General features: G+C 44.5%; 1 protein-coding gene across 1 annotated transcript; it reads left to right on the plus strand.

The window, feature by feature from the left end:
- Positions 1 to 21759: 21759 nt before the first annotated feature.
- Positions 21760 to 51610, plus strand: LOC114641672 (gastrula zinc finger protein XlCGF26.1-like). Its single transcript, XM_028790692.2, has 3 exons — positions 21760 to 21895; positions 30763 to 31286; positions 49893 to 51610. The coding sequence occupies exons 2-3, from the start codon at positions 30875 to 30877 to the stop codon at positions 51272 to 51274; spliced, it is 1794 nt and encodes a 597-aa protein (XP_028646525.2). The 5' UTR covers positions 21760 to 21895; positions 30763 to 30874; the 3' UTR covers positions 51275 to 51610.
- The last annotated feature ends 2877 nt before the right edge of the window (positions 51611 to 54487 follow it).

The raw sequence follows: 54487 nt of genomic DNA on the forward strand, positions 1-54487 counted from the left end.
CAGCCCTAGCACACTTCCATTGCCTGATGGGAATTGTAGTCCCCTTGTTGACACTGCCACACACTAAACAGAAAATACAATCCACAATGCAGTCCAGATGGAAATAAAGCAGCAAACCAACTGAATCATGGAATGATGAAACCAGTTAGGGAAGACAGAGTCATCAGCAAGAGAAGAAATGTCTCAATCTGACCCATATCTGGAGTGGAGGTCAATCCCAGATGATGTGAGGTTCAGCTATTGTACTCCAGCACCAACATAATCACAGATCATATACACACAGAACTGGAAAGAACTGGTAAATCCCATTATATATGCTTGTGTCATAACAGACAGTGCTCCCTTTTGCTGACTGTCGATCCTGTTCATGACTGAACTTTCCTTCAATTTAGACTTACCAAAACCCACATAACTAATCAGCTGTTCTTCCTAGATGAGAAAGGCTATTAAATCTCAGTGCAAACATGGTGTAAAGAAGACAACACCTAAAGGAGAAAAGTCAAAATGAAAATTATATGGCACCACAACATCCTAAAAGAAAGCAAATACAGTAATCCCTCGTTACTTCGCGGTTCACTTTTCGCGGATTCACGACTTCACGGATTTTATATGTAAGCATATCTAAATATATAACGCGGATTTTTCGCTGCTTCCCGGGTTTCGGCAGACAATGCGTCTTTTTACTTCTGGTATTTGCTTCCTCAGTTGGTTTGCCCAGTTGATTTCATACAAGAGATGCTATTGGCGGATGGCTGAGAAGCTACCCAATTAGAGCACGCAGTTAAGTTCCTGTGTGCTGCTGATTGGCTCAGCGACGGAGTGCTGCATTAACCAGGAAGTCTCATCTCACTCATTCAACATTAACGTGCTCTTGCTACTGCATTCAGGGGATTATCACCTTCAATCGTCATCATTTTTACTGCGCAGCATATTCATCACGTCATATATAGCTACGTGTACTTCGCTATACAGTAAGTTTAAACTTATCTACCGATTTCATATTGCTTAGCAGTTGTCCCTGTTATTAATAGAGTAAAGGGTGGGTTGTAAACAATACAGGGAGGGTTTAAAAACGTCCAAATACACGTTAAATAATTAAATAAATATGGTGTCCCTACTTCGCGGAAATTCAATTATCGCGGTCAGCCTTGGAACATATCTCCCGCGATAAGTGAGGGATTACTGTAGTCATGCCATGGGAATCGTTTAAAAGTGAAAATCCTTTAGTACCCTTACAGCAGCAATGAGGTTTGTCTTCAGAGTAGAATTTGTGAATGCTGCTGTTATGGGGGGAAACTGTCTGCCACATTCAGAACTACAGAACAGTGTGACTTCTTATGTGTTTGTGAAGACTGCGTCTATGGGAGAATCTTTTGCCACATTCAGAGCAGCAATATAGCTTTTCTCCAGTGTGAATTTGTATATGTTGCTGAAGATGGCTTCTGGTCGTGAACCTTTTTCCACATTCAGAACAGCTATATGGCTTCTATCCAGTATGAATTATTTTGTGGCTCTGAATGACAGCTACTGTCAGTGAAACGTTTTCCACATTCATCACAGCCATAGGGCTTTCCTCCAGTGTGGATTCAGAAGGATGATGAAGCTTGACCTGAGGAGTAAAGGAAGGGATTAATTGTTTGTGCATTGTGCTGTGCTTTGAACTGTGTTATACTTGTGGGGAATGGGGAAGGTGTTTCCCACAAGGGAAAAAGAAAACTAAACCTGGTGTTCCTTGAACTTGTGTCCCACGCTTGACTGTGTTGGGTTCAGCTAGTGGTGCCAGCCTGGTGGGCCACAATATATAAATATACAGTGGAACCTCGGTTTGTGAGCATAATTCATTCCAGAAACATGCTCGCAGTCCAAAGCACTCGTATATCAAAGTGAATTTCCCCATAAGAAATAATGGAATCTCAGATGATTCATTCCACCACCCAAAACTATTCATATAAAAATGATTAATACAAAATGTAAAGTAAAAATACATAAAACAAATTAACCTGCACTTTACCTTTGAAAAGAATCATGGCTGGTGTGAGTGAGTTCCTCACTATATAAATGCAAAGAATTATTATTATTATTATTAAACTCTTGTGGGATTCCGTCCAATGGGACGACACGCAGAAGAGCGTCCCCAAGCAATCGTGGTCTCCCAACGCTGTAGCAGTTCGCCGTAAAAGCGAATCCGAAAAGACTGCGGACATGCTGTAAGCGCCTGCCGTCGATGGGTGATACAAGGAACAAGGAACATTATAAATGCGCAGGGCCCTGCCTGACTGCTGTGTCTGTGTATAGGAGAGTGGCAGATCCCGCTACAATAAATAACCGCGCTGTTGCTGTTTCAAACTGAATAAAGCTGGTGTTGCTAAAGTACTGAGACTCAGCTTCGTGTTTTAGGGTGCAAGATGTGGACTCGCACATCACTGCACACACACACACACAGTCACAATGCTGTAGTAAACAGTATACACTCATACGGATGTTGACTATATGAGTGAGGCACGCTGACTCAGATGGAGAATAGGAGATGATTGCCCACAATCCCGCAGTGAGAGAGAGAAGAACCATCAGCTCAGTTGTGATCACATGATGTTCAGCAAACAAAGCGTATACATACTACTCGTATTGCAAGACCTCGCTCATTTATCAAGTCAAAATTTATTAAAAAATAGCCATGTGCGCCCAACTACGTTGCGCGTGTTAAAGTTGTCTGTGAAGGGCTCCCTGTTTAAATGCGGCTGCCAGTCGTGAACTGGGCCCTTCGTCGCACAGCATTATGATTTTTTACAAGGGAAACAAAATTACAAAACAAAACCCTTGGACATTGATTCGATAGGAACGGCCTACTCTGAATCACTGTCCATCCATCCATTTTCCAACCCGCTGAATCTGAACACAGGGTCACGGGGGTCTGCTGGAGCCAATCCCAGCCAACACAGGGCAGGAACCAATCCTGGGCAGGGTGCCAACCCACCGCAGCTGAATCCCTGTCCGAATAGTAATTATGTGGTGGTGGAGGAGCATTTCTGCTTCTCTCCGTTCACAGTCTGTCTCGTTTTCACAACGCTGTCGTTTCTCTCACGATCTGTTCTCAACCTTTCTCCAATCTCGCAGGTTGCTTTGTGGCAATCCAAAGAGTAAGGCAATATACACGGAGCAATGGTTATAAAAGGGGGACACATAGGTATCCAGGCTCTTTAAAGCATAAATAGGGATCACTTCACTGACATGTGAGCAAGCCACGGTACAACTGTGAGACACGCAGCACTCGCCGGTTACAACGTAACAATAATAATTTCTGGAACGTGCTGTTACGTTGTCATTCATTTGACCCACTGTCTTTCTTTCATTCATATGTTACGTAGGCACGTACCTTTTATCTTCGGCAATCTCATTCTCTAACCAGGCCTCAGGAGCTAACCAGCGTAACACTGTCAACCACCCCTTTCATTATTTCGGCACATTGTTGACATCCGTGAGTAACAACAACGTACTAAACTGGAAGGTGGTCCATGCATGCGTGGAATTCGCGGACAAACAAAGATTAAGATCCAAATGAAGATTATATATAAAGATTGGTTAATTTAAAGCACAACAATTTGTTTAGTTTGAATGTCTGTGTTTTGAGGTGTGACTGGAGTACTACATTCTTCAGTAGTATAAGCCTGGAGGAGATTCTTAATGCAATGCCTATGTTTTAGCTGTCTCTCTACTGCCATCTAGTGCTTCTTCTTCTAATTCATTCGCGAACAAACAAAGATCAAGATCCAAATGAAGATTATATGTAGAGATTTTAGCTCGTCTTGCAAAACACTCGTAAACCAAGTTACTCGCAAACCGAGGTTCCACTGTATATGTAATATACTATTACCTTTGTGTCGAATTAGCATGAATATATCGCTCCTACAAATGAACTATGATTGTTAGTGCGATGAGAGAAGTCACAAAATCAACCGGAAAATTCAAGCAAATGATAGAAAAAAACCCGACCTAAATCCGTTAAGTAGTTCTCTCGTGAAAGCAGACGGTCAAATAGACAGACAGACATTGGATTTTATATATATATAGAGATGAATATTATCAATAATACATTATTTAAAGTTATGACTTAACTCCTGCTTGTCTTTTACTCTGGGTAATTTTCTGAGGTTTTAGACGTAGAAGGAAAGGTGGGGAGAAGTGATAAACTATAACATCTTATAAACAGTGGGATTTGAGGCATTCTGATAAAGTCTGCCCAATCAAGGGTAAAGCAGAGTAATACAGAACTCTACCATGGCAAAACTGGACTGACATCCATTCTCGGATTGATGTCTGCCCCTCCTTAACAGCTCTCAGTGACCCCCATTTCTAGAAAATAGATGAACAGGATCAGACAAAGTGGAGCCAACTAAGTGTGCCCATCATGTCGAGTGAGCCAAACTCATATTCAGTCCACTGCAGTGGTCACTATTGCCCCCTCACTCTTTGTCATGTGTTCTTACTAATCTTCATTATCTCGCTGTTCCTCTCATTTCTATCCTCCTCATCTTCAACACGACCCTGCAGTGGATGTGTCATCAATTCAACGATGAATTCAATGGCAGAGCTTTGCCAGAGCTTTTATTACACCTTCCTGGTGGACATTCACCTTCTCCATGAAGGAGTAACAGAGAGAGGCCAATTGGACATCTGACCAACAGGAATGGCATTCTGAGAGGAGAATTTGAGTTTTCCTCATTTGTCTGGATTTATTGGATACAATTCTAACACTTTAGATACCTAGTTTAAATTAAGCAATACGTTCATCCGTATCTTCTCTTTCATTAGTTAAAGCACACTGGTGCAGTGGTGGGACACAGCAGCTCAACACTCCCGCCCAATGCTTTGTGGAGTACCTATAGAGGGGCTGGGGTGTAGCTGACCAACGGCAAATGGAATGTAGCAGGTCAGTTTGGTTTACTCCTCTGCCTCAGGGGTCCAGCATTCTGGGGTCAAATCCTGCACACGGATGTCCCCTCTATGTCTGCACAAGTCACCCTCAGAAGAGTCTAACTGGGACTCTAAACTGGTCCAGCGTGATTGTCAGTGGGGAATGAAGGGGCCTGAGATGGACTGGACTGGCACCCCCTACAGGCCTGCTGTGAGATGTTACTTCTCCTGTTCCATGTATGAGTAGGAACCAGATTAACAGTGTTTGAGAATATTATGGGGTGTTACATATCTATTTAAGCCCTATGTGCTCATTGAATCATTGAATGTTCCCCACATGGTCTGTAGGTGTGTATTATGTAATCATCAGCGTAAGGTCAGCGCTGTGTTTTTCAAATCCACTTTCGGAGTAAACATCAGTCTGTGTGAGAGGAGGTGAGTCTGCAGACACAATCAGAATGACACTGGACACAGCATTTGAAAAATGGAAGCCTTTGGATCAAAATCACTCATCAGTAGATTTAACCAAGTGAGTAGAACATTATTAGGATTTTTTGTTCTTTTGTAGACATTTGTCACCTGGTAAGAACACAGTTGACATAATTGATATTTATCATGAAGATATGATTCTTTTATTTTATTAGACATAATATTAGTCATGTCTAACTTCTAAAATCAGAGTTTTACATGGGAAAATTGTGTGCTGGACGCTTTTCATTTTTGGGAGTTCTCAAAAACTTTTACGTTGTATGAATTATTAGGTCAGCTACTATTAGTCATAATGCACCCAAGCATCTCATCTCTCTTTGAATATCTCAGTCTCAATTCCACTCATGAAAAACACCAAAACAAACACAGACAGAGCTTACAATTGCTCTCAGTTCATGTCTCATTACATTACTTACCTAATGTCCCATTTCTAGATGGCTTCTGCTCCTCTGCTTCTCTCTCGTCTCCGTCAGTGATTTTCGCTTCAGGCTCTGTGAACTCAGATTTCAGAATTCTGCTGGGTAGCAAGTTGCCCCATATTAGTGAACCAGGGCTGGAAATTGGAATGAGACTCTTCACAGACATCCTGCTTGAAAATATTCCTGCTTTCATGCTTTTGCGGTTCAAGACTAACTGAGACACCTTCTGACTCCTCCACTTTAACTTCAACAATCTGCCCCTTGCCTTCCTCTTCCTCCTTAAAAACCTGCAATTTGTTCTTCACAATCCTCCTCTTTCACACTCAAATCCTCCGGTGCACCCCATTCACAGTCCTCCTGTTTAATTGGTGCCACTTTTTCGTGCAGGCCATCCTCTTTGGATGAGGTCATGCTCTGTGGGAAACTCTTCTCTCCTCCAAGTACCCACTCCTTTCTGGTAAGATCCTCTTCTCACATGGAGAGCTGTGACCTGCATGCCATTAGAAACCTCACTCCCTGACCATGTGACCTGGAAAGGAGGCTCCTTATATCTGTCAAAATAAAAGACACAGAATTAATGAATACAATGGCAAAAATAATTTGAGCACATACCAGAGATGACTTCCTGATTTTAGCAAACATGGAAAACTGCAAATTAGGTTTGGTATGAGAGATTTAAAAGGCTGTGAACCGTCTGTGTTGTTCGCCTAAGAAGATCTCAGAACATCATGAGTGAAAACCAACTTAACACAGAAACAGTAGGCTGTCTGAAACAGGGAAAGGGAAAAAAACTATATATATATATATTGTGGCGGAAGGATGGGACCCATGCCCAGCCGGGATGCCTGGAAGGACCAGGAGAGCTAGTATACCCCCACCAGACCATGAGAGGGTGACCGCCTTTGCCTGTATGGGGGCCACGAGATCCAAGCATGGAAGCTCAACCCTAGTGAGGCCTGTGGCTACCACAAGGGGGCACCAGGAGGACTGATGAGCCTTGGATGTCAGCACTTCCGCCACACCCGGAAGTGACGCTGAAAGGTCGTCAGAGAGCACCTGGAGCTCATCCAGGTGATTATAAAAGAGGCCGTCTCCCTCAAGCAGAGGGCCGGAGTCGGGAGGAAGAAGGCATTGCATGGCAGGACTGGAGTAAAGACGGCCGGAGAAGTCCAGAGGGAAAGAAAAGGACTCTTCGGGAGACGACCCCCAAAACAGGAATGATTTCACAGGTGGAGGGAGGCCACTGACATTTTTCCATCCTCATCTGTTTTGTCACTTGTTCTGCATTTGTCTACAGTCAATGTCACTACTGGTAGCATAAGGCCATACCTGGACCCTACAGAGTTTGGTGGCACAGAAAGTCCAACTTCTCCAGGATGGCAGGCACATCGATACGTGCCTCCCATTGCCAGAAGGTTTGTTGCGTCTCCCAGCACAGTCTCAATGGCATGGAGGAGATTCCAGGAGACAGACAGGAAGTTACTCAAGGAGAGCTGGACAGGGCCCTTCGCAGAAGGTCCTTAACCCATTAGCAGGACACACCGCTATCTGCTTCTTTGGGCAAAGAGGAATAGGATGAGCACTGGCAGAGCCTACAAAATGACCTCCAGCAGGCAGGCAGAATACTGGTGTGAATGTCTCTGAGCAAACAATCAGAAACAGACTTCATGAGGGTAGCCTGAGGGCCCGATGTCCTCTAGTGGGCACCGTGGAGCTCAATTGGCATTTGCCATAGAACACCAGAATTGGCAGGTCCACCACTGGCGGACGCCCTGTGCTTTCACAGATGAGAGCAGGTTCACCCTGAGCACATGTGGCAGACATGAAAGGGTCAGGAGAAGCCTTTCGTTCATCGTGACCGGTTTGGTGGTGGGTCAGTGATGGTCAGTCTGGGAAGGCATATCCATGTAGGGACACACAGACCTCTACAGGCTAGACAACGGGACCTTGACTGCCATTGGGTATCGGGATGAAATCCTTGGACCCCTTGTCAGATCCTATACTGGTGCAGTGGCTCCTGGGTTCCTCCTGTTGCACCACAATGCCCGGCCTCATGTGGCGAGAGGATGAAGGACTTGATACCATTGACTGCAACTCACTCGCCTGACCTCAATCCAATAGAACACCTCTGAGTGGGACATTATGTTTGGGTCCATCCGACCCCTCAGACTTTCCAGGAGCACAGTGATGCCCTGGTCCAGATCTGGGAGGAGATCCCCCGTCTCATTAGGATTTTGTCAGGCATGTATACAAGTGCGGGGTATGCGTGTTTGCGTTGGAGTGGGTTAGGGACAGACATATAAAGTACTGAGTACAATTTGGAGTTTCTGCAGTGAAAATTTGGCAAAATGGAATCGCCTGCCTGCCGCATCATTTTTTCCCTTTGATTTTCGGGGTGTCTTTGAATTCAGTCCTCTGTCGGGTGATCATTTTCATTTCCATCACATAACGTGCCATCCTTTCATTCCTAACACATCACCATATCAGTCCATAGCTGACCGGAGTCAGGTCAGCTGACTCCATGAATTCTTTTAAAAAACAACTCAAAACTCATCTCTTCAGGAAGGCTTTTAGCTCTATTTGACTTTATTACCCTTCTCTCAGTTTACTTCTCTGTCAAGATGCTCACGTAACCTGTGTGTGTGTGTGTGTGTGTGTGTGTGTGTGTGTGCGAGAACATCAATTATGTTGTCTGTTTCTTTTTTTTTTCAGAATTCACAGTCTTAATCTTCTTTATTTATTTATCTGGTTTGTACAATGCTATATACTGTATACGCTGCCATTCTTTATTGTATTCTGTAAGTGCCTTGAGCATGGGAAAGGTGCTATATAAATAAAATGTATTATTATTATTATTATTATTATAGCAGTAGAGACAGCCAGCAAGATTTTTTTTTCCCATTGAAATCTGATGTGCTTTAAAAGTGTTCCTTTCATTTTTTGAGCAGTTATATATATACTAGACAAAGGGCCCATTCCGACAACGTAAGATGAAACGGGAACGAGTTTGTGTCAGCAGTGTATGAAGAACAAATGATAAATAACGAAGAAGTTGTTTTGTAATGATTGTAGTCCCATTTACTCATTACTGTACAGGCTTGTACTGTTAGTTGATGAATTTTCCAGGCCTATAGTATAATATTCAATGATGAATGTTCCAGTACAATATGGAATAGTAATAAGTACAAGCACCACAAACCTGATATAGGTGTATTGAATGAATGCATAATTGAATCAGAATGTATAATTAGGCCTCGAGCTGTAGTCGAAATCGCCTTTCAAGCCTCTAGAGCTTTAATCAAAGTTGCCTTTCTCTTTGAATTTCTGCGGCCGTAAATCTGCCTCCTGCCATGATGTTGGGGCTGGATGTCGGTCTCGTAAGGTTTTTCGGGCAGTTGCGCAGAAGGCGACTGTGCATTCGGCTTCGGACGGACGTGAGTGAGTGAGGAGGCAGGCGAATTATGTATTAATATCCATCCATCCATCCATTTTCCAACCCGCTGAATCTGAACACAGGGTCACGGGGGTCTGCTAGAGCCAATCCCAGCCAACACAGGGCACAAGGCAGGAACCAATCCCGGGCAGGGTGCCAACCCACCGCAGGACACACACAAGGGCCAATTTAGAATCGCCAATCCACCTAACCCAGGCCCGGCCTTAGGCATAGGCGAAGTAGGCGACTGCCTAGGGCTCAGGCGTCCGGGGGGCCCCGGATTGACGGCGGTCAAGGTCCCCGGCCCGCCCCTCCCCTCACAATGCATTCCAAAAGTTTCAAATATCCCAAAAAATAAAAAAGGACAAAAAAACTAAAAAAAAAAAAAATACAAAAAAACTAAGCTGGGCTTAGCTACATACCGCCACGTGGTGCCCAGTGGAAACAGTTCAAACTGGCTAAATTGTAGCAGCTAACTACTCCGGGCGAAAAAGGGACGCAGGGTGATGACCTCGTAACGTTACAAGAAAACGTCTCCTTGGTCTAATTTTCACGCATTTCGCAGAGCTTCCAGGGGGGCCCCTGGACCCCCCTTTCGCCTAGGGCCCCATAATACCTAAGACCAGGCCTGCCTAACCTGCATGTCTTTGGACTGTGGGAGGAAACCCACGCAGACACGGGGAGAACATGCAAACTCCACGCAGGGAGGACCCGGGAAGCGAACCCAGGTCCCCAGGTCTCCCAACTGTGAGGCAGCAGCGCTACCCACTGCGCCACCGTGCCGCCCACACATATATATATATATATATATATATATATGTGTGTGTGTGTGTGTTTACCACTTTAAATTTTTTCATCATGCCAGTACTGTATATGTCAAATCGGGCGGCACGGTGGCGCAGAGGTAGCTGGAGAAATCAAACAAAGCCGAACAAAACGAGTCATCAACGAGCGACTCCACGGCATGAAGTTGTCCCTGTGCGTATCTTCAGGTAAACACTGCCATCTACTGGACAGAAGGAGGGTAATTTATAAACCTGCCGGTTTCTCTGCACAGAAGATCAGTTTCTATCGAATTCTGTTTTACAATTTAACATTTAGGACCTGCTAAGAAATGGCATGCTGTCCAACTTTGATTCCAGCCTTGTGCGCGATGCTGCCAGGTTGGACTCCAGCTCCCTGTTAACCTTGAACTGGATTACGATGATGAAAATGGAAAATGTAATAACAGACTTCAGAAACGAATTTAATAATAAACTGCCTTGCAGTTAGGAGACCTGGGTTCACTTTCCGGGTCCTTCTTCCGTGGAGTTTGCATGTTCTCCCCGTGTCTGTGTGGGTTTCCTCCAGATGCTCCGGTTTCCTCCCACAGTCCAAAGAACATGAACATGGTGGATGTTGCAGCCATCACTGCCTTCCCAGACTGGAGGTCATCAGAACATGGCAGACGTCGCCGGATCATCCTGAGGCAGGTGGGGCTACGCCTTGGTCATGTCACGCATGAAATGGAGAGCTGAAACTCCACCATTGTAAGCCCCAGTCAAAGTGGTATTGAGCCTTATGGGAGGGAGAGAACTCCTCCTGCAGATGGGACTGTCCAACACTCAGGGGGAACATCAATTCGGAAAAGGTGTCACCTTTGGTCCTGAGACACAGACAGGAAGGTGGTAACTGTTTGCTCCTCGTGTCACATGCCAGCACGCACTGAGCATAGCAGAAGGCAAATGGTGTGCTGTGACTTGTGAATCGTTTTATTTACTTTGCACTGAAAGACAAAAGAAAAGTTAAAAGTGTTGAAGAGTTTAGTTTTAAAAGATTAAAGAGAAGAATACATAAATACAAATGGTTGACTTTTGAATGACTGTGTATTTATTTCAATTATTTGATGTATAAAATATGCAAATTAATTGTAAATTTACTAAAACAGCAACAAGAATAACAATAATAATCTTTTTTTTATTTTGATGACATTATTTACATAACTAATAATGACCTGGGGGGTATTTTCTGTACGTCGTTTAAATCATCCGAGATCAGATGCCTCTTCTTGGACAAGTTAATGCCAGTGATACTCATCCGGGATAAGTCGGTTTTTCAAACGCAGCCGTGTGTTAGATTAGTCGAGCTGGATCTAATCATCCGAGATGAATGCGCGCGCCCGCGCTGAGTGAAAAGTCCATATATATTGAGTCTAGAAAACATGATCAGCAAGTCTTTGATAGGCTGTAACAAAATGACAAAAGAACGGGCGCATTATTTCACACACGCGGAGCAGGACCTGTCACTCGAAGGATATGAAGAATTTCAAGATTTAATATGCACAAGGGGTAACACTGCAAAAGCAGCCCAAGCCAGAAAAGATGGCTGGCAAAAAGTGGCCGACAAATTAAACGCGTGTGCATCGTACTTACTGAAAGCAGCGTTTCATTTCCTATGGGTCAGATTAATTATTATTTAATATGTCATAATTCCAGATCAAACGTGAGCACAAGGGGAACACGGGAACAGGTTAAAGTGAAGTACAAGAATATACTTCAAACTGGTAAATATTGGTATATAACTATTTAAAGAATTGATGACATAAAGAATCATATATAATGTAAAGAACATTAATTTTAATGCTAATAAGAAGGCAGACAAGCAAAAAACAGGTGGAGGTCCATGCAGTCCAGACCTAACCCCTGCAGAAGAGTTGGCTCTCCAGCAAAATGCCCATCGCCCTGTTTGTGAGGGCATTCCAGGGGGAAACTCCTCCTCAGAACCAGTGGCAGGATGCAGTGGTCACTTCATTTCAGGTAAAGGATGGTCATTGCATAAATTTGTCCTCCGTGTGTGCCATAGGTATGTTCCATATAGCCCTCTTTTATTGTTGGGTCAGTTGCAGGGAATGTCATATCCCTAGAACCTGTGTCTGACCACCGAGCTATTGACGAATGTCAAATATTTGATGAGGACACTGTGTCTGATTATTCATCAGGAGGAGAGGTAAATGTTCCAAATGTTTGAACAAACTCCACTCTGATCAGTCCCATGTGCTAATCGTGATATAACTGTGTTGCAGGAGCCTGTAGCCAGCACACATGTACCATTTGGAACACCCACCTCAAAAAAAGGAGATGGTGAGGTTGGTTGAGCCATTTGTTGTACTTGATACGAAATGATTCAAAATGATATACTGTGTATACAATATAGAGGAAAAAAGGCATTTGTAATTGTGTATTTATTTGCAGAAAAATGTGAGGGCTCTATACAAGAGATATCTTCAGCAGAAAGTCAAGTACAGGAAACTCAAAATGAGGAAACTACAGCAGGACATGGAACTTCATGAACTGAAGACAACCAAAATGAAGTTGCAGATTAAAATACTACAAAAACAATTGGAAACAAAATTCTCTTCTCTTTCCCATGATGTGTATGCGTGAGTGTATTCTTAATTTATGTTCTCCTCCTCACAGGCTGAAGGTCCGTAATATATAATAAATCAGTTTTGTGTGAAACCACTGTTGTCTTTTTCATTGAAAATGTTGGGCCACAATCCTGTCTCTGGCAGCTCTGCCACTGCTTTGCTCAAGGTGCACTGGGTCAAGGTCATCATCAGGCTGCACCAAAACCTCAGGGACTCTCTCTTTTCTGATGGTCGCTATGTTGTGTAAGACAGAGCATGCAACATTTATGTCACATGCTCTGTCAGGTGCAACCCTCAGCCTTTTTAGACTTTGAAATCTCTCCTTCAGGTGGCCAAAGGTCATTTCAATTCGTGCCCTTGTCCTAGACAGAGCTGCATTATATCGAGTTTGTGGCCCAGGGTTGGGGTCAGGAAACGGGGTCATTAGAAAATTCCTACAGGCAGATCCCCTGTCCCCAAGCAGGAGTCCATCATGATGACCTGTGGAATATGTAAAAAGTGTGAATACAATACACACATCACCATGATTAATAATTAGATTATTCATCCCTCCATCCATTTTCCAACCCGCTGAATCCAAACAGGGTCACGGGGGTCTGCTGGAGCCAATCCCAGCCAACACAGGGCACAAGGCAGGGAACCAATCCCGGGCAGGGTGCCAACCCACCGCAGGACACACACAAACACACCCACACACCAAGCACACACTAGGGCCAATTTAGAATCGCCAATCCACCTAACCTGCATGCCTTTGGATTGTGGGAGGAAACCGGAGCGCCCGGAGGAATTACCTTGTTCAAATGTCCGATACAGGTGTGACTCCTTAAAAATTCTTCAGTCATGAACAGACCCTGGCCATTTAGCCTCCACATTTGATACAAGGTAGGATGCATCACAGATCATCTGAGAATTGATAGCATGTAGGTCAAACAATTTTACTGTCAACATACCTATTGGCTATTTTCAACCCTTTCAAAAAGTGACATTACTTGCACATTAATACTGTGGAAGCCTTTTCTGTTCATGTAATCTGGCTCATTTGGACCTGATGGGGCCTTTATTCGGATCTGCGTACAATCCAGTGTCCCAATCACATTCGGAAATCCTAGGTAATGAGAATGTTAGGCTGATTGTGAGATTCTTCACAGAACTGTGGGTGTTTTTGCCTGTGTGTTACCTACCTGCAATGGCATGAAACGCCTCTTTTATTGTCTGCACACGCAGGTGTCCAGGAAACACAATAAAAACCCGAAGGAAATCTTTCAGAGCCAAACAGACTTTACGAATTGCCTGGCAAACTGCACTTTTCGATAGATGTTCCGCATCGCCTACAGTATATAAAAAAGTGCCACTTGCAAGAAACCTCAAAGCAATGCCTACTGTCTGTGTGGTTGTGAGAGCCCGACTTCGCCGAGTTTGACTTCGAATATACGAAGCTAATAAATCTTTGAGGTACAATATTCCCCCTCGGCTAAAGCCATATCTTTCGTACAGAATTTCCTCCGGGAGCAATAAAAGATCTTGCCGATTGCGCAAAACCCTCTCTAAATGAAATTCTCTTTGTATAATTTAGCACCGAAACAGCCCTGGTCAGGGTCACCAATGATCTTCTGATGACGGTAGATACTGGTTCACCTTCACTACTTATGCTCCTTGACCTGACAGCTGCTTTTGACACAATAGACCATAACATCCTTCTTCACCGCCTGCAATACACTATTGGACTCTCAGGAATTGTTCTAAATTGGTTTACATCATACCTGACTGGCAGAACTGAGCATGTCGCCCTTGGCAGCGCAAAGTCCCACACCCACAACGTCACCTGTGGTGTTCCACAGGGCTCTGTGCTGGGCCCTATCCTTTTTACTATCTACATGCTCCCCCTTGGAACTGTCATTGGCAGACATGGTTTATCGTTCCATTGCTATGCCGATGACACTCAGCTTTACCTCAGGACTACTCCCACCTCCTCTACTGCTCCTCTGCCAACATCTACATTGTCTACCTGCCTGGAGGAGATAGAGGCATGGATGAGGCTCAATTTTCTTCAGTTGAACAGATCCAAAACAGAAGCCATCTTAGTTGGTACATCACATCATCTTCGCTCTTCTACCATCACCAGTATTACTTTCTCTGGCCAAAATATTCCTCTTTCCACATCTGTTACTAATTTGGGTGTTGGAATGGACTCCCAACTTACTTTTGACACCCACATCAAATATCTCTGTAAGTCATCTTTTTTCCATCTCAAGAACATCGCCAAACTCCGCCCATTACTCACCCTGGCAGATGCAGAGAAACTCGTCCATGCCTTTGTCTCCTCCAGGCTGGATTACTGTAATGCACTCCTCATTGGGATTCCTGGCAAGAGTATCCAGAGACTCCAGTATATTCAGAACAGCGCTGCCAGGATCCTGATGAGGGTGCGAAAGTATGATCACATCACCCCAATCCTGAAAACCCTTCACTGGCTCCCTGTTTCATTCAGAATAGAGTACAAGGTCTCCCTTCTTACCCATCAGTGCATTTATGGACATGCCCCTCTTTATCTACAGGAACTCCTTACCCCTCATACCTCCTTACGTTCCCTCCACTCTATACACACTAACACTCTTCAAGTCCCCAGAACTAAGCTCAGCAGCATGGGTGACAGGGCGTTTTCACCGGTGGCGCCGAGGCTGTGGAATGCCCTCCCTGATTACCTGAGAGCCCTACAGTCGACTGAGGCCTTTAAGCGAAACCTAAAAACTCATCTTTTTAGAAAGTCATTTTGTTCAAGTATTTTATAGACTCTTCTGTTTTTTTTTTATTTTTTTTATTTTATTATTCTATTTTTACTCTGTAGCACTTTGGGATTGCTAAAATATAAAGTGCAATATAAATAAAATTTATTATTATTATTATTATTATAATTTGCGCACCGATATCAATTGGTCGCTCATTCATGAACGGCGAAGCCCTGACTGGATGACTTCCACGCACCGTCACTGATCACGTGTGTAAACTAATCCTTGTTTACGTAGAACAAACCTGCTCCGAGCAGGTCTGAGGATTTGGATGTGTTGCTATGACAACACTTCCAGCAAGAGTTTCAAAAAACCGACAGATCCAGGATCAGGCCAAATCATCAACAATTACATCCGGCTAAACGAGTAATCCACGTACGAAAAATACCCCCCAGGTAAGACAAAACGTTTTGCTATTATTATTATTTTGCCATATTCTTATATTAAATTATCTGACCCCAGTCGGCAGTTCATGTATGTAAAATCTGTCGGCAGGCTGAATGTTAAATGTGTCTTTTCGTTTGTGATTGCTATATGGCACATTCATCTTGGGACAATTCGCTATAAACAGTTTCAGCCAATCAGCGCCTTCCAAACGTGCAGCAGGACAGCTTGAGCCTTCATTGTCGGCGGCGCGGTCTTTTTGTTTCATTTTCTTATATTGAGTTACTGTTAAGTGCTGCTTGAGCTGCCGTTTAGTACAACAGGTGGCTTACTTACCCCTTAAATCGATATTGAAATGCACTCACAAGCCTTCTATATTAGTTTTTGAAATGCCTACATTTACAGTGTCCGTTTTAGGAAGTCGTAGTTTTTACTTGTTCCCGTTATTATAAATTATAATTTCTCAGTGTCACATATTATTCGTTGCTACTCGCGAGTCCCGCTTCATCGAGATTCTGTTTCATATTCTGTATTTGCAAACCTTGTAAATGTAGCGTTTACGGAACTGACTACAGCAGACTTGTCATCTTCTTAAAATGACTTTATCCATCCATCCATTTTCCAACCCGCTGAATCCGAACACAGGGTCACGGGGGTCTGCTGGAGCCAATCCCAGCCAACACAGGGCACAAGGCAGGGAACCAATCCTGGGCAGGGTGCCAACCCACCGCAGGACACACACAAACACACCCACACACCAAGCACACACTAGGGCCAATTTAGAATCGCCAATCCACCTAACCTGCATGTCTTTGGACTGTGGGAGGAAACCGGAGCGCCCGGAGGAAACCCACGCAGACACGGGGAGAACATGCAAACTCCACGCAGGGAGGACCCGGGAAGCGAACCCAGGTCCCCAGGTCTCCCAACTGCGAGGCAGCAGCGCTACCCACTGCGCCACCGTGCCGCCCCAAAATGACTTTATTTATATGATATTGACAACTAATCATAAGGTCAATAATCAAGGAGGCTGTGAGTTTGCATGTACTCTGCTGTTACTTTGTTTTCGTGACATCGCGTCAGTAGAGAGTGCGACACGTTAACAACCCATTCTGTCCTAAATGACGGCGCACACGCTTTTTTGATATTTCCTAGAGGCCAATGTGTCTCAGTTTGTTCATTAAAATATTTTGACAGTGTATTTTAATGAGAATTAATAATAATAATAATAATAATAATAATAATAATAATAATAATTCATTGCATATATTGTAAACATATTACCGATATTAATTCCCATTTAGATATGTAAAGTTTGGTGAGAATAAATGAAAGAGTAACAACACATATAATAGCTATGTTGCATTGTTTATAATTAACAAAACTCATCGTTTATCTGAAATGTTCTCCTTTGTATTTTTACGTTTGACAAAGGAATGCTGTGTACAGTCGATTTATTCCACTTCTGAAGTTGTACATTGTCGGTATTCTCCATTGCATTTGCCCCCCCAGTGTAACGTGTGCCATTGTAAGTGAGGGGCGGCAGTCGAGCTCACGTAACGGGAGACAAGGCACCAATGCCATGCAGGCTCTTCTCATAAATATTACCATCTTGAGTTTTTCTCATTCCTGCCAGTTTACTATTATTATTATTATTAGGTTTAGGTTTCTTTATTTAGTCATGTTTACACAGGAAAACATGAAATTTGCCTTCTCGGTTGCATCTAATAACAGGTAACAGACAGAATGAAATAAAACAGACAAATAGAAATAAGAAAGGTTAAGGTAAGGCAGTTAAATAAAACATATTTATACCAAAAAAAAAATTATTATTATTATTATCCATCCATCCATCCATTTTCCAACCCACTGAATCCGAACACAGGGTCACGGGGGTCTGCTGGAGCCAATCCCAGCCAACACAGGGCACAAGGCAGGAACCAATCCTGGGCAGGGTGCCAACCCACTGCAGGACACACACACACCAAGCACACACTAGGGCCAATTTAGAATCGCCAATCCACCTAACCTGCATGTCTTTTGGACTGTGGGAGGAAACCATGGGGAGAACATGCAAACTCCACGCAGGGAGGACCCGGGAATCGAACCCAGGTCCCCAGATCTCCCAACTGCGAGGCAGCAGCGCTACCCACTGCGCCACCGTGCCGCCTATTATTATTATTATTATTATTATTATTATTATCCATCCATCCATCCATTTTCCAACCCGCTGAATCCGAACACAGGGTCACGGGGGTCTGCTGGAGCCAATCCCAGCCAACACAGGGCACAAGGCAGGAAGCAATCCAGGGCAGGGTGCCAACCCACCGCAGGACACACACAAACACACCCACACACCAAGCACACACTAGGGCGAATTGAGAATCGCCAATCCACCTAACCTGCATGTCTTTGGAATGTGGGAGGAAACCGGAGCGCCCGGAGGAAACCCACGCAGACACGGGGAGAACATGCAAACTCCACGCAGGGAGGACCCGGGAATTGAACCCAGGTCCCCAGATCTCCCAACTGCGAGGCAGCAGCGCTACCCACTGCGCCACCGTGCCGCCCATTATTATTATTATTATTATTATTATTATTATTATTATTATTATTATTATTATTATTATTATCATCCATCCATCCATCCATCCATTATCCAACCCGCTATATCCCAACTACAGGGTCACGGGGGTCTGCTGGAGCCAATCCCAGCCAACACAGGGCGCAAGGCAGGAAACAAACCCCGGGCAGGACGCCAGCCCACCACAGGGCACACACACAAACACACCCACACACCAAGCACACACTAGGGCCAATTTAGAATCGCCAATCCACCTAACCTGCATGTCTTTGGACTGTGGGAGGAAACCGGAGCGCCCGGAGGAAACCCACGCAGACACTGGGAGAACATGCAAACTCCACGCAGGGAGGACCCGGGAAGCGAACCCACCATGCCAACACAAAGTAAATCATTGATGTAAATAGAATTCTTGAAAGCCTTGTCGTTTCTGTATTTCAGTTCCACAATCCCCCGCAGTCACCGTCACGTTTAACGTTCCCTGCTCCTCATCTGTCATGTTACCCAAAGAATCAACACTCAGTTTCATTCAAGGCTTTACCGTCTTTCCTATCACACACATAAAATAAGACACACATTTCTTCTACATACGTGTTCAATAATAATAATAATAATAGTAATAATAATAATAATAATAATAATAATAATAATAATAATAGACAGCACGGTGGCGCAGTGGGTAGTCCTGCTGCCTCGCAGTTAGCAGCATTGGTGATCCTAAATTGTCCCTAGTGTGTGCTTGGTGTGTGGGTGTGTGTGTGTGCGCGTGCCCTGCAGTTGGTTGGGATTGTCTCCAGCGGACCCCCGTGACCCTGTAGTTAGGATATATTGGGTTGGATAATGGATGGATGGATTTACTTTGCTGTGCTGCACTTCGGAAGACTACTTATTTACCCCCCTTTGAAAAGATGCATTCACAAGGAAAGGATGTTGCTGTCAAAGTCTTATGTTTTTTGAAAGTTTGCCTCCAGATGTGCTTATCCAGCTGCTCCTTACTTGTCAGTACTTGAGTGATCTTTATGTCCACCACTGGATGAATTCCTCAAAGTTTCTTTACAACATTTGTGTCTCATTAATGCAGAAATCCCGAGGCTTTCCCTAAATCGTAGAAGACACTGTCCATTGCACTGATTCTGTTTTAAAGACAGTTGTGATTAGTTACTGCGGTAGGCTGGCGCCCTACCCAGGGTTTGTTTCCTGCCTTGCACCCTGTGTTGGCTGGGATTGGCTCCAGCAGACCCCCGTGACCCTGTAGTTGGGATATAGCAGGTTGGATAATGGGTGGATGGATGTGATGTTATGCAGCACACGCTTTTACTCACATTGCTTTTTGTAAATCAGTAATACAAATCAGCTACAGATCTGGGAATCACTGAATAGTAAAAACGTTTAATGAGGAGTGTCATGCGCATATACAAGTCGGCTTTGGTGAAGCGTTTCTTAGCCTTTCTGATATGATAGACATGGGGTGGAATGGACGCTGGATTGTTATAATACATGCTGCCTACACGCAAAATATGCTTATTAATTTGTTACAGATTGTAGGTGGACACGATTCTACACCAAGGAACGAGGTGCCCCATGTAAATCATTATAATGTCTGCTAAACGTATTTGTTAACTTACAGACAAGTACTATATAACTCTTTTTAAAAAGTCCTTTTTTAACTTTGGGCAGAGACCATACACATGCCCCAACTAGGATTTAAACTCGTGTCAGCACACCTTACAGATGGAGCAGGGCCAACTGCTTTTACACTTTGAGCTAAAGGAGATCAGCAGATGAGGGGGCTGACCAAATCGGCAGCAGACTGCGCAGATCATAGACATAGAATTACTAGAAGCCGCATGACCAGCAGCATCGAACGTCAACGTCGCCGCCATATTGCGAGTGGCACTGCTGTGGAGTGAAGTAATGGATAATGTGCTGCTTGGGATTGTACAAACCGCTGTACGCTCCAAACCAGATCACAGGGGATTACATTTCATAGGTAAGGCTGAACAATTGTTTTAGTTATATTTGGCGGTTAGAAAATCCCGTTTTATAATCTTAACTTTATCTACGCCAGGCTAAGCTAGCAAAGCTATGCCTTTATGTGCTCAAGTGAGCCTTCAAACAACGTTTTGGCTAAACGTATTTAGTCACTAACTATGTAGATTGTTGTTAGCTGTTAACATTTCTCAAAAGTTTCCCAAAGAAATCCACCTGAGGAAGCAGTGGGAGGTAGCCCTTATGTAAGACAGTTCTGTTTCATGGATTTTAGATCCTATCCTGTATATATTTAAGTAATCATATTGTGTGTGTGTGAAAGAGAGAGAGACTAAGAGAGGAATGAGTGAAATGTTTTCAGAAATTATTAAGCCAATTTGTATACAATAAAATTGTTTATTTTTGTCATTGAGTGTATCGTTTCACTGTTAAAAGAAAGACCAACAAAGATAACTGGCAGTAACAGCGCAAAATTCACAATTGGTATGCCAGTTTGAAAGGATAAGTTTTGAGGGTAGTTTTAAAATGTGTTATTGAATCGAGCTGATGTATATGAGAGGGAAGAGAATTCCCGAGTTGAGGAGCACAATGAGAGACACTCGAGCTCCCATAGAACAGAGTTTGATGTGCGGTACAGAAAGTCGAGCTGCAGATGAGGATCTGAGTGAGCGAAAGGGAGTGCAAGTCTGGAGGAGATCAGTGAGGTTGTGGAGAGCTTTAAACGTTAAGAGCGGTATTGTGTATTGTATTCTGTAGTTAACAGGGAGCCAGCCAAGTTGAGAGAGAAGAGGTGTAATATGTTCAGTGGATTTAGAACAGCAGGTTATTATCCTTGCAGCAGAATTTTGAAGAAGTTGTATGCGATGGATAAGTTTTTGTGGGATGCCAGATAGAATAGCATTACAGTATTCTATACGTGAGGTGACTCGGGCATTAACCAATACTTAAGTGCTGTGTTGGGTAAGAACAGGGCCAAGTCTAGAAATATTTCGGAGATGGAAGAAGGCAGTCCGAGAAATGTTACTTATATGGGAGGAATTATTTAATAATAATAATTATTATTATTTAATAATTGCCATTATTAGTGTGTAAATGGATATAAATATTTGCATTTAAACGATTCGCCAAAATCTGTTGTATGTAAACGCTACTGTTCTAAACGTTATTGTTTTTCCATCAGAAAACCACGCCTACCTGTATCAGTTTAAATGGCACTTTTGCCACTCGCAATATGGCATACGCGCTGACGTATCGTGTCTACTGGGCAGCACTGTGAATGCGACGTCTATCTATACATGTCCATGGGCGCAGATATCAATGACGTCATGACGCTAGCGTGCCTCAAAATCACGTGACGGGCGCATTTCAAACAAGCATCATGGCGGCGCTTCGAAAGCAAGACAAGTAACTATCGAGCAGCTCATCACTAGATTGCTCTTATGAGACCCTCGCGCTCCGACTTCTTTACGACCATAAGATCAAGCAAAGGTGCGGAAGGTGAGACGAAGTCGAACGTGGGGATCGCGTACGGGTTGGTAATGCCAGCAGTGAGGAAGATCGTGATATTCTGAGAGGCTTTAACTTTGAGGAGGTGCCTGACGCCGCGTGGTTCGCTTTTAAGTGTTGGGGTTTGAACGCGACGTGGAGGAGACGGCACAGCAAATCTCACCTTCGGGAAGTTTACTGTGGATGACGGGGGTCGCGCACTTTTTTTTTGCTACTGCTACGTTACTTTATTTTCCGGTCGGTGTCCCGTGAAATGTAATGCTACTACTGTACATCTGACTTGGCGGAGGCGCGTTAAATCGGGATTGTTTCTGCTCTGTGTTCTCTTCGTGCTCGTGCACTTTTCCGCGCCGCTTCGCCTTTTGATTTCGCGCATGCTCCGAACTGTGCTGTCCGTCGGGCACGCGCTTGTTCAGCCGCTAACTCCCGCACTGCCCCGTCGTTCATTTCTGATTTTTCTCGAGCTCTGTGTGTTCTTTGTGTTTTTTTTCCTTTTTCTTCTAAAGTCGTCATCGACAAACTTTACTAAAGTGGCGGCGGACGATGTAACTTTACAGGTCGCGTTCAGGTTTTATTTCCACCAGTTTGTCTCATACCGAGACCTATTAGAAATAATTTAAATGATTTCATTTTTTGGTATTTTCTTATCAGGAAAGATGCTCGTGCGGTTTCACTGTAACAGGGAGACTTTGATTTGTTTAATGGGAAATAAATAATACAAACATTACACAGGCTAGTGCTGCTAGAGGGATACAGTAAAGTCTACAGCTGGCAAGACATTACGAGCACAAATTTTGTGATATTTGAAACGGTATTGTTTTATTTGATGTCTTTTATCCTTTAGAACTACTTTCAGCATTTATATGTACTTTTATACTTTTGCTTGCTAGAGATGGCCGTGTCAAATGAAGAACAGGACTCAAGCCAGGGTAGTGGTGAGCCCATCAGGGCATCCAACCATATGAAGCCATTAAAGTCTGAAAGCTGCAGAGTTCATCAGAGCTGCGACTCGACTATTATGGGCTGGAGCTCAACTGTTTGTTCTCGGTGTTTAAAGTGTCAGTGCCACCTCAGACACCTTGGTGAGCAGATTCTGATGCCCAGGCTGGTGAATCCCTGTTGAGCCCACTCCTATCTTGTCCCTCAGACCCTCGTGCCACTAGGTGTGCTTTAGGTACGATTCCTGCTGAAGTCTCTTTTGTAAAGGGCATATCCATCTTGTGGATTTCCACCTCCTCAAATGCACCATTTCTTTCCCAGCTGCTTATCTCTTCCTGCCTTGCCAACTCAGCTGATATCTCCGTGATTTCCACGTGATGTCCCATAGTTGCAGTTCATTAGTTTCTGGTTCAACTTGCAGACACTTGATGTGTCAGAAATGCTGTCAGGATCATCCATCCATTTTCCAACCCGCTGAATCCGAACACAGGGTCACGGGGGTCTGCTGGAGCCAATCCCAGCCAACACAGGGCACAAGGCAGGAAACAATCCTGGGCAGGGTGCCAACCCACCGCAGGACACACTGTCAGGATCAGTAAACTCTAAATTATAACAATTTCTGTTTTGCCAGCCCAATCTAATACTTTATCTGTATGCCACCATCCCCGTCCACATATCTCACTGTTTTCCCCTTTAGTAGACAAACACGATGACTCCGTCTTAACCGGTGAGTTTGCTCAACTTCAACGTCGACATCTTCTACTGGGACTGAAGAGTTTAGAGTCTCCTTCTCATCTCCACTGTCTTCATTATCTGATGTAGTGTTTGATAAATCTCTCTCTCATTGTTGGTGGTATGTCGATTGTCTTCTTTACCATTGACTTTACGTAGTCTAGAATGGTGGGCCCTTCCAAGAGGACCTCCACGTCCGACACATCTCACAACTCCATCCTGTCCAATGACCTCTGCAGGTCCCTTCCATTCTGCACAGTCCACTCTTTTGTCGTCCACTTTGTCTCAGATTTATCATTTTCAGAATTAACCTGTCTCTGGAGTGCTCTCCGTATTCGGTCCGAACACTTGGCTTCAGTAAATGCTCTTCATGGAGTGTGCAGTGCTGGAATATGTGCTCCCACTGACACACTCCTAGTGGTACCTTCATGGGCGGGCGGTCTGTCTACAAGGAAGATTTGGATTTCGGCCAAACACAGGCTGATATGATCTGTACCCATAAATATTGTGCATGGTATTCTTTGTCATTAGTGCTCAGTGGCGCTAATCTGGCACTAACCAGTCACATCCAGTATTCTTTCTCACTTTCCATATAATTTCTGTGAATGTCTGATTGTGTGTCTCTCAGGTAGTCCATTACCCCAGGGACTGTATGCAGCGGTGGTCTTTGTTTCAGTGTTACAATTCTCTGCCATGTCTCGATGCATGCTCAATAATCCAGGTAAGGAAATCCTAGAAATTTGATTCTGTTCATCTGGACAAAGTTTTTAAGTGGGAGAAATATTTCGAGACTTATCCAAGTCTCTTCCTCAGTCTCAATTGACTGCAGGTTTCCCCAACCTTATAAACAGTACCTTTGCTTAATCACAGAGACTAGCACCATTGACAAAGGGCCAGTTGATCAGTGATATGCAAATTGTCCACTGATTAGTAGACGTGTGAACCATTCATAGAGGGTTGAGGAATGGCTGCAATCACAGCATTGTAAGATGGCAACAGATGTACCCTTAGGCCCCCTCCTCTGTTCAGAGATGGTCATTCCTTTTTCACGTAAATGGCCTCCTTGATTCCTCTCTCAAACCAGCGCTCCTCCCTGTCCAGGATGTGCACCTCTTCATCTTTAAAGGAGTGACCACTATCCTGTAGATGTAAATAGACTGCGGAGTCCTGGCCTGACGAGGAAGCTCTTCTGTGTTGTGACATGCGCTTAGCCAGTGGCTGCTTGGTTTCCCCGATGTACAATTCACGGCACTCCTCCTGGCACTTAACTGCGTAAACTATGTTACTCTGTTTGTGCCGTGGGACCCGATCCTTGGGATGGACCAATCTTTGGCGTAGCGTGTTTTGGGGTTTGAAAGCCACTGAGACCTGGTGTTTCGAGAAAATGCGCCTCAGCTGTTCCGATACTCCTGACACATACGGGATCACTAAGGGCACTAATTCTCTGCCATCTCTCTGATTCGCCACCATTATCACTAAGTAGTTTCTGATGGAGAAGTTTAGAGAAGGCCAGAAGGAGTTGCATTGCGTCTTTGTGGACCTGCAAAAAGAATATGACAGGGTGAGGAGAGAGGAGCTGTGGTATTGTATGAGGAACTTGGGAGTGGCAGAGAAGAACAGGGTGAGTCAAAATAATGTTAACACTAATGGTGCTGCTATGTGTATACTTAAATTGTTCACAAAAATTGTATTTATGTGCCACATACGGTACACGTGTTGAACACGATGGTGAACAGGTTGTAAATCATCTTATACATATGAAGTATGTTTTATGCATAAATTGTTTCCGCTATTCAAATGTTAACTCACTCAGCTTGTAAGAGTGGTACAGGATACATACGAAGGAAGTGTGACAGTGGTGAGGTCTGCGGTAGGAGTGACGTGGAGGTGGGATTACATCAGGGATCAGCTCTGAGCCCTTTATAATGGTGATGGACAGTTTGACAGACGAGATTAGACTGGAGTTCCTGTGGACTGTGATGTTTGCTGATGACATTGTGATCTGTAGTGAGAGTAGGGAGCAGGTTGAGGAGACCCTGGAGAGGTGGAGAAAGCATATGGCATTGTGACTTGAGAGGAGCTGTGGTGTTGTATGAGGAAGTCAGGAGTGGCAGAGAAGTACGTAAGAGTTGTACAGGATATGTACGAGGGAAGTGTGACAGTGGCGAGGTCTGAGGTGGGATTACATCGGGGATCGGCTCTGAGCTCTTTCTTATTTTCAATGGTGATGTACAGGTTGACAGACAAGATTAGACAGGAGTCCCCATGGACTGTGATGTTTGCTGATGACATTGTGATCTGTAGCGAGAGTAGGGGAGCAGGTTGAGGAGACCCTGGAGAGGTGGAGAAAGCATATGACAGGGTGACTGAGAGGAGCTGTGGTGTTGTATGAGGAAGTCGGGAGTGGCAGAGAAGTACGTAAGAGTTGTACACGATATGTACGAGGGAAGTGTGACCGTGGTGAGGTCTGTGGTAGGAGTGACGGAGGTGGGATTACATCAGGGATCGGCTCTGAGCCCTTTGTTGTTTGCAATGGTGATGGACAGGTTGACAGACGAGATTAGACAGGAGTCCCCGTGGACTGTGATGTTTGCTGATGACATTATGATCTGCAGCGATAGTAGGGAGCAGGTTGAGGAGACCCTGGTGAGGTGGAGATATGAGAGGAGAGGAATGAAGGTCAGTAGGAACACCAAGACAGAATACATGTGAGTGAATGAGAGGAAGGTCAGTGGAATGGTGAGGATGAAGAGAGTAGAGTTGGTGAAGGTGGATGAGTTTAAATACGTGGGATCAACAGTTCAGAGTAATGAGGATTGTGGAAGAGAGGCGAAGTAGAGAGTGCAGGCAGGGTGGAGTGGGTGGAGAAGAGTGTCAGGAGTGATTTGTGACAGATGGATATCAGCAAGAGTGAAAGGGAAGGTCTACAGGACAGTAGTGAGACCAGCTATGTTATATGGGCTGGAGACGGTGGCACTGACCACAAAGCTGGAGGTGGCAGAGTTAAAGATGTTAAGATTTGCATTGGGTGTGACGAGGATGGATAGGATTAGAAATGAGGACATTAGAGGGTCAGCTCAGGTTGGGAAACAAAGTCAGAGAGGCGAGATTGTGTTGATTTGGACATGTGCAGAGGAGAGATGCTGGGTATATTGGGTGCTAAGGATAGAGCTGACAGGGAAGAGGAACAGAGGAAGGCCTAAGAGAAGGTTTATGGATGTGGTGAGAATGGACATGCAGGTGATGGGTGTGACGAAGCAAGATGATGAGGACAGAAAGATCTGGAAGAAGATGATCTGCTGTGGCGACCCCTAACAGGAGCAGCCAAAAGAAGAAGTTGTTTGAGGAGCTCCATGCAAACTTATCTCAGAACGAACGAATGAATGGTTTCACAATTTCCGGCACTAAAACATGTGAATGTGTTAATGATGTGAAGACCCCGCACTCTGGTTTGAAGTTCATGTCAGTCTATTGCCGCAGCTTCATTGTATTCATAGGCTAGCATCAAACCAACAGCTGCTCTGAGTTTGGGTTTGCTGTATTTCAGGCGAGTCTCACAATTCTCAACAATTTAAGTAAGGAAGCCCACTCTGCTTCTTTGCTTCCTGTGCAATGGAAGCAGTTTGTGCAATCGGTCCAGTGAAGCAGGTCCACATTGCAGGTGAAGGTTTAGCAAAGCCTTTTGCTTCTCTCCTGCACTCCTGTTTTCTGAAACTCTTAGAATCTCACGTTCACAATGCTCATCGTTTTTGTTTCTTTATCTAAGATGTTCACGCAGTACTGACCAGAGCGGGTTAATTCAAGAGTCACTGGCTGATTAAACATCACTGCTTTGTCATTTTCCTTATCTAAAAGTAGTCCTGCTCTTGTTAAGGATGTTTTACTTACGACATTGGCATTTCAGCTGGCACCACTTCTGTTTCAGTGCCACATTGTGTCTCTCCAATCTTTACAGGAATTTTCACTCGTTTGGTGGAATACACAACTTTACCAATTCCAAATATGAAAGCTCTGCGGCTTGAAATGTTTGAGTTTCTCAGCTTTTTGACTTTATTCTTGTTAGGCTGACTAATGTCGTTGTCTAAGCATTTCCCTCCATAGACTGTGAATGTGCAAGTAGAATCATTTACCAGTAATCCTAAAGATTCGACCAAAACACGAAATGTGTCTGAGATTGATTCCTTTGTAAATGACGTGATGCTTTGTTCTTCACAGTCCTCTGTGTTTTCCAGCCTCCTCTGTTATTATCACTTGTTCATTTATTTTTGTGCAGTCTTTAGCCCAGTGCTCTGACAATAATGTATTTTGGTCTCCTACCATATTTGCCTGGCAATAAATATAAGCTGATCAGAAATGGTTTTCATATTGTTTTAATGCTCTTTTCCAGGTCTGTATTTTGTGTAAATACTGTGCTATCCCCGAAATGACCAAGTTATGAGTAATTATAATATTAAAATTTGAATAGCAAAAAAAGACTATATTATAAAATTGGCCAATTGTTTACTAATGCTACCTTATAATGTCATGAACATCTGCAGAAAATTTGTTTTTGTTAAAAGCTGTGATGATGAAGTCCAAAAGTGTGATGATTTGACGTGGAATTACCCATCAGGAGTATCTGTGCTCCAAATCGATGATATAATCCACCAGAGAAACTGCACTCGCCCTTTTAAATGTGTAAAATCTGAATATGCCTCATAGATACGATCCTTTTTCTCCTTTAAACACGACATATGCTGCTGCTGGAGTATGTGAATTTCCCCTTGGGATTAATAAAGTATCGATCTATCGACCGACCGACCGACCGACCTCCCTCCAGGTCTGCTGAAATTGACATCTCAGTGCTGTCCCTGTCCAACCCCAAGTGCGTGTTTTTTATTTCTCAGCTCATTAACCCGTGTCCATATTAAATCTTCATTTTTCCTGCTCTCGTATGCCTTTATCTCATCAAATGCAGGCAGGATTCTATAATTAGCAGCCATCTTCTACTACAAATATTAAACTTCTATAGCAACACAACACCTTTGATGTTAGAAAAAACTTTTTTTTCTTCTCTCCCATAAAACACGCCCGTCATGAGTAACCTCCTACAAACCCACTTTCCTCAAACCCCGAATGTCCTACTTCCAGTCGGGATGCAGTCACTGTAATCCCGCAAATAGGATCACATATATAGAGCATCCGGAAAGTATTCACAGCGCATCACTTTCTCCACATTTTGTTATGTTACAGCCTTATTCCAAAATGGATTAAATTAATTTTTTTCCTCAGAATTCTACACACAACACCCCATAATGGCAACGTGAAAAAAGTTTACTTGAGATTTTTGCAAATTTATTAAAAATAAAACAATTGAGAAAGCACATGTACATAAGTATTCACAGCCTTTGCCATGAAGCTCAAAATTGAGCTCCGGTGCCTCCTGTTTCCCCTGATCATCCTTGAGATGTTTCTGCAGCTTCATTGGAGTCCACCTGTGGTAAATTCAGTTGACTGGACATGATTTGGAGAGGCACACACCTGTCTATATAAGGTCCCACAGTTGACAGTTCATGTCAGAGCACAAACCAAGAATGAAGTCAAAGGAATTGTCTGTAGACCTCCGAGACAGGATTGTCTCGAGGCACAAATCTGGGGAAGGTTACAGAAAAATTTCTGCTGCTTTGAAGGTCCCAATGAGCACAGTGGCCTCCATCATCCGTAAGTGGAAGAAGTTCGAAACCACCAGGACTCTTCCTAGAGCTGGCCGGCCATCTAAACTGAGTGATCGGGGGAGAAGGGCCTTAGTCAGGGAGGTGACCAAGAACCCGATGGTCACTCTGTCAGAGCTCCATAGGCCCTCTGTGGAGAGAGGAGAACCTTCCAGAAGGACAACCATCTCTGCAGCAATCCACCAATCAGGCCTGTATGGTAGAGTGGCCAGACAGAAGCCACTCCTTAGTAAAAGGCACATGGCAGCCCACCTGGAGTTTGCCAAAAGGCACCTGAAGGACTCTCAGACCATGAGAAAGAAAATTCTCTGGTCTGATGAGACAAAGATTGAACTCTTTGGTGTGAATGCCAGGCGTTACGTTTGGAGGAAACCAGGCACCGCTCATCACCAGGCCAATACCATCCCTACAGTGAAGCATGGTGGTGGCAGCATCATGCTGTGGGGATGTTTTTCAGCAGCAGGGACTGGGAGACTAGTCAGGATAAAGGGAAAGATGACTGCAGCAATGTACAGAGACATCCTGGATGAAAACCTGCTCCAGAGCGCTCTTGACCTCAGACTGGGGCGACGGTTCATCTTTCAGCAGGACAACGACCCTAAGCACACAGCCAAGATATCAAAGGAGTGGCTTCAGGACAACTCTGTGAATGTCCTTGAGTGGCCCAGCCAGAGCCCAGACTTGAATCTGATTGAACATCTCTGGAGAGATCTCAAAATGGCTGTGCACCGACACTTCCCATCCAACCTGATGGAGCTTGAGAGGTGCTGCAAAGAGGAATGGGTGAATCTGGCCAAGGATAGATGTGCCAAGCTTGTGGCATCATATTCAACAAGACTTGAGGCTGGAATTGCTGCCAAAGGGGCATCGACAAAGTATTGAGCAAAGGCTGGGAATACTTATGTACATGGGATTTCTCAGTTGTTTTATTTTTAATAAATTTGCAATAACCTCAAGTAAACTTTTTTCATGTTGTCATTATAGGGTGTTGTGTGTAGAATTCTGAGAAAACAAATTAATTTAATCCATTTTGGAATAAGGCTGTAACATAACAAAATGTGGAAAAAGTGATGCGCTGGGAATACTTTCCGGATGCACTGTATAAAATATAGAATATAACAACAGAATGAAGCTCCCGATGCGCAGTTCAAGTCCAGCGAGGATATTCAACAAAGCCCTACATATAACGGCTTTAATAGACCTGTGTCTAAATGTGATGGTGCCATGTAGATAAAGTGTTGTCATATCTACATGGTGGCACTGAAATGTATGCAAATCCCTTTTAATGAAAGTCTGCAATGCACTTTGATCACATCAGAATTGTTTGCTTTGTAATTTGAAACTGTGAGACAGAGGTGGAAATTAAGACAAATGTGTCTTTGAACCAAACCTCATGGATGGCACTGTGACCCTGAAGTGTGCTCCTTATTTTTACTGACTTTTTACTGACTAATTCTACCATTTTTATGTTCACAGGGCTTTCCCATTTCACTTGGCCATACACTGAGGTGTCTAATGGCCTCCAGCCCGGGGTTGTCCATGTGAGAAGGGCAGACACTTAAAGAGAGAGAAGAGTTTCCCACAGAGCATGGCCTCTGCCGAAGAAGATGGTGTGGATGAAAGAATGGTGGGCATTAAAGAAGAGGACTGTGAGTGGCTCACACCAGAGGATGTGTGTGTGAAGCTGGAGGATCACGAAGAAAGCATTTCAGTTTTTAAAGTGGAGGACTGCAAGGGGGTGACTGTTGCCATTAAAGCTGAGGATCTGAATGATTTCTCCGTTGGTCTTGAACTTCAAAAGCATGAAATTGAGGATATTTTCAAGCAAGATGGCTGTGAAGAATCTCCATCCAGTTTACAGCCCTGGCTCACTAATACGGGACGACTGGCTACACTGGAGAATTCAGCAGAGCTAAAATCAGAGTTATTGGAGCCTGAAGAGAAAATCACCGAGGGAAATGGGAGAGAAGGAGAAGAGTCACCTAGGAGTGTTGGAATAAGTGAGTAATGTGATTAAATATAAAAGAAAGGGAGCATTTATAATTCTAACGGTGGGTGCTTTGATGTTTTTAGAGGATTGAAATGTGAGAGTGGAAGACACGGTTGATTGAACTTGGATAAAGATCACCTGCTCAGGTGCATGATAACAAACAATAGGTTACCTAATAAATGATAAATTAGAAAAACTTGGGTGAAATAAGGAAAAATCTAAAGTGTTCAGCGTATGACTTGAACATCATGAAGCTTTGACATATGTTAGGCCAACAGCGCATTACGTAAAAAAATATCAAGTCATATTTTGTTATAGACGTGTAAATTTCTTAAATTGTGTGGCAGTTAAGGCAGAAATGTCCACAACAAAAAGAAATAAGAATAAAATCCTCACCCCTGTGCACTAAATAAGAGTGAATTTGCTCAAGCCAGTGCACACCTAATATGTGCCTCATCTTTCTAATGGTAATCTCGTGTACTTTGACGTTAACAGTGAGAAGAGCTACCTGTATGAGCCATGATGACGTTCAGGGGGGTCTCAGGGTCTTCTTTCAGCATCTTGTGTTCTGTTCTCAGCCTGAACTTGCTGGGACAAGTTGGCAGTGGTGTGAAATCTTCACTTGGAGATGATCTTGGGCCATTCCGTCTCCCACAGTCACATCGGGTCAATTTGGAGTTGCCACTCCTCTTCACCAGCATGTTTTTGGGGATGAGGGGAAGAACTAGAATAACCAGTGTCACAAAAATGACACAAAGTCATCAAAAAAAGGTTTGGGGCAGCCACATGTATATCATGCCTTGGCTGCAAAACGGTTAAATAAATGAGATGTTCACAGATACAATTCCAAAACAGAACTGATTTAGGTAGCTAAAGATGGCGGCTTTGTTTGCCGAGAACCCAAAGTGACATCATCAGTGGTGCCAGGACGGGATGTGATGTCATCACTGGCTCTGGAACCCTTACGGGATTTCCCGTGGATGGTCTGCAAGGGATCAAGAGAGATGGTCAGTGCACCTCGCCACCCTCTGGTCTTGCATGAAATTACTTTCATTCAGGTCCTTTAGCTGTCTCCCAATCGCTCGTGTGTGACAAAGCCCCCAGCCCCCCCCACCCCAGACCCATCGAGTCGGGCAGCCTTGACCGAGAGGTCGTGGACTCTAGAGAAGAGAGAATCCATGTTGGCATGGAGAGAGCCCATATGATGAACAAGTGAAAACTTATATGGTTGGAGATCAAGAAACCACCTAGTGACCTGTGAATTTGACTCCTTGTGCAAGGCCATCCACTTTAGAGGTGCATGATCCTTCACAAGTGTGAATTCACGGCCCCAGATGTAGTACCTCAACTGTCTAATCATCCATTTAATCTCAAGGGCTTTCCTTTCCGTTGCTGCATACCTGGTCTCCTGATCCAACAGCTTCTGGCTCAGGTACGTGACAGGGTGTTCAACACCATCGACGCTTACCCTGAGCACGGCACCCAGGCCTGTGTCTGAAACCTCCGTCTGGAGTATGAAGGGAAGTGAAAAATTAGGTGCTTTCAATATTGGTGCTGACGGTAAGGGCCAGTTTTAGGTCACAAAATGCAGCATCTGCCTTTTCAGTCCATACCACGCTGTTAGGAACCTTCTTCTTTGCTAAATCACTGAAGGGCGCCGCTGTCTCTGAAAACCAAGGTAAAAACCAGCGATAATACCCAGCTAATCCGAGAAATGCTTGGACTTGCTGCTTGATTTGTGGACAGGGCAACTTTAATTTGGCATCTACCTTTTAACACTATGGCTTTATGGTACCACTACCCACCAGGTAGCCCAAATATTTAGCTTCTTTCAACCCAAAAAATCATTGTTTTTGGATTAATTCAAAGCCTGGCTTCACCCAGCATTCACAATACCACTTCGACCTGCTGTACGTGTTCCTTCGATGTGTTGGAATAAATGAAAACGTCATTGAAAGTAAGCAGCACTATACGAGTTATGAGGGTGGAGCACTTTATCCACCCGATGCTGGAAAGTCGCAGGAGCCCCATGTAATCCGAATGGAAGGACACGATACAGCCAGCGTCTGCTAGGGGTGCTTAACGCGGTCTTGACCTTAGCGGCGTCCGTTAAAGGAACCTGCCAGTACCCCTTCTTCATGTCAAGTGTGGGCAAAAAGTTTGGCTGTCCAAGCCTCTCAAGGAGGTCGTCCACTCAAGACATTAGATAAGCATCAAATCGGGAGACTTGATTAAGTCGACGGAAGTCATTGCAAAACCTCCAACTCCCGTCAGGCTTTCCAGCTAAGACTATCGGACTGAACCTGAGACTATAACTTTCCTCTATCACTCCTAGTTCCAGCCTGCCCTTGATTTCAAGCTCCACTTCTGCTTTCTTTGCTTTGGGAAGCCGATATGGTCGCTCTCAAACGATAACCCTGAGCTGTGTCACAATGTCGTTTGTAGTCAGAGAGGTCCTTCTAGGTTTTTTTCTCACTACCTCCGGGACAGACAGGATACAGTTAGGTCCATAAATATTTGGACAGAGACAACTTTTTTCTCATTTCGGTTCTGTACATTACCACAATGAATTTGAAATGAAACAACTCCGATGCAGTTGAAGTGCAGACTTTCAGCTTTAATTCAGTGGAGTGAACAAAACGATTGCATAAAAAGGTGAGGCAACTAAAGCATTTTTTGAACACAATCCCTTCATTTCAGGGGCTCAAAAGTAATTGGACAAATTAAATAACTGGAAATCAGATGTTCATTTCTAATACTTGGTTGAAAACCCTTTGCTGGCAATGACAGCCTGAAGTCTTGAACTCCTGGGGCCTCATGTATAAATGATGCGTACGCACAGAAATGTTGCGTACGAACGTTTCCACGCTCAAATCGCGATGTATAAAACCTAAACTTGGCGTAAAGCCACGCACATTTCCACGGTAACTCATACCTTGGCGTACGCAATTTCTCCGATCGGTTTTGCAGACTGGCGGCACCCAGCGTCAAAGCAGTGCTACTGTTCCTGTGTGGTCACCCTTTCTTTCTTAGATCCACATTCCTGACGCTGCTTTATAAATACACTGAAACTAACTGCATATTATTTATTAGTGTAATGCATCTGATTGTAATTAACCTGCAGCAATATAATGGTCCAGGGAATAGCCATAGTATTCCAAATACCATAACTACTTTAGCGTTGTAACTCTCACTGCATCTTCTTCTTCTTTCAGCTGCTCCCGTTAAGGGTTGCCACAGCAGATCATCTTTTTCCATATTACTCTCACTGCACCACTCGGAGTATTTATATCACTGTATCTGAGTGGGGAATCACAGCAGCAGCTGAAATATCGGTATACAGCATGAAGCAGACGCTGACTCAGCCATGGCAAAACGCTTTATAGAGACTTCCCAGTACGGACTTCGCGGTTTAGAAACCGTTTCATCCCAAGAACTCTAAACGCACTCAATCAGTCCATCAAGTGCTCCTTATATAACTGTTTACTTATAAGTACAATCACCTCACTGTAAACTTGCACTACAGTTATAATATTGCACAACCTGCGCCACTTTATAAAGTGCGTATTTACATATGATGACGGTATTCATTTTTAAGATGAAATGCAGCAAAATATGTTGATTATATTATACAGCTAAAACTTTAACTTCATTTAAATAATCTGTATTGTTAATAATTAAACATGTGAGGACACGGTGCCGCAGCTCTAGCTAGCTCAGGGATTGTTCCTGCATTGCGTTGTATTCTTGCACTGACGCGACACTGGAAAGATAGACGGATAGAATAATTAAACATTTACTACGAAGATATTTCGATGTTCCTTAAAAGTTTTGAAGAATCGGCGTTCTAAGCTTACAGATGGCTTAACGTCTATTACAGAGCTGATTGTGTGGCGATTGGTCATTTGGAGAAAGAAAAGTAAGGACAGGAATTGGAGGTTAGTACGTTTGAAAGAGACAGTACTTCTGTAATAAATTATTTCATCGAAGGTCGCACATGGCGCAGCAGGCCTCTTGCGTGAGATATGCACAATCACTGCGCCACCGTGTTCCCATGTTTAATAACATGCTTTCATTCCTATCATCATGACAATGATATCACGTATACATGTCAGTATTTTAATTATTCAGAGAGCTGTAATATCACGAATGTAATGGATTCTGTGTCGGAGAATGAGAAAGAACGGAAGCACGTAGTGATTCACATACATAGAGCACATAGAAGATCAAATACAGAACAAAGCATTTAACGTGCTACTTGAGAAACTAGTAAAATAAACGATTTTAAGATGAAGTTTATGATGTTCTACTTTAATGGCAAAATAAACTACGTGAAATTTCGAGATTAAAGTTGACATTTCGTGCTTTTTTCCCCACTGTGTGCGTATTTTTTTTTCTGTACCCTGATAAGCTTTCATATGACACTCAGACGGTGGGCTACGACTCGCCTTTTCACGGCAACTTTGATATGTGATTTCTTTTTTATTTCGGGCACTGTGCGAGTTTGTGAACTTGAGCCTTCGAGTTTCTCCGACACTCTGTCACTCGATCAACTTTGTTTTGTTGATTATACCACTGTTTAAACCAACAAATAGTACGTTTTTCCTTTTCCTCCACTTGGTATTCGCTGAAATTCTTATATTTCCCCCGTGCTTTTCCCATTGTCTTTTCACAGAAGGCTATTTATATTGATTTGCATATTGAAAGAGGCATAATTCTGGGAGGAGTTGGGGCGGGACAGAAGGCGCGTGCACGTGCGTTACTTTTCACGCCGATCAGGATTTATGTAGTGGAAGAACGTGAAAGTATGCGTGCGCACAGATTCCTGCATCTGGATTTTTCTGTGCGTACGCACAATCCCGCTTTTGTGCTTACGCCATGTTATAGTGTGAGTTCTACGCACGGCGTTATACATGAGGCCCCTGGACATCACCAGATGTTGGGTTTCCTCCTTTTTAATGCTCTGCCAGGCCTTTACTGCAGCGGCTTTCAGTTGCTGTTTGTTTGTGGGCCTTTCTGTCTGAAGTTTAGTCTTCAACAAGTGAAATGCCTGCTCAATTGGGTTAAGATCAGGTGACTGACTTGGCCATTCCAGAATTTTCCACTTCTTTGCTTTAATAAACTCCTGGGTTGCTTTGGCTGTATGTTTTGGGTCATTGTCCATCTGTATCATGAATCAATGGGACTGCATTTAGCTGGATTTGAGCAGACAGGATGTCTCTGAACACATCAGAATTCATTCGGCTGCTTCTGTCCTGTGTCACATCATCAATAAACACTAGTGTCCCAGTGCCACTGGCAGCCATGCACGCCCAAGCCATCACACTGCCTCCTCCACAGTGTTTTACAGATGATGTGCTATGCTTTGGATAATGAGCTGTTCCACACCTTCTCCATACTTTTTTCTTGCCATCATTCTGGTAGAGGTTGATCTTGGTTTCATCTGTCCAAAGAATGTTTTTCCAGAACTGTGCTGGCTTTTTTTAGATGTTCTTTAGCAAAGTCCAATCTCGCCTTTCTATTCCTGAGGCTTATGAGTGGCTTGCACCTTGCAGCGCACCCTCTGTATTTACTTTCATGCAGTCTTCTCTTTATGGTAGACTTGGATATCGATATGCCGACCCCCTGGAGAGTGTTGTTCACTTGCTTGGCTGTTGTGAAGGGGTTTCTCTTCACCATGGAAATGATTCTGTGATCATCCACCACTGTTGTCTTCCGTGGACGTCCAGGTCTTTTTGCGTTGCTGAGTTCACCAGTGCTTGCTTTCTTTCTCAGGATGTACCAAACTAGATTTTGCCACTCGTAATATTGGAGCAATTTCTCGGATGGGTTTTTTCTGTTTTCGCAGCTTAAGGATGGCTTCTTTCACCTGCATGGTGAGCTCCTTTGACCGCATGTTGTCTGTTCAGAGCAAAATCTTCCACATGCAAGCACCACACCTCAAATCAACTCCAGGCCTTTTATCTGCTTCATTGATATGACATAACGACGGACTTGCACACACCTGCCCATGAAATAGCCTTTGAGTCAATTGTCCAATTACTTCTGAGCCCCTGAAATGAAGGGATTGTGTTCAAAAAATGCTTTAGTTGCCTCACATTTTTATGCAATCGTTTTGTTCACCCCACTGAATTAAAGCTGAAAGTCTGCACTTCAACTGCATCGGAGTTGTTTCATTTCAAATTCATTGTGGTCGTGTACAGAACCAAAATTAGAAAAAAGTTGTCTCTGTCCAAATATTTATGGACCTAACTGTAGCTGCATTGCGCTCCCGTCTCTGTCTAGAACTCGGCGCTGACGTTAAGGATATTTTTTTGAGCAAAGAATGAGCGAGGCTGAGCAGGGGAAGGATTGGGATCCCGTTCCTTCCGCAGTTTCAGTAAGTTTACATGATAAACCCGCTCACTCAGGTGAACGATTGGGTTGTTGCACCAAATAGTTAGTGAGTCCTTTCCTCTCCTTAACTTCTTAAGGTCCTTGACAATGGGCTAGCAATTTAGAATGGGAGGTAGAAACCAAAACCATGACACAATCCCTCTGGAAGGAATTCTCAGAAAGTCGTACCATGGTCCTAATAGTGAGCCTGTGCTGCTTGCTCCTCTTCCATGTGAGTTTTTAATATAGGTTGAATTTATCCAAATCGATCACGCAACTGTGCGATACACTCTAATATATTGGTAGGGGGAAGAGCCTTTCCTTCCCATCTTACTTTCAAAATATGCAATATTCCCTGAGGTTGCCATCTGTATAATAATTCTAATGTTGAAAACCCTGTAGAGGCTTGTGGGACTTCCCGATAGGCAAAGAACACAGGGGAGGGGGCTAGCTGATCCCAGTTCCTCCTGTCCCCACTGACCACCTTGCAAAGCATTTGTCTTGAGGGTCTGATTAAACCTCTCGACTGGACCGTCGGTTTGACGATGATACACTGCTTGCTTTAAGTGCTTTTTTTTAAGTAACTTGGCAGTCTCGCTGAACGTCTCCTAGTCCGTAAGGACTTCCTTAGGGATTCCAACAACACGCAAAGACCCCCTACTAGTTCCCGTGCAATAGCCTTAGACGTGGTTGAGTTCAAGGGAACAGCCTTTGCATATCGAGTAGCATAATCCACAAGGAGTAATATATGTTTATATCCTCGGGCTAAGGGTCCTACTATATTGACCCCAATTCGCTCGAAGGGGACATCAGTCAAGGGATGGGGAAAGAGAGGAGCCCTGTCCTTCCAAGGAATTTGCCATAGTTGGCACTCTGGACAAGAGACGCAAAAACCTCCTCAATTCCTGGCCAATAAAATCTAAAGTCTTTTCGGCGCCCGAGTGGCCTCCTAGGAAGTGGGCATGTGCCAATTCACAGACCTGCTGCCAGTAGGTATGTGGGATTAACAACAGCTTCCTCACCTACCCCTCATGCTCTGGTACCCGTTATAATAGGGTCCTCACTTTGTGATAGAAAATGACCTATGGCATGGGCTGATGAGTGCATTGGCCAGTAACTAGTACCACTGCATTGTTCACAAATTTCAGGGAGTCCTCATTTGACAGAAGCCGGTGTATCTCTAAATTGAAATTGTATCTCAGAGAGAGGGTCCGGTCTGACCTCAAGGGTCGGGGAGTCGTTGAGGCACTGGTTGATGAGGTATCTGTCTGCGACGGCCCATCCACCTCTTGGACATCCGCATCTCTCTCCTCTGGCTGATTACATGGTGTCGAGTCATTCCCGTCTATAACTAGGCCTAAATTTTGATCGGGAGTAGTCAGTAGTACACCGCATTTATTGTTAGACCAGTGCCACCCTAGAATCGCCAAAAAAGATGGATTTGGGAGGACCGCTACGGGAAATTTCTTTAGCGATCCTCCATGACTGATGAAACATAGGACTGTTTTATATTTACGAGTATATACGCGTTATACTGGTCTTTATTTTCATCCACTGTCGCGGTAGTACATATCGGCAATCAACGATGGAAATGTTGCTGTTGGAATCGAGGAGAGCTTCATCTCTGAACCTCCCGTATGTGATATCGTCAGTGGTTTTGTAAGCGGACATAAACCCCCCCCTCCCCCCCCACCTCTCTCTCCACCTGCATCCCTCCTCGTTCCTGATTAGGTTGCGCACCCACGGGCTCCGGTTTATAGGACATAATCCCCACGGAGTTCACCAGAGGACTGTTCTGTTCTCTCTCAGATTGCGAGGCTGTTTTAGATGGTTCTATGAGCTTTATAAGCTCTTCCATGTTTTTTTTTTTTTTTTTTTTTTAAGTCTCCCCAGACCAGCTGGGTGAGATATTTGGGAAGACTTTTCATTAACAGGAAGCAGGCTACCTGCTGTACTATCTGAAAGGTTGCACATTCGAATGGGTGTAGCCATTGTGCCACTTGTTCCCAGAGAGCAAAAGATTGCTCCGGGGTCGACCTCTCTGGATCGAATTCCCAATTTTTAATTCTTTCTACCTGCTGGTCTGGGGATACCCCATATTTATGTGGGATCTTGATCCCAATGGGGTGAACAGTTCTCTCCTCCGAGAGAGCATAATAAGTGCCCTTTGTTTTCACCCCAGAAACCAGCCCACTCCTATGTGTCTCTTCCGCACACTCCCTTTGTTTTGTTACTAGCCCGGGTGTATATTTTGGGAGCGGAGCCAGCTTGTACCATTCTACCCAACAAGCAAGTAAGAGGGCTGATTACAATTTCTAACTAATCAACGTCCACTTGATAACGATTTATATTTAGGCACCAGCTCGGTAAAACTTAATAAATTCACAAAAACCTCAATTAAACTTTTTTCACATTGTCATTATGGGGTGTTGTGTGTAGAATTCTGAGGGAAAAAAATGAATTTAATCCATTTTGGAATAAGACTGTAACATAACAAAAGGTGGAAAAAATGATGAAGCGCTGTGAATACTTTCTGGATGCACTGTATATCCTCTTTAATAAAACCCCTGTGTGCATCCAGTATCCGTGTGTGTGTGTCTTCTGGTGAAGTGCGCATGCGCGGGGCACGGTACGATGCTTCAAAGGCCGCCTGACACGTCACACAAGAAAGAGAGGGGGGGACCTATTATTAATCCCAAGGGGAAATTCTCACACTCCAGCAGCAGCATACTGATAATAACAATATTAAATTAAAGAGTGATAACAATGCAGGTATAACAGACAATATCTTTATATAATGTTAACGTTTACCCCCCAGGTGGAATTGAAGAGTCTCATAGTGTGATGGAGGAACGATCTCCTCAGTCTGTCAGTGGAGCAGGACGGTGACAGCAGTCTGTCGCTGAAGCTGCTCTTCTGTCTGGAGATGATCCTGTTCGGTGGATGCAGTGGATTCTCCATGATTGACAGGAGTCTGCTCAGCGCCCGTCGCTCAGCCACAGATGTTAAACTGTCCAGCTCCATGCCTACAATAGAGCCTGCCTTCCTCACCAGCTTGTCCAGACGTGAGGTGTCCTTCTTTATACTGCCTCCCCAGCACACCACCGCGTAGAAGAGGGCGCTCACCACAACCGTCTGGTAGAACATCTGCAGCATCTTATTGCAGATGTTGAAGGACGCCAGTCTTCTAAGGAAGTATAGTCATCTCTGTCCTCTCTTGCACAGAGCATCAGTATTGGTAGTCCAGTCTAATTTATCATTCAGCTGCACTGCCAGATATTTATAGGTCTGCACCATCTGCACATAGTCACCTCTGATGATCACGGGGTCCGTGAGGGGTCTGGTCCTCCTAAAATCTACGACCAGCTCCTTGGTTTTGCTGGTGTTCAGGTGTAAGTGGTTTGAGTTGCACCATTTAACAAAGTCCTTGATGAGGTTCCTATACTCCTCCTCCTGCCCACTCCTGATGCAGCCCACGATAGCAGTGTCGTCAGCGAACTTCTGCACGTGGCAGGACTCCGAGTTGTATGGGAAGTCCGATGTATATAGGCTGAACAGGACCGGAGAAAGTACAGTCCCCTGCGGCGCTCCTGTGCTGCTGACCACAATGTCAGACCTGCAGTTCCTGAGACGCACATACTGAGGTCTGTCTGTAAGATAGTCCACGATCCATACAGGACTACCCTTGAGAAAGGGAGCAGCGGTGAAGAGAGATTAACATACGCGAATACAGAGGAATGGCGCTGAAGGCACATGTAGGGCAAGAGATAGTAAATATTTTTAATTATTCCATTACCTACCTTGGACCATGGCTAGTACATCCATAAATCTTGAGTAGTCTCCCTCTTCCTGCTAAAACTTCTTTTGTCTTACCTTGGATCGAGTATCATGGCCTCTACATAGAGAGGCTCCGATTCTGTGCTCTTCTTCCGCTTGCTTAACACTTTGGAAAATATTTACACTTTGGTCTGATTCTACACTTTTCTCACAGAGACTCTCTAGTTAATGGTATGACATCGGTGGCAGACACACTCGATGAGTAAACTCCTCTTATTCTCTCTTCAAAAGGTGTTGAGTGGGAGACCATATTTTGTATTAACTTTCACTGTGCAGAAGAGAAGATTGTGATGTGTTAGTTGACTGATTAAGCCAGTACAGTAATCCCCTCGTTTTATCGCGCTTCGACTTTCGCGGCTTCACTCTGTCGTGGATTTTATATGTAAGCATATCTAAATATATAACGCAGGTTTCTGCGGACAATGGGTCTTTTTACTTCTGGTACATGCTTCCTCAGTTGGTTTGCCCAGTTGATTTCATACAAGGGACGCTATTGGCGGATGACTGAGAAGCTACCCAATCAGAGCACACAGTTAAGTTCCTGTGTGCTGCTGATTGGCTCAGCGACGGAGTGCTGCATTAACCAGGAAGTCTCATCTCGCTCATTCAGCATTAACGTGCTCCTGCTACTGCTTCAGGGGCCATGTCCAAGCGCCAACAGAAGATGCAAATGATTGCAGAAAAGGTAAAAGTTTTGGATATGTTGAAGGAAGGGAACAGCTACACCGCTGCAGGACACCATTACAGCATCAATGAGTCCACGATTCTTTTTATTTAAAAAGGAGGAAAAACATATAAGATCTATGGCCGCAGTGTCCTTTAACCAGGGCGCAAAACGAGTTTCAAGTGGACGTGATAAGGCAGTAGTCTGGATGGAATCTGCTTTAGGGATTTGGATTGAAGAGTGATAGAAGAAGAACAACGGCGGTGCTACACAGTCACCTGAAGAGGCTCCTTTAGAAGAGCTGTAACACTATCCTTTGTTGTGCAGTACAATTAAACTCCTCGTTATCAGACAAGTCGTCGTGTCATTGTTGGTGAGTAACATAATTATCTACGTACAGTACTTATTACATGTACATAGTTTAGTGTCACTGTACACACATTTTACTGTGTACAATTTTTCTTGCATTGTACGTATTTATTGCTGGTGGCCTGTCTGTCGTAATGGCTGTAACATATGTGATATCGGAGACGCTCGATATCTTTAAAATAATATTTAGGTTTTACTGTATATAAACAGCGTGTTTACATACATAATTTCAACGAGTCTTACCTAATATATAAGAGAATACAAAGGGTTTATGCTGTATAATTGTGCGGGAAATGTTTATAATAGTGTGGGAGAGTTTATAAGGGCTTAAAATATATAAAAATAACCATATGAACATATGGTTTCTACTTCGCGGATTTTCACCTTTCGCGGGGGGTTCTGGAACGCAACCCCCGCGATGGAGGAGGGATTACTGTAATATCCATTTTTACTCCCTTTGGGAGTATAACATACAATGTGTACTGTTCCTCCCTCTGTCGCCCTCCTGCTATAACCTTCTCATGGGCTGGTCAGGTTGTTTTTAAAATATCTTCAAACTGAGAGTAAGTTGGCGCAGAATGCATCAGGTGACCAATTTTGCGTCTTCATACAGCCACTGAATTAGACGGCAGTCCTTGGCTCACCATCAGTTGAATGGCGAGTGCCTTGCATGGCAGGCCGGTAAGTCAGCAATCTCCCACGGCCTTTGTGATATTCTTCGTATTATCACACAGTCTGACGTACACTTTCTATTTTGTACAGTTACAGGCTAAGAGCATATTGTGTCACTCGGCAAGAAGAGCTTCAGTTTCATGCCAGCCTGCGAATTCTTGGCAGAAGAGAGTCACTTGTTTCAGTCTCAACATGGACACCGGAGACGTGCTTGAAATAATAATAATAATAATTCATTAATAATAATAATAATTGAACTCCAAAGGTCATTTGTAAAACTGAGTTTGGTGACGTTATCTCGTAGAAGACTGCTGATATGTATGGTGTGCACAGTTAGATACAATTCTGCCAAAGCAACATCTGTAAAAATCCTTGTGCCCTGGCAGATGGAAGCATGGATCTAAATGATCTACAGGGTGACATCTTCCAAAACTGCATGTGGCTGGTTGTCCAGGCTTACGAATTCCACCGTTGGATTTGGTGAGAGAGGACATGCAGGTGATGGGGGTAACAGAATAAGATGACAAGGACAGGAAGATATGGAACAAGATGATCCACTGTGGCAACCACTAATGGGAGCAGCCGAAAGAAGAAGAATATTATTTTATTTAGGTCTAAAAAAATGGCTCGTACCATTCTACCCAACAAGCAAATAAGAGGGCTGATTACAATTTCTAACTAATCGACGTCCACTTGATAACAATTTAGATTTATGTACCAGCTCGGTAATACTCTGCATCCATTTCCTCCCATCTACCTACAAATTCACTGAAAGGCTAATCAAAGGGATTTTAGTCAAAACATCTAATGCCCAAGAAATTAATTATACAAATAAATCAGTAAACAAACACTCACTGGCAGATGGAATCGTGGATCTAAATGATCTACAGGGTGACATCTTCCAGAACTGCAAGTGGCTGGTCGTCCAGGCTTGCGAATTCCACTGTTTTTGCTGTCACTGTAAGTTGTTGCCGTTCTTGCTGTCAGTATTATAAGGTTGAGTTTTCTAAGTGCTGCCATTATTGGAGGCCAAGTGAGAGTAGGCGACTGAGCTAGACTAAGCTTGCTGGTCGCCCCAGCCTTTGGACAGCTCGTTCTTCACACCAGTCCCTTTTTGTGTTGACTTCTCCGATGCTGAATAAGGTTTGTATTGTTGTAAGTGTTAGCCGAGAATCCTCCATGACTGACTTCTTTTTGCACATACAGGTGCTGGTCATGAAATTATAATATCATGACAAAGTTGATTTATTTCAGTAATTCCATTCAAAAAGTGAAACTTGTATATTAGATTCATTCATTACACACAGACTGATGTATTTCAAATGTTTATTTCTTTTAATGTTGATGATTATAACTGACAACTAATGAAAGTCCCAAATTCAGTATCTCGGAAAATTAGAATATCAATTAAGATCAATGCAAAAAAAAGATTTTTAGAAATGTTGGCCAACTGAAAGGTATGAACATGAAAAGTATGAGCATGTACAGCACTCAATATTTAGTTGGGGCTCCTTTGGCCTGGATTACTGCAGCAATGCGGCGTGGCATGGAGTCGATCAGTCTGTGGCACTGCTCAGGTGTTATGAGAGCCCATGTTGCTCTGATAGTGGCCTTCAGCTCTTCTGAATTGTTGGGTCTGGCGTATTGCATCTTCCTAACCACAATACCCCATAGATTTTCTATGGGGTTAAGGTCAGGCGAATTTGCTGGCCAATCAAGTACAGGGATACCATGGTCCTTAAACCAGGTACTGGTAGCTTTGGCACTGTGTGCAGGTGCCAGGTGCTTCTGGAAAATGAAATCTGCATCTCCATAAAGTTCATCAGCAACAGGAAGCATGAAGTGCTCTAAAACTTCCTGGTAGACGGCTGCGTTGACCATGGACCTCAGAAAACACAATGGACCAACACCAGCAGATGACATGGCACCCCAAACCATCACTGACTGTGGAAACTTTACACTGGACCTCACGCAACGTGGATTCTGTGCCTCTCTTCTCTTCCTCCAGACTCTGGGGCCTTGATTTCCAAAGGAAATGCAAAACTTACTTTCATCAGAGAACATCACTTTGGACCACTCAGCAGCAGTCCAAAGGCGAGACGCTTCTGACGCTGTCTCTTGTTCAAGAGTGGCTTGACACAAGGAATGCGACAGCTGAAACCCATGTCTTGCATACGTCTGTGCCTGGTGGTTCTTGAAGCACTGACTCCAGCTGCAGTCCACTCTTTGTGAATCTCCCCCACATTTTTGAATGGGTTTTGTTTCACAATCCTCTCCAGGGGGCGGTTATCCCTATTGCTTGTCCACTTTTTTCTACCACATCTTGTCCTTCCCTTCGCCTCTCTATTAATGTGCTTGGACACAGAGCTCTGTGAACAGCCAGCCTCTTTAGCAATGACCTTTTGTGTCTTGCCCTCCTTGTGCAAGGTGTCAATGGTCGTCTTTTGGACAACTGTCAAGTCAGCAGTCTTCCCCATGATTGTGTAGCCTACAGAACTGGACTGAGAGACCATTTAAAGGCTTTTGCAGGTGTTTGGAGTTAATTAGCTGATTAGAGTGTGGCACCAGGTGTCTTCAATATTGAACCTTTTCACAATATTCTAATTTTCTGAGATACTGAATTTGGGACTTTCATTAGTTGTCAGTTATAATCATCAACATTAAAAGAAATAAACATTTGAAATACATCAGTCTGTGTGTAATGACCCCTCCTCAAACCGCCACCTTACCGTGGTGGAGGGATTTGCGTGTCCCAATGATCCTAGGAGCTCTGTTGTCCAGGGCTTTATGCCCCTGGTAGGGCCACCCAAGGCAAACTGGTCCTAGGTGAGGGATGAGACAAAGAGCGGTTAAACAAACCTCCTATGATGAAAAACAATTTTGGACGGCGTTTTCCCTTGCCCGGACGCAGGTCACCGGGGCCCCACTCTGGAGCCAGGCCTGGAGGTGGTGCTCGATGGCGTGCACCTGGTGGCCGGGCCTGCACCCATGGGGCTCGGCCGGGCACAGCCCGAAGAGGCAACGTGGGTCCCCATTCCCATGGGCTCACCACCTATGGGAGAGGCCAAGGAGGTTGGGTGCAGTGTGAGTTGGGTGGTGGCCAAAGGCGGGGACCTTGGCGGTCCGATCCTCGGCTACAGAAGCTGGCTCTTGGGACGTGGAATGTCACCTCTCTGAAGGGGAAGGAGCCTGAGCTTGTGCGCGAAGTTGAGAGGTTCCAGCTAGATATAGTCAGGCTCACCTCGACGCACAGCTTGGACTCTGGAACCAATCTCCTTGAGAGGGGCTGGACTCTCTACCACTCTGGAGTTGCCCCCGGTGAGAGGCGCCGAGCGGGTGTGGGTATACTTATTGCCCCCCGACTTGGAGCCTGTACATTGGGGTTTACCCCGGTGGACGAGAGGGTAGCCTCCCTCCGCCTTCGGGTGGGGGGACGGGTCCTAACTGTTGTTTGTGCGTATGCACCGTACAGCAGTTCGGAGTACCCACCCTTTTTGGAGTCCCTGGAGGGGGTGCTAGAGGGCATACCATCTGGGGACTCCCTCGTACTGCTGGGAGACTTCAATGCTCACGTGGGCAATGACAGTGAGACCTGGAAGGGTGTGATTGGGAGGAATGGCCCCCCTGATCTGAACCCGAGCGGTGTTTTGTTATTGGACTTCTGTGCTCGTCATGGATTGTCCATAACGAACACCATGTTCAAGCATAGGGGTGTTCAAATGTGCACTTGGCACCAGGACACCCTAGGCCTCAGTTCGATGATCGACTTTGTGGTCATGTCGTCGGACTTGCGGCCACATGTCTTGGACACTCGGGTGAAGAGAGGGGCGGAGCTGTCAACTGATCACCACCTGGTGGTGAGTTGGCTTTGATGGTGGGGGAGGATGCCGGTCAGGCCTGGTAGGCCCAAACGTGTTGTGAGGGTCTGCTGGGAACATCTGGCAGAGCCCCCTGTCAGAAGTAGCTTCAACTCCCACCTCCGGTAGAACTTCGACCACATCCCGAGGGAGGTGGGGGACATTGAGTCCGAATGGGCCATGTTCCGTGCCTCTATTGTTGAGGCAGCTGACCGGAGCTGTGGCCGTAAGGTGGTCGGTGCCTGTCGTGGCGGCAATCCCCGAACCCGTTGGTGGACCCTTTTGTCCTGTGGAACTCTGGAGGCAGCTGATAGGTACCGGCAGGCCAAGCGGAATGCAGCTTCGGTGGTTGCTGAGGCAAAAACTCGGGCATGGGAGGAGTTTGGGGAGGCCATGGAGAACAACTTTCAGACGGCTTCGAGAAGATTCTGGTCCACCATCCGGTGTCTCGGGAGGGGGAAGCAGTGCAGTGACAACACTGTATATGGTGGGGATGGTGCGCTGCTGACCTCGACTCGGGACGTTGTGGGTCGGTGGGGGGAGTACTTCGAAGACCTCCTCAATCCCAATAACATGCCTTCCAATGAGGAAGCAGAGCCTGGGGACTCGGAGGTGGGCTCCCCCATCTCTGGGACTGAGGTCACCGAGGTGGTCAAAAAGCTCCTTGGTGGCAGGGCCCCGGGGGTGGAGGAGATACGCCCAGAGTTCCTCAAGGCTCTGGATGTCGTAGGGCTGTCTTGGTTGACACGTCTCTGCAACATCGCATGGACATCAGGGACAGTGCCTCTGGATTGGCAGACTGGGGTGGTGGTCCCCCTCTTTAAGAAGGGGGACCAGAGGGTGTGTTCCATCTACAGAGGGATCACACTCCTCAGCCTCCCTGGAAAAGTCTATTCGGGGGTTCTGGAGAGGAGGGTCCATCGGATAGTCGAACCTCGGATTCAGGAGGAACAGTGTGGTTTTTGTCCTGGTCGCGGAACAGTGGACCAGCTCTACACCCTTAGCAGAGTCCTGGAGGGTTCATGGGAGTTCGCCCAACCAGTCTACATGTGTTTTGTGGACTTGGAAAAGGCATTCGACCGTGTCCCTCGGGGAATCCTGTGGGGGGGTACTCAGAGTATGGGGTACCGGACCCCCTGATAAGGGCTGTTCGGTCCCTGTACGATCGGTGCCAGAGCTTGGTCCGCATTGCCGGCAGTAAGTCAAACCCATTTCCAGTGAGAGTTGGACTCCGCCAGGGCTGCCCTTTGTCACCGATTTTGTTCATAACTTTTATGGACAGAATTTCTAGGCGCAGCCAGGGTGTTGAGGGGGTCCGGTTTGGTGGACTCAGGATTGGGTCACTGCTTTTTGCAGATGATGTTGTCCTGTTTGCTTCATCAGGCCGTGATCTTCAGCTCTCTCTGGATCGGTTCGCAGCTGAGTGTGAAGCAGCTGGGACGGGAATCAGCACCTCCAAATCCGAGACCATGGTCCTCAGCCGGAAAAGGGTGGAGTGCCCTCTCAGGGTTGGGAGCGAGATCCTGCCTCAAGTGGAGGAGTTCAAGTATCTCGGGGTCTTGTTCACGAGTGAGAGAAGAATGGAGCGTGAGATCGACAGGCGGATCGCTGCGGCGTCTGCAGTAATGCGGGCTCTGCATCGGTCTGTCGTGGTGAAAAAGGAGCTGAGCCGCAAGGCAAAGCTCTCAATTTACCAGTCGATCTATGTTCCTACCCTCACCTGTGGTCATGAGCTATGGGTAGTGACCGAAAGAACGAGATCACAAATACAAGCTGCCAAAATGAGTTTCCTCCGCAGGGTGTCTGGGCTTTCCCTTAAAGATAGGGTGAGAAGCTCAGTCATCCGGGAGGGGCTCAGAGTAGAGCCGCTGCTCCTCCGCATCGAGAGGAGTCAGATGAGGTGGCTCGGGCATCTGATCAGGATGCCTCCTGGACGCCTCCCTGGTGAGGTGTTCCGGGCACGTCCAACTGGGAGGAGGCCCCCCGGGAAGACCCAGGACACGCTGGAGGGACTATGTCTCCCAGCTGGCCTGGGAACGCCTTGGGATTCTCCCGGAAGAGCTAGAAGAAGTGGCTGGGGAGAGGGAAGTCTGGGCATCTCTGCTCAAGCTGCTGCCCCCGCGACCCGACCTCAGATAAGCGGGAGACAATGGATGGATGGATGGATGTGTGTAATGAATGAATCTAATATACACGTTTCACTTTTTGAATGGAATTACTGAAATAAATCAACTTTGTCATGATATTCTAATTTTATGACCAGCACCTGTATATTACAAGCCGCAAATTTGTTATCTCTTGTAGGAAGGCAATAAAACTGTTAGACTGTCGAGGACGTGTTTCTGTATGTTGGTAATGTTGGAACTTTGTCTTGCATGTTTTTATCATTCAAGATCAAATGATAAGATCAGCTAATTTGGTCAAGTCATTTTAATTTGTGATTGATTGATGAGATCAGGCCTGTCTTTCACATATGAGAGAAAGGTGGAGAAATTGAACAGACAGCGGCAGAACATGTAAAGACCACACGCAGAGTGGCCAGACCATAAATGGCACCTCAGCATGAGGAAGGAACTCCAACCAGTGTGCCACCACTTTACTTGTACTGTTTCATTTATTTTAAACGGCAAGTAGTGGTTAGGAATTTGGACATCAAACTCTGAAGTTGAAGGTTCAAATTTAGCTATTGACACCATGCGACCACGAGCAAGTCACGTGACCTGCCTTTGCTCCAGTTGGAGTAACAAGAGAAATGTAACCAATTGTGTCTTGAATGTTGTAAGTCACCTTGGACAAAAGTGTAAGAAAAAAAAACAGTTAAAATTTTTGTGTTTTATTTCAGATTTACAGAAGAATGGCAGCTTCTCTCCACCTTCGTTTGGTCAGCCCTCTCTTCAATACAATGAGAAAGGTATGAAGAAATCGGCAAGAGGATCAGAGAACCTGACAGCAGCCTTTTTGCAGTGCAGTTCTCTCCCTGCTATTGGAGTGACACAGACAGAAGCCATCAAAACTGATCGACAGCAAGTGGAGAAAGAAATCCAAATTCACACTGGAAAAAAATGTTGTTTGGAATGTGGCAAACAATTCACACACAAAAGTGATCTTAATAAGCATATGAAGATTCATACTGGAGAAAAACCTCATTGTTGTCCAGAATGTGGTAAGTCATTCTCCAGGAGAAACGATCTTCAGAGCCACAGAAAAATCCACACAGGAGAAAAACCTTATTATTGTCCAGAATGTGGCAAACAATATTCTGACAAACGCAGTTTTCAAAGGCACACACAAATACATACTGGAGAGAAAATGCAGTATTTATGTTCTGAATGTGGTAAATGTTATACAAGCCAGAAAGGTCTTAATATACATGCTAAAATCCATACTGAAGAAAAATCTTATGGCTGTTCTGAATGTGGGAAACGATTCTTTCATTTTCGCCCACTTCAGCGCCACATCAGGACTCATACTGGAGAGAAACCTTATTGTTGTCCTGAATGTGGTAAGCATTTTTCAGAACAAAGCACCCTAAAGATTCATATCAGACTTCACACTGGAGAGAAACCTCACCATTGCCTGGAATGTGGCAAACAATTCTCACGCCTCAGTTCTCTTTATAGTCATAGGAGAAGTCATACTGGAGAGAAGCCTTACAGTTGTACTGAATGTGGAATGCGATTCTCATATAACAGTTCTCTTCATAAACATAAAATAATCCATTCTGGTAAGAAACGCAGCTGTTCAGAGTGTGGCAAGCTTTTTACAGAAAGCAGGACTCTTAAAGATCACATGAGAATTCACTCTGGAGAGAAACCCTATTGCTGTCCAGAGTGTGGCAAACGATTCTCACGTCAAAGTACGCTTAAGAGCCACAGAAGGATCCACACTGGAGAGAAGCAGTACATTTGTTCCGACTGTGGCAAGCTTTTCTCAGAAGGCATGTCTCTTAAATATCACATGAGAATTCACTCTGGAGAGAAACCCCATTCCTGTCCAGAGTGTGGAAAACGATTCTCCCATCCTAAATCACTTAGGCGCCACAGAAGGATCCACACGGGAGAGAAGCAGTACACCTGTTCTGAATGTGGTAAAGGGTACTCTTCCAGAAAAAGTTTTCGAAAACACACACAAAGTCATATTGGAGTAAAGCCTGTCCCAGAAATGACAAATGATCTTTCCATTGGCTCCTCAACCAAACAAATTGAAGAGAAATCTTCTGAATGAGGTAAAGAACTCCAGTTTAAAGTAGTTAATAGGTACAGTTAGGTCCATAAATATTTGGACAGAAACAACTATTTTCTCATTTTGGTTCTGTACATTACCACAATGAATTTTAAATGAAACAACTCCGATGCAGTTGAAGTTCAGACTTTCAGCTTTAATTCAGTGGGGTGAACAAAACGATTGCATAAAAATGGGAGGCAACTAAAGCATTTTTTGAACACAATCCCTTCATTTCAGGGGCTCAAAAGTAATTGGACAATTGACTCTTTGGCTATTTCATGGGCAGGTGTGTTCAAGTCCGTCGTTATGTCATTATCAATGAAGCAGATAAAAGGCCTGGAGTTGATTTGAGGTGTGGTGCTTGCATGTGGAAGATTTTGCTGTGAACAGACAACATGCGGTCAAAGGAGCTCTCCATGGAGGTGAAACAAGCCATCCTTAAGCTGCGAAAACAGAAAAAACCCATCCGAGAAATTGCTACAATATTTCGAGTGGCAAAATCTACAGTTTGGTACATCCTGAGAAAGAAAGCAAGCACTGGTGAACTCAGCAACGCAAAAAGACCTGGACGTCCACGGAAGACAACAGTGGTGGATGATCACAATCATTTCCATGGTGAAGAGAAACCCCTTCACAACAGCCAACCAAGTGAACAACACTCTTCAGGGGGTCGGCGTATCGATATCCAAGTCTACCATAAAGAGAAGACTGAATGAAAGTAAATACAGAGGGTGCACTGCAAGGTGCAAGACACTCACAAGCCTCAAGAATAGAAAGGCTAGATTGGACTTTGCTAAAGATCATCTAAAAAAGCCAGCGCAGTTCTGGAAAAACATTCTTTGGACAGATGAAACCAAGATCAACCTCTACCAGAATGATGGCAAGAAAAAAGTATGGAGAAGGCGTGGAACAGCTCATTATCCAAAGCATAGCACATCATCTGTAAAACACAGTGGAGAAGGCAGTGTGATGGCTTGGGCGTGCATGGCTGACAGTGGCACTGGGACACTTGTGTTTATTGATGATGGGACACAGGACAGAAGCAGCCGAATGAATTCTGAGGTGTTCAGAGACATACTGTCTGCTCAAATCCAGCTAAATACAGCAGCCACATTGATTCTTGATACAGATGGACAATGACCCAAAACATACAGCCAAAGTAACCCAGGAGTTTATTGAAGCAAAGAAGTGGAAAATTCTTGAATGGCCAAGTCAGTCACATGATCTTAACCCAATTGAGCAGGCAGTTCACTTGTTGAAGACTAAACTTCAGACAGAAAGGCCCACAAACAAACAGCAACTGAAAGTCGCAGCAGTAAAGGCCTGGCAGAGCATTAAAAAGGAGGAAACCCAACATCTGGTGATGTCCAGGAGTTCAAGACTTTAGGCTGTCATTGCCAGCAAAGGGTTTTCTACCAAGTATTAGAAATGAACATTTGATTTCCAGTTATTTAATTTGTCCAATTACTTTTGAGCCCCTGAAATGAAGGGATTGTGTTCAAAAAATGCTTCAGTTGCCTCACATTTTTATGCAATCGTTTTGTTCACCCCACTGAATTAAAGCTGAAAGTCTGCACTTCAACTGCATCTGAGATGTTTCATTTAAAATTCATTGTGGTCATGTACAGAACCAAAATGAGAAAAAAGTTGTCTCTGTCCAAATATTTATGGACCTAACTGTACATAAGAATAGAGGAGAAAACACTGAAAGTGGCAAACGATTCCTAGATGTAAGGTAACCTCAGAGCCACAGGAATACAACACATTATTTCACAAACAGCAAGAATCTTCTTCAGCAACTTATAGGTGAAAGATAAAACCTCATTGTTGTCCTAAATGTGGTTAATGCTTTTCAGACAGCAGTGTCCTTCATAGTCATAAATGACTGGCTGACTTGTGGTAAGCCTCTTAGCTGTTCTGAATGTTGAAAGCGGTCCTCCTCTATCAGCCGTCATTACAACACATAAGATTTCATAAAGGACTCAGAAATTGTACTGCCAGGACGTCAGCCATACATGGACTGATCATCTGTGCACCAGTGCTGTGAAATAAGATGGTGAACAATACAAACACCAGACAACAGAATGAGGGAGCAACGGTACGGTGATAACAACGTCAACCACAGCACACAACTGAAAAAGTTCAATGTAATAATGAAAAAGTGGAGAAGTCAAATCAAATCCACAGTACAGTGCCAACTAGCAGGAGGTGCCACTGACAACAAGGGGGATATTTTTGTTTCGGAGCTTTGGAGATGGGGTCTTATCTGAGTAACAATGAACTTGTACCGTCTCTGGGATGTCATCTGGTCACTGACGCCTGGGCTGAGTGCAGACAGCCGTTCTTGACCCTGATAATGAAGTAGTCAGTTAGTGACGTCAGCTGACAGCCAACACTGTCCAATCAGATACCGGGGAGGACAGGAGGCCAAAAAGAGAGCCGTCACATGACAGACCAACGTAGAGGGGCTTTATAAAACTTTTACACTAATTTAGGTTATCATGTATAAATGATAAGATTCTTTCCAAACCAAACACGTTCATCGGCTGGGTGGCAAGGGTGAGTCCAAACGTGTGAATTTAAGAAGGTCTAAATCCAAATAAAATGAAACATTCAGGGTTCAAAGAGAAATGTTTAAGAGCTGAAGAGGGAGTCACAACAGCATGCTAGGGTTAGCACGGGGGACCACAGTTGTGAAGAATATCAATTAATGTATACAAGGAATATTATATAAAAAAATAATTTTATGAGAAATGGGACACCATAATGAGTGCAGAACACAATGAAAATGAAAGGAACTGATTTTATTGTCTGACATATAAGAGAAAAAGGGAAGGCAAAGCAGAAAAACACACAGGGGTCTGTGCTGACCCAGCTGTTGATTTGATAAATTAACCTAAAAATATAACGGATGTGTCCTGTGGTGGGTTGGCACCCTGCCCAGGATTGGTTCCTGCCTTGTGCCCTGTGTTGGCTGGGATTGGCTCCAGCAGACCCCCGTGACCCTGTGTTCGGATTCAGTGGGTTGGAAAATGGATGGATGGATATAACGGATGTCACTTTGCTCCATGTCAGTATATCCTTGGGGAGGTGTGTGAAGGACGCTCTATACTCCGAATGTGTTGGTTCAGGTTTCAGTTTGAGTTCAGCTCCTTCTTCATATCGATACCCAAGACAACGTTTCTTCACATCGAGACTACAAGCTGGAGGCCA

This window comes from Erpetoichthys calabaricus, chromosome 5, assembly GCF_900747795.2.
Source record: "Erpetoichthys calabaricus chromosome 5, fErpCal1.3, whole genome shotgun sequence".
In the NCBI taxonomy this organism is placed as follows: domain Eukaryota; kingdom Metazoa; phylum Chordata; class Cladistia; order Polypteriformes; family Polypteridae; genus Erpetoichthys; species Erpetoichthys calabaricus.

What these genes read in the sequence shown, in the direction of transcription:
- LOC114641672 (XM_028790692.2), top strand. Translation starts at nt 30,875, where the DNA reads ATGGCCTCTGCCGAAGAAGATGGTGTGGATGAAAGAATGGTGGGCATT. An exon ending in ACCTAGGAGTGTTGGAATAA is followed by an intron (nt 31,287 to 49,892) that starts GTGAGTAATGTG and finishes GTTTTATTTCAG; the next exon opens with ATTTACAGAAGAATGGCAGC.